The sequence below is a fragment of the Perca flavescens genome, chromosome 4 (assembly GCF_004354835.1).
Source record: "Perca flavescens isolate YP-PL-M2 chromosome 4, PFLA_1.0, whole genome shotgun sequence".
Classification (NCBI taxonomy): Eukaryota; Metazoa; Chordata; class Actinopteri; order Perciformes; family Percidae; genus Perca; species Perca flavescens.
The window spans coordinates 32,734,362-32,806,450 of NC_041334.1; the positions used below are offsets into that span (position 1 = coordinate 32,734,362).

The following is a 72,089-nucleotide window of genomic DNA, read 5'->3' on the forward strand; positions in this document are numbered from 1 at the left end:
ATATGTGCGCCTGCTCTACCAACCGAGCCAACACGGCCACTGTAACTCCAAATATATTTTAATTTTATACTTGATCAGCCACATATAAAACATTATGATATTTAAAAAAAGCAAAACCTATTAATTTGCTATATGTGCATAATCCATCCAACGTTGCAATTCTCTTTAGGGCTCTTTCAACATGATTTCCCCCCTTGTATGTTTGGATTACAATTTGAAACTTTTTTGTCTTAAAGAAGTTCATTTTTTGAGACTTTCCTCTCCCATATTTCTTCATACAACCACTTTTATCTACAATCTGTTATCCTGTTAAATTATGTTTAGTGAAAAAGGAAATATGTATGCTACATTATATGCATCTATCACCGCACTTGCCGTTCACTAATACAATTTTATCTCTGTAATCCATAATGTTCCATGGAAACATGAATTAAAGACTGACAAAAATGGGGGATGCCTCCTTAAAAAGGTTGCCACATAGAAGAAAAATCAGTGGATGCAGAGATAGATTAGTTGCATGTGGGGTAATTACTCTCCCCCTGATACAAATGATGGCACGGGGGTTATCTCCCAGCTCATGAATAGGCTTTGTTTATAATGGAGAGGCTCTCCATAGCCGCAAGGAGCTACATTAATTGCCTGACAAGCCTAACCCTCACCATGTTCATGGAAAGGCATGAGGAGCAGAAAAGGGGGATTAATCCCTTTCTTTATTTTTGTCTTTCTTTCTGGCCTCCCCACCTGTGGAGAGACAGGGAGAGAGGGAGAGAGAAGGAGGTGGAACAGAATTTAAATGAAGTTGGAAACGTTGGGGAAGTGAGAAACGATAGGCAGAGAAAAATGGGAGATACGGACTGACAGAAACATGATCAGCGGCAAAATAATACAAAAAACGACCAGAGAAGAGGACAGGTGAAGGAAGAGACAAGCAAAGATGGAGAGAAGTGGAGAAAAAACAGAGACATCGCTTCCAGGGGCAGTTCTAATCCTCCCTGAGAAACTACAGTATGCTTCTCAAGGAGCTAAAAAAACCCTGACATGTTTCCAGTAAGTGAGATATAATGGAAAACATCTCACTCTTGCTGCTGTGATTGTAGTGTAACAAAACCTTCATGCTTCTCTTCATCATCCCCAAAATTCTCCATAATAGGACAAATGAGGCAATTGTGTAGTTTGCTATCAGCACCAACCGACTGAGGGCAAGCCAGGCCAGAGGTAATAAACTCTGACATTTCCAGTCTTATTGTGGCAAACGGTGTCTGACTGCATTCAACCCCACCACCGCTGTGCTCTATCCCGACACCTCAGGTCAGTAACTTTGACTCGCTAACCACCCTCATTAGTATTCTAGAAAGCTCCGTGGCAGACATCCAGTTTCTGCGTGGAGGGAAAACAAAGGATGGTGGTGTAGTTGTACTGTAGAATTCAGCCTCTTCCAAATTGCTGTGATCTGACTGTGGCGGAGCTGAGGATGGAGGCAGAGGGCTGAGAAGAATTGGGAATTGTCTCTGTAATACAAGTTGTAGTCTCCAAAGGAAACTCCTGTAGAAAGCTATATCAGAATCTAGCAACGTTGTGTGTTTAAATTGAAGGGCCATGGTTTGCCTCGGAGGGTGGAATGCAACTAAGCATATTTACTCAAGGTCTGTACTGAAGTACAATTTTCAAGTGCTTGTACTTGACTTGAGTATTTTCATTTTATCAGATACCAAAATTGTACTTTTAGTTTGTTTAAATGTCCAGTGTGTAACGTGTTTAGTTGTTCATGATCAAAATCTGTGTTGCCCGTTCACAATCTTGTCCTTTTTCATGAATATTTACCACCACCATCAATTCCAAGTATTCCTTTTGGCTTGAAATTTTACATTTGCATTGGCATGACCTGGAGTAGACGCTCCATAGTCATGCACCATCTTGAAATATGTAAGCTGGTAAGGGACATACAGGACATACTGCTCTTCTTCACAGGCTCTTCTAATGCTGCTAATGGGTATCGTAGCTTCCTGCTAAAGGGTCTCGTAGCTTCCCGCTAATGGGTATCGTAGCTTCCCGCTAATGGGTATCGTAGCTTCCCGTTTGAAGTTTGAAGAACAAAACATGGAGGACCACACGTATTCAAAATCCAAATTTCAGTCTTCTTCTTCACCCAGAAAAAGAAAAAGGATATTGAAAAGAGCAAGAGACTGGCTTTTTGAAGCGTGAAGGTTACCTTAGGTGTAATATGTACTTTGAACTGCGTGGTGCAAGCAAGTTGATTGCGATATACGATCTCAACGCTAGATGGGAGAAATTCCTATACATTGGACCTTTCAGAGCTTTAGTTACAAGTTACCTTGAAGATGTTATATACAAAATACTGATGTTCTTTGAATGCAGGATTTTAACATGTCATGCAGTACAGTTTACACTGTGGTATTGCTAATGTAACTTAAGGGGGAGGCTGGTGATATTCTATATTATCAACAAATCCCTTGAAAAGACCAAAACTAACAATGAACAAATCCTGCTAACAAGTACTGTCTGTGTAGCCAAATGTTACTCCTGTTTGAGTAAAGTTTGCTCATAACTACAGTGCCCAACTGTTTTTAAAGATTCACATCTTCAATGTAATGAATAGATCAATCAAATAAAAGACAACAGACAGAAAAAGAAGCACTTTGAATTTTAGGCACATGTCGCAACAGACCTGAAAAAAATCTGCTTCCAATTACTTGACAGTGTGGAGTTGAGCATTTATAGACATTTTATGTTCATATTCAACATAGCGGCGTAACATTTATTTTGGTGGCGCAGCTTAAAAACACAGCCATCCACAAACTCTAATGCTTCGCTTTGATAATGTACATCACATGCAGCCGGGAGGAGAAATTAATGAATGTGCAGATGTTAAATGTGCAGATGTAAAGAACTGTTTCCAGAAAATATACAGTGTAAAGGATATGACTGTGATTCATCTTTAGCATAAATCCTACATGTGTTCCTTTTAAATATGTCCTAAAAACATCACCAAGCTTATTTATCACACAAATAGCTTTTGGGTGAATCTTCTGGTTAAACAACCTTGCCCCTGCAGTTTAAGCAGCAATGTTATGCCTTGCCCACTAATTCAGTGACTTGGCCTGTGGTCATGGGATTAAAAGAGATAAGCACTTGTGAATATTCCACTGCTTCTGAAATGGAGGTATGCCATTTATCACCCAGTGAGACCAGTGAATAATACATGGGCTTGTCCAGTCCACGCACAGTAAAGCAAGGGCACTTGTAGTAAAAAAAGTATCGCCCTTGTCTAACCAGTTAGGCCACCCCCGAGGCTGATTCCGACAGGTCTATTTGGAACTGACTTGTTTGACCTCTCCCTATGTCTTCCCTTGGAGCCATACGTGCAGCCGATCAATCACTTGATAATACACACACCTCCCTGTTCATTTCTATGCATGTACACACACACACACACACACACACACACACACACACACTCCTACTTTTTTCTGTCTTTGCTTGCAACACATTAGGTCTTTACTGTATCTGTTTCCCATCAAATGTGCACTCTGTGGCCTTGAAACATGAAACAGTTATGTCTGGTGTGCATGTAAGCCAATATCAATAAAGCCCCACATCACTCTGCTCTGGCATGCATGGTCTTTCTCAGTGGCGCAGCATTGATCACACTAGAATGACTCTGATTGCCGTGCACTCCTCAGTGAGGAGATGGGATTCATGAATCCAAATGTTTCAGCAAGTGTTGGCAGGTAACGTCGCACCCAACTGAGGTCTTTTTCCGCATGAGCTGAATTGACATATAAGCACAGGTCTGAGGCAGAGAATTCGCTGATCTTCAAATGGGAAGGGGGGATATGGAGGACTGAAAGCCCCCAACCATGGGGGACACACAACAGCATGCCGACCATGAGGGATCTGGTATCACATTGTGTGGAAAACCTTCCCATAGACTGGTGCGGCAGCTATGGGTGAGATGATTAAGTGCTAAAGTTGCATTTTCTCCTCCGAGCAGGCAGCCCTGAGGCCAGAGAGGCTGCATGATTGCCTCTGTGTGCTACATTACATTGACATGATGGAGAATACTCTCCTGGGGCCTGAAATAATGTAAAAGGAAAGTGGGAGAGAGAAGAAAAAAAAGCCCATTCCAGCCGTTTCTGCCGGGACCTCAGAATTCTCTGCGTGCAATCGGATTTGCTGATAGATCTCCGCGCGCCGCCGCCTCTATATTGATGACAGGCAGAGCATTCACACATGGGTGCATGACAGCACACACCAGGGGAGTCCTCTAATCCGATTCTGCTATTAGAGACCCAAACCTCCCTGCTGGGTGTCTTGAGCCCCCCGGCCACTCTGGCTCACCCTGACACAGAGAGAGCTCAGCCATGCTGTGGATGCACAGGTCTGTGGAGAAGACCACAGGAGAACGATTTAGAAGGAGAAAAAGGAGGCTTGTCAAATTGGACAAAATGTGTGGAGTGCATGTTTTTTTTCTCCCTTAACTAATTAGCGGCAGGCTAAAAAAAGCCAAATTTTATAAAACCAAATCCATCAGCCGGACAAGTGGAACAAATGAGTCGACCTCACAGTGGGAGGCAGCACAGCCTTATTTGTTTGCTTTTACAACTTGAAGGGCAGACTATGCACGGTCACCCAGCTTACTGAAATTGTCCCCAAAGTTAGAGCCAATGTGAACCTTGGCTTTCTACTAGTCACTGTGGGTTTTGGCAGACAGATCAAAACACACGAGCTCTGATCCAGTGTTATCAGTGTGCTTACATTTTCGGCACAGTTTCAACACAAGAAAAGAGAATGTCTCTGCTAACCTGAGAGTTTGCCTTCCATCTGATAGCTGTGAAAGCATGAATAGTTATTATCACCACATAATAGGACCACCCACTTTGATTGCAAAAGACGGGATAATACTCAGGCAGCTCCCAACAGACTGATATTTGTACAATCTTATCTTTCCTCAAATAGACTCAATCTTGAGGAATCCTTGGCAGTGTCTAGGTTGGAGTATTGAATAGTAAATATAAATCTTTATCTCATACCTTTCAACTCCTTGATGCAAATTAAGTTGGATGAAAACTAGAAAGAATTAAGCCAAACCATTTAAGGGAATAGTTTGACATTTTGGGAAATAGCTTTATTTGCTTTCTTGCTCTCGTATCTGTCTGCAATATATGAAGCAACAGCCAGCAGTTAGTTAGCTTATACAAGGTAATGACTAAAACAGGGGGAAACAGCTAGCCTGGGATCTGTCCAAAGGTAAAAGTCCACATACCAGCACCTCAAATTTAATATTTTGTTTGTTTATTCTGTACAGAAACCAAAGTGAAAAACCACATTTGCCGTTTCATAGGGGGTTATGTGTGGGACTCCAGAAAGTTACTGTTCACGGACAAGTAAGAGCGTGGCAAGCCTATTGATGTTTTTCGTACCTTTTGACAGAGCCAGCTGTTTCCTCCTGTTTCCAGTCTTTATGCTAAGCTACGATAACCGCCTGCTGGTATCAATTTTCTCATCCAACTCTCTGCAAGAAAACAAATTTAAGTACCGGTATATTTCCAAATTTTCAAACTATTCCTTTAAAGCTAAGTATTTAATGATATCATAACTTCATGATTTATTTACAATCAACAATAACCTCAACCCCTCAACAAAAACAGAAAAAACGTCCAAATGGGGAGTTATGATATGCAGCTAAAGAACTACAATTAGCAAACAACTTTGTCAGCAGTTTGAGTTGCTAGGGTGGGATTGTGTGGAAATTAGGGTCTTTTGGGGAGACTCAGACCATCTGCTCATCGGCTCCTCAGGTAGGCTTAGTGAGAAAGAAAGTCAGAGGAAAATAACAAGAACTTCTAAACATGGAGAAGGACCTCCAGGTCTGTATTTACAGCAGCGTCCCATTGTGCTCCTATTTGTCTCCTCCTGAGTGGCGGGGTGGGGGAGCCGGTGGCTCTTCGCAACATCTGCAGGCATTCTTCTACAGGCCCCCAGAAGCATATAATAACCCATTACCTCCATCTCTGACAAAAACACACATTTAAACTACAATTACACCCCCTGCTTCCTCTTACTCATGCATCTCATCTTATCTCCACTTCTTCTTCTGTTCTGCAATTTAAACGTTGCCAACCTGAGAATCCACCATTTAACCCCCCCGCACTGTCTTTCTCTCATCTTTCCAAGACATTAGAAGTGACGGGCTGAAAACAAAAGAGAGGCCTCATAGATAAGATGAGAACACTTAGCACAATTGTAAACCCTTTCTTTTTATACAGAACACAAACACTCTTAATCACTTTGACTTATCACAAAAATATCAACAGTGATGGATATAGACATTTATTTAACTTAAAACATGATAATGACAATTCTACTTGAAATAAAAACACCAAACAGCAGCTGTGTTTCCAGATCTGAGGTTAAGCAGCAAAAGATGATCCCATCTACTGTATTCCTACATATTCTCTGGAGACACCTTTTCTTATTCCATTGGTTACAGCCATTCTTGCATTTTTTCGGGCAGAACCAGTATCATATTGTGGATAAACACTATAATAATACATCTTTCATTGAGATTGCTGTGACCAGAAAATTCTGTGCAAGATGGGGATGAAGTAGAAAGTGCAGCGATCAGGTGATCAGTTTCAATGTAACAAAAGGACATCTGTGGAGGGGTAAACAGAAACCAGAGCTAGCATCAAATAACAGCAAATCCAGGAAGCCTTTTTCTCTCATTCAGCAGTAGGTAGGCCCAATTTCACAGGCAGCACTGTGGTTGAATGGGAAGAAATTGGAAAAAAAGTAAAATCGATTGCTCAGATTGCAGTTGTACTTTTCGTTGTCTCCCTTTCTGTCATTTTACAGTGTTAGAGTGCATTTCCAGCCTGCGCAACATTGATAATGGCACTGCAGTAAAGGTGTTACCTTAAGGTTTTAAACAATCTACTTCTGCATGCAGCAAACACTGCTAGTGTTGGCTCTGACTACATGCTTATTGGCCTTTTGTCGAATTTATGTACTACAGTGCCCATTCAAAATGTGTCTGTTTGGAACGGGCCGCTTGCTTTGCTTGTGGTATTGCTGCTTGTAGCTTTCTCCTGAACTATTGTACCCCAAAATTACAGAAGGACCCCAAACTACTTATGCAACCCCACTGTATAGCCTACTGACTTACTATTCTATTCTATTTCTACTTCAGATATTGTACTACTACATTTACCTGACAGAGAACATGGCAGATTCAGAATTTATTCACAAAATATCACAATTAAAATGTGGAGTAATCACAGACATTTGCCTCATGGATTCATGGCATTGCATTATGCGCCACCCAATCCAGCCGGTTATGAGAGCCAATCAGCAAAAATCTGCAGAACCGGACCAAGTAGGCTACAGATATGGACTCACATTGGACTCACAAAGACGGAGAGAGAGAGAGAGAGAGAGAGAGAGAGAGAGAGAGAGAGAGAGAGAGAGAGACAGAGAGAGAGAGAGAGAGAGAGAGAGAGAGAGAGAGAGAGAGAGAGACACACACACACACACACACACACACACACACACACACACACACACACACACACACACACATACAGATATGTCCCAATTTATTAGAGAGATTGAAACATCTTCATAGAAAACATTCATAACACTTAATAACAACTTTAAAACATCAAAGTAAAGAATCCTGATAGACTGTGCTCTTGATAAAGGTTACTTTGGGGCTGCTGGCAGTATTCTGCTGTGCCAGTACTACTTAAGTCAGTAGTTAAACAGTGACACATTTTCTATTATTTGCTTTGTACTCGAGCAAAAAAAACAAAGTCTGAACTGCTGACTTTCTGCCTTAAGGCTGTTTGAGAGTGTTCAAGTTCATATTGGGTAGTAGTGTGCAGTATGACATATAAAGCTCCCTTTTTAGTCATAGTCCACTAAATTAAAATAGTACAACAAGACAGGACCACCTTTCCAAGAGTTTAGCCAACGTAGACGTAAACACCCTCAAATCAAAACCAAGTCAGCATTTTAACCTCATTTTCATGCAACTTGTTTCTGTTTCAACTTGCTTAGAGCCAACACTGAGGCTAAAATGTTTTTAAATAATATATATTATAATATATTTATTAAATAAATGAAAAAGTCAGGAAAAACACTTTTCCATCCACTGTCCCTGCTGCTCAAAAAATCACATGCCTCTCCAAGGTAAAGGTAAGGATGCCAGGCTCAATAAACCCACCTAAAACAGTTTATTGAACATTGAAAACATGAAATAGAGTAATGAGCCTCTCAAGTAAACCTGTGTAATCCTGTGTGATCTAAAATGCATGGCCTGCAATATGATGAGTTAGATGTGCAGTATGAGATGTTGTATAATTCTTGAACAAAAATATGAAAACCTGCTGGGGACATAAGTTTGCCAACATTTAAATTTATGGTTTTATTGCCTTTGGGTATGCAACAAAAAGCTGTATAATCAGACATTTACCATTGTTACATTTCCTGTTTTTTTATGATTAACACTAATTATTTTTAACACAAAACATACAACTCACAAAATGGACACATCACTTCCCCATCTGACACCCCCCCAAAAAATAAAACAATAGCCATAAAATGCAATACAATGAAATAACAACAAAATAAACAACAAACTCTAAGCCAAATACACATTTTATGTATATATGATAACACTGTAAGCACTTTGCATACGTCTAAAGAGCTCAGGTACTTTCCCCATTTTTTTGTGTAAACATTTAATCTTGACATTTTTTCAAATGCTTCTACTCTTGCCATCTGACAAGCCCATTCTTGAATTGAAGGTACCCCTTTGTTTACCCATACTTTCAGAAAAATCTGTCTGGCCATCAATAAACTGGTTTGGACCCAACTTCTTAACTCCTTAAAATTGACCTTTCTCGTTGATCAAATATCATGTCATGGGCTGAATGATACATGGGTCCCTACAATCTGACATAGATTATAATGTATCCCTGTCCAAAATTCCTGGACCTTGTTACAGGACCATAGGATATGAAGTAATTGGCCGTCCTCTGTATTACATTTCCACTTTGGTGTGTCTCTTAATCAAAGTTTAAACGATTTGGAGGGAGTCCAATAGAAGCAATGCATAATCTTAAACTGAATGAGGCGGACCCTCATATTGCGTGGCATAGTCAGTGTTATATTCAGATCCCTTTCCAATGTCTTCTTGAGGGCTGACCAGGCTCCATCCCCGAAGTTCTGAATAAGCATAGAATAATACCTTGAAGCCTCATGCCCTTTCCCAAAGTTCATCAACACCTTATCTAAACATTCTGATGCCTTCGGGGTTGATGAACTGGATCCAAAAATCCCCAATAACAGATAGTGAAGTTGCAAATTTCTAAAACAAATTGGAACCAGGGGATTCCAAATTGTTGTACCACATCCTCAAAGGATTTCAATATCCAACCGAGATACAGATGTATGTATTCCGATGTAACAATTCCGTTTTCCAGCCAGTCCTACCATAAATTGGGAGATCTACCAATACATTTCCCATGTTACCATTTTACACCCCTGTCCCAATAACCGTGCAAGATGCAGTCTTGAAACTTTACAGGAGTGTAGTTGAGATTAAAATGAAGGAGTTTAAAGATGGGTGAGTCTGAGCAATGGTGCATTGCAGCTGGTGTGATTTCATTGCAAGATGGTCTCTAGTTTAATCTACTTTTCAGTAGAAGATAATATATCTTAACTGTGACTCTGGTTCCACATGCCAGCACAGCTGCTACCATGTGAATATTAACACAAGATGGTGAGAACTGGAAAACAGATTTATGTCCATCATGCCAGATTAATCAGGAGCCACTCAACTCACAAGGGGTCCAGCTTGGACTCACAACATACAGGCCAAAACATAAAGCATGGGGTTTATGATTACAACACGTAAAAACAACAGTTTTAGAAATCAATTTGAAACAGTAGGCGGTAATAACATTATGCACAATCGTGTGTGGTATATGATTCAATCTTTGGCCTTTATGGCCACAACTGCACTGATACATTTACTGTACGTAGAAGCAGCACATAACTATAACTCAACAGGTGAACTAGCTAGGCAGAAGACTTTTACCATTGTGGATTTAAAATCTAATCAACATACCCAAACTACCTTAATTGAGTAAAACAGATGTGTTCAATGCAAAGAGAGGCTGTACAATCCCATTTACATCTGAGCTTTAAAAACTCAAACAAAATCACGTACATTCATAAAATGTGTTACTACAAAACAGCATTGGCTAGTGTCTTTTGGAGGAAATGTAAGCCTAGTGATGCCTAGATCTGGGCATGTTAGTAGGGCCACAATTCACATGGTCTTGATTATGTTAGGTTAGAGTATAATTTGAAAAATATTCAGATCTTAAACCTACTTTTATAGGACAGGGGCGATTCCAGGATCAGAACTCTAGGGGTGCCTGGAACCCTTTCAATGTAATTTTTTAAACATTATTCTACTGTGCTTAAGGGTGGCAGTAGCTCAGTCAGTAGGGAGTTGGGTTGGGAACCAGAGGGTTGCTGTTTCAATTTCCAAAGTACGGTGGTGGACTGGTAGCTGGAGAGGTGCCAGTTCACCTCCTGGGCACTGCCAAAGTGCACCAAACCCCCAACTGCTTGGGGCGCCTTTCCACGGGCAGCTCCCTCACTCTGACATCTCTCCATTATTGCATGTATAGGTAGTGAGCATGTGTATGTAATTCAGGCCTGTGTGTAATAACAACAGAGTTAAAACATTGTAATTTTAAATTATTATTACCTGTGCATTTTAACATCAATTTGGACTATCATGATAGAGGAAACAATTAATTATGTAACTAGAAAGACACCAAGAATTCTGAGAAAACTTACTTTAATGCTCAGCCAAAGGGCCATTACTACAAAGGTGAGGTTGTATTACAAATGAAATCGGATATTTATCTATGGAGAAGCAGACATTTCCAAGTTTAAAAAGGGTTAAAATCGCCCCTGTCATAGGAATTGAGTCCTCTGTGTACTTTCTATTTTAATACACAAGAAACTGGTGTTTTAAGCTTGACTTAGGCCTACTATACTGCACTAAGTGGAAATTGCTTATTACAGTCCAAGGGCCAATTAAAAGACTGTACTGTACAACCTTCGATTGTAACAGTCTATGGGCTCTGTCCATTAATATTTAGTCTATGTGTACAACAAAGCACCCATTCATTACAATTATTATAAAAAGTTTGATTTGATTTTGTTGCTCACTTTATTGTTTTAACTCATACTTGAATTTTTTTTATTTAGCCTTGTCCTTCCTCTCTGCTATGGACTACTCTGTATCCACCTGTTTCACTCCAGATGGGCTGCTTTGACTTTTTTGGGTCAATTATATCGAGTGAAGCATGTAATGTGAAGTCTGTAATGTTGCTGTGAATAATTTGCCCATACGGCTACCAACTTTTTTTTCCCTATTTCAGATAAAAGTAATATGATTGGCTGAGAGATCTGCGAGTCTCTTGTGATTGGTTGTTCCTTGTTTCCGGGGCCCAGCTGAACCCTCACTGACGTTTCTCAAGTCTGCCCCGAGATAGACTGGAGAGAATGGCTGCCAGTGGAGGTTAGCAAAAATCTTCCTTGTTTTGTGTAGTAATCGGACTTAAATAACGCCTTTTAAAGTTATATTTTGTGTGTTTGTATGTTCGTGGAGTATAGTATTTTAGACTAATGGAAATAGTCGTGACATGTTGCATCCTCGTTAAAAGAGGTCAGGCTCTAACTACTCCTCAAAAGTGTTGAACGTTATCGTTAGCCTCGCTATGCGGCTAATGTTAGCTGTCTGGCTAACTTTCGGCCGGTTAGCCTGCTATCGACAGCTGATTGTGTAAACACTTGTTCATTACTAGAAACAGCCATGTGGTGGTTAGAATTGCGCTTACCAGTAGACATGCACTAGACATTGCGTTAAATACTATTATGTTTCTCTAAAATTGAAACTTTAGTGGTGAAAGCATTTAAGTTTGTATCGCCATTTATATCTCGCAATGTTGTGTCAAAGAAAGCATGCTAACATAAGCTCGGTGCCTAGCTGTCTGCTAAAAGTTAAGCTTGCTTGTCAACTAACTTAGCTAACGTGATAATCAAACATTCCGACGAACTATTATAAACTATTAGATAACGTTAGTTTGTATTCTTCCAGTTCAATTAGCCACCCACACAGTTCCTACAGTCGCCGGGAAAGGGTTTGGGATGTTAGCAAGCTAGCTACCACCTTGCGAGATAGTAGTTTTCTATTCACTCATAGCGAGCCTTTGTCCTGTCAAGGAGTTAGCGTCATACAACACGAGGTATTTGTTTTTCTTTTAGTTTGTGTTCCTGAACAGCTGGAAATACAAGACTGTAGTGAAACAGTACAGAAGGCATGACGTTGGGCTGCCACTTGTAACGTTATAACTTGCCATACCAAGCCTGACAAGAAACAAGTTTACTTTGTAAACTGAATCCACGAGTATAGGCTCACATTTTTTTCGTATGTTCAGTCGGTCAGTGAGAACATGAACAACTTTTAGCCCAAAGTAAGAAACAATCAGATGAATGAAAAAACGAGTAATGCAGATGAGACGTTGTTGTAGTTGCAACATTGATCAATATAACTGGACCAAATATACTCTTTGCTCATACACGATCTGTTTGAGTCCAGAATACATAATGTACCTTTCTTAGTAGAAAACTGTCTCAGTGACCTTTGCCATATGAATTTACAGTAATCCTTTTTGACAAACGTGTTGGTGTATCACTATTGTGTCATTATTTTAAATAGTCACCTTTGCGACATATCAGACTCTGCCATTTGTTTCATCTTGTGTTCTGTTAAAATGCATGGCACAGTACAGGTTTATTTTTAAATTTTCATTAGACTACACACCTATATAAAGTGAATTATATCCGTCTGTCAACAGGAATAATCGTTTATGACCCTCTATCAAATCACTTTTTTTTTTTTTTTTTTTTTTTTATAAAAGGAGTACAGTAACTACCTCTGTGGTATTGTTGTTTAAAACTAAAAGAAAAGAGATCTTTTTTGTAGTTTTTACTAATTATTTAAAGGTAAACTGTGTACCAACCTAAAAGTGTAACACTTATTTTGTTGAATTTCTATGTTCTTGAAATTGATAATAAAATATTGGTCAGTATTTTGTCATATCCTCAAGAATAGCATTATCGCAGATATAATATTGTGATATCATTATCATCAGGGGCCATATCGCCCACCCCTAATGTCTACACCGTTTCCAGAGGCGCTATTGTAATGTTTTTCTCTCTCTCTGTACTGTGTTGTTCAGAGGTAGGGAAGCTGTTACAAGTACAAAATGGGACACCTCCAAGCACCAACTACAACGGGGTAGATGCTGTTCATGCCTGTAACATCCTTCAGCAGCTCAAAGCCTTGTATGATGAAGCACAGCTCACAGACATTGTCGTAGAAGTGGACCATGGCAAGAAGTTTGCATGTCACCGGAATGTCCTTGCAGCAATTAGCCCGTATTTTAGGTGGGTAATGTCGGATGTTTACAAATATTTGTATTTTCACAATTAAGTAGCCAAAAACATAACTTGGTTCCAGAGTCAGCTTGGTAACGGGTTAACTGATAAATGTTACAATATTCAGGTCAAACTTCCTTGTCAAGTTTTAGCATGTTTGAATCATAATGCAGTTGTTGTGAGAATTGATTAATATAGTTATAGCATTTGTGTTTTCTCTACCATCACCACCAGGTCCATGTTCACCAGTGGCCTTACAGAGAGCAGCCAGCGTGAGGTCAGAATTGTTGGGGTGGAATCTGAATCCATGCACCTCGTCCTAGACTATGCCTACACATCCAGGGTCATGCTTTCTGAGTCCAATGTCCAGGCCCTGTTCACTGCAGCCAGCATTTTCCAGATTCCTGCCTTGCAGGACCAGTGTGCCCAGTTCATGATCAGCAGACTGGACCCCCAGAACTGTATTGGGGTCTACATGTTTGCTGATGCCTATGGACATCAGGAGCTGAGGGAACGCTCACAGGACTACATCCGCAAGAAGGTCAGTTTAACATGTCAACAGGATTGGTTTCTTAACCCTGTGACGCCTGAATTTATTCACAATTATATAACAAAAATTATTATGTGTGTTTCTGGCTCCAAGCTGATGCTAAATTAAGTTGAGATTGTTAATTTGTCTATAGCATATAGAATAGATATAAATGTAGGTATGATGCAAAATAGCGACAACAGGCATTCATGGTAAAATTCTTTACAAAATGGTAAAATTAATAAAACACATTTTCCCATCTCAGATATGTAGATTTTATTCATGTCACAAAGTAATTGACAAATAATTAATTGACAAATAAGGGTTAAGGGGTTAGGGTTAATCTTGCTTCCGTGAACTGGATGTAGTTCCCACTCCGACCGGTCCTACGAGTAACCAGTGCGTGCAAAAGGTTCCTAGGTGTGTATCGAATGTAAACAAACCGGCATTGGGGAAATACACACGCTATCTCGCCTGCAGTCGGAATGGAAGGGGTTTGATGCAAATTAGCGACAGTCGGCGTTAAAGGGTTATAGGACAAATTCGGCGCAAAATGAACCCAGGAGTTGATAACGTGTTTGAGTTCGGCCGTTTTCTGGGATATGTTTTCATGCAAATTGAATGTGACCAGTTTTATCGCAAACCGCTAATTAGCTTATAACGCTAGTCGTCGGGGCACGGCTAAAGTAAAAAGAAATCGCTATTTCTATACCACTAACAAGGCTCAAAATAGCACCACACTTCCACAGTAGCATAATGAGGGTCCCTACACGTAAACCGAGGCATTGAGAACTTTGTAAGTGTACAGACAGTTTATTAAAAAGATAGATTATAAAGACAGAACCGTTCACGTATACAGGCGGGTGCCATCTTGGGAAAACAGTCACGACCAGTCAAACGACGAACGCCGTGCAACTTGAGCTGAACTTTCACTCCGTGGTTTCCCAATGGGTCAATAGGACTTACGTTTGTGAAATGTATTTACATGGAAATGCATGAATTATATCTGTTTATTAAAATGTATGCACAACGTTCGACTGGTCTGAATGTTTTCCCAAGATGGCGCCCACCTGTATACGTGAAATAAACTTGTTAGTGGTATAGAAATAGCGATTTCTTTTTATTTTATCCGTGCCCCGACGACTAGCGTTATAAGTTAATTAGCGGTTTGCAATAAAACTGGTCACATTCGATTTAATTTATAATAATCTTTTTTTTTTTTAATTATTATAAATAATGAATAAATTATATTATTTTGCGATAAAACTGGTTACATTCGATTAGCATGAAAAAATATCCGAGAGAACGGTCAAACTCGGACACATTATTAACCCCTAGGTTCATTTTGAGCCAGATTTGTCCTTTAACAGTTATTTGCATTGTGATTTAATGATTTTACTTGCTGCTACCATATTCCACTTTTCATTATAAAAAACAACCCTCAAGGACTTGTAACAGTGCTTCCTTTGTGTTTGGTTGCTAAAATCTGAAACATTTTATGTTTTTGTGGTAGTTCTTGTGTGTGTCATGGGAGCAAGAGTTCCTCCAGATGACCAAGGAGCAGTTGGTCAGCATTTTGAACAATGATGACCTCAACGTGGAGAAAGAAGAGCATGTCTATGAGAGCATTGTCCGTTGGCTGGAGCATGATCTGTCTGGCCGTGAGGCCCACCTAGCTGAGGTTTTTTCCCAATGCATCCGTCTGCCCCTGCTGGATGAGGCCTTCCTCAGTCGGATACCCGCCCCTTTTGCTTGTGCCCTCTCCCTGTCGAAGGACCCTGCTGAGGCCAAAGCTCGCCTCACTGGCACAAACGGTTGCCCACAGCGCCTGGGCATGACTGCTTCTGAGATGGTCATCTGCTTTGACGCCGCTCACAAACACTCAGGGAAGAAGCAGACGGTGCCTTGCCTCGACACAGCCACAGGAAGAGTGTTCAAGCTCTGTAAGCCACCCAATGATCTCCGGGAGGTCGGTATCTTGGTGTCCTCAGAGAATGACATCTACATTACTGGAGGTTACAGACCGAGCAACAGTGAAGTGTCCATAGACCATCGGGCAGAGAGTGACTTCTGGCAGTACGAACACGCAGGCAACCGATGGCTTCCACGCGCACCTCTTCTGAGAGCGAGGATAGGCTGCAGGCTTGTGCACTGCTGTGGGAAGCTTTATGCACTGGGGGGCAGAGTATATGAAGGTGATGGGCGAAATGCATTAAAGTCAGTAGAGTGCTACGATGCCAGGGACAACTGTTGGACAGCGGTCTGTCCTATGCCAGCGGCCATGGAGTTTCACACTGCTGTGGAGTACAAGGATCGCATCTATGTCCTCCAAGGTGAGTTCAGGTTCGGGTTACTTTATTTGTACCCGTAGGTAGATTTGTTTTGCAGCAAGACTATGACATCCATCATAACGCACAACTACAAAAACATCAAAGACTGACAAGTACTTAAAATGTAATGCGGTAATACTGCTTATATGAAACTATGCAATGTCTACAGTGAGCTGAAGTTGATGTGATGTCATATTTCTCATTCATTCAAAATATTCTGAAAATATGTACAATATTTGACATTTATATGACAAAGCATGTTAAAGCAGTTGACCACAGCTCTAAATAACTTTTTTTTGTTTTCTGTAGGTGAATATTTCTTTTGCTTCGATCCCCGTAAGGACTATTGGAGTCATCTTGCACCGATGACTGTCCCTCGGAGTCAGGGTCTGGCTGCCTTGTATAAGAACTGCATCTACTACATTGCCGGCATCTGCAGGAACCACCAGCGCACCTTCACTGTGGAGGTCTACGACATTAAGAAGAGCACATGGAGCCGCAAGAGAGATCTGCCCTTTGACCAAGCCACAAGCCCGTATATAAAGGCCATGCTGCTGCAAGGCAAGCTACACCTGTTTGTACGAGCCACACAGGTGATGGTGGAGGAGCATGTGTTTCGCACCAGCCGCAAGAACTCCCTTTACCAGTACAACGATGAAGCAGACGTATGGACCAAAGTTTATGAGACACCTGACCGCCTCTGGGATTTGGGTCGCCATTTTGAATGTGTCGTGGCCAAACTTTACCCACAATGTCTACAGAAAGTGCTTTGAGGTAGTTGGTTTTTTGGAAATCAATCTATAGGGCAGAGGGAGTAGTGTGTGTCCTGCCTGCCTTGTGCCTGGTGTTACCTTGGGTTTGCACCGCAAGGACCATTTTGGGTTAAGTCTTAAGGCGTTCAAACTTTGGTTCAACATGATCAAAATGGGGGTGCTTTTAAAGCTTGCAGTATTTTTTTTCCAGACAGCACCAACTACCCACACAGATGCTTGTTTAAAAAACATTACAACGAATCATAAGTGCAATTATCCTATTTTTTGCTTGTTGTTCAGCCATGTTCTATTTTTGTTTTAGATACATATAAGTAAGGATTTTTACAAATCAAAAGCATGCAAATGAGGGTATTGACAGGATAAAAGTGCCCTCTGGAGATATGGATGCTATGTGTCAGCATTAAGTGAAAATCTATATATATATGACTATATAAACTATGTATTCATACGGGTAAGATGAGTACTATAGCTCATTAGTAGTTTGCTGGCTCTGAGGCTTTTGTGTTTGTGTGTGTTTTTACTATTATTTTTTCTATTCTGTTTTCAAGTCTTTCATCTTATTTTATAGACAGGTTTTGAAGTGTGCTTATGATTTACATTACCTTTAGTGTTTTTGAAGCTCATATGATATATTAAGGCCCCCCTCTTCCTTTACATGCGTCGGTGTGTCAAACAATACACAAGTGTGGCTTCCGAGCTATTTTTAAGTTTTGCTTGAGATTCCAGTTGCATGGGGGGCTTATACCTCCCACTCTTTGAGTTGACATCCATTTTGTGTCACATGTGAAGACAACTTAAGTGAAATGTTAGAATACTCACTCTCCACATTGGAGAAACATGGACGGAGTCAAATTTGTGTCAACACTAAGTGGAACGTTCAGACCAACTAACAGGCTTACCTCAGAAACTTCAGATATGTTTGATTAGGAGAAAAGGGACATTTCAGGCCATAGTGTTGATTAAGCAACTGTGTGAAAAGCTCAGTTAAGCATCGAGCTCTGTTGAGGTTGTTTTTCGACATTGGATTAATAATCATTTGAAAGAAGGTTGAAAGAACCTTCCTCTTAAATGCCAATAAAGCATTTGAGGTCTTGTTATAGTTGATCTGGACATTGAAAAGAATTGTGTGGTAGCAATAAGTCATGGAACTGTGATTAGGCTATATTACGTTATATTACCTTTAGTAAAAGTGCATTCATTGTTTTGTGTGCTTGTCTCTGCTAGTGAAAATCATGGTAGTTCCAATGATTGTGTGGCTGTTGCATGGGTGCAGGCTTGAAGTGATGCGTAATTTAGTGCAGATCATTTGGGATGCCGATGTGCCTGTGGCTTGAAAAGGGGCCTCAGAATCAAAAACTGTTCCTATGTAAAAGATTATCTGAAAAGTCTTACTCAGCGTTGCACTGAATCACTCTCCACTTCAGCAGTCCTTAACTGCAAACTTTACGAAGCACCCTCGTGAACAAGTGAGGGTGCCTCGGGTTGTGTGCTAATTCATCTAACCATGAGCCATAATTCTGTCTCTACACGCCATCACACAGAGGACACAAGTTGTTGGTGCTGCTTTTTGTTTTGTTGACAATCTTGTATAGAAGAATTAATACAACCACTGAGTGGCGTTCCTTGTGAAAGTGGGACATTTTCAGTGCCGTCAATTTCCTCATGCAGGTTCCTGTGTCATCTTTGCACTACACATTTCTCTTGTATTTCATCTTAAAGAAGAGTACCCCTCTAATACAAAAAAAGGTGTTGGTAACCACTTAGCAATCATCTAAGAGATTTACATGGACATTAACACCAGAAGAGTCACATTCAGTAAGGACTTGATGATATGATGTTAACTTCTCCAAGAGAAGATCCACTGTTGACTGACTTGGAGCTCATTTTGAATTGACCCTGCTTGAACAATGCCCTCACAGAGTGTGAGAGATGGTTTGAGCTTCATCCACATGCCTACAGATGGCCATTTGAGAACCAGGAACAGAACTCTCAGGATTTCTACTGATACACAGTACTGTATTTACATTATTTTTTTTTGTTATGTGTAATATACTGTACTATAGGTTTGCTGTACTTGCACAGTTTTTTAAACTTCTTTTCAGTTTCTTTTATAACTTGAAAAAAAAATAGATGTGATTTTCTTTTTGTTGTCTCCAGTGGCTGTTTTTCTTTTTCTTTCTTTATGTACTTACCTATTTAGTTTTGGTAGAGTAATCCCGCTCTGTTGAGAAAAAAATGATTACCCGCACGAGTGATATTTTGTCTCCCCCCTCCCCCCCAGTACAGTAGTATTTCTTTGTAACATCTCACCGAAACTAAGCATTACAGATCAAGTAACTACATTGTTACATCACGTTATAAACACCAGTCATGTAATACAACAAGCTAAAAAAAAAAAAACTGCTTTCTTTGTTTAAGAGTCAGTGGCCCTGGGCTGCAATACATGGTTATTCTGGTCATTTACTTGCATCACTTATGGGTGCTATTCTATTGTGTTCATGCTTTTCTTTCGCTGGTTTGTCTGTTTTGGGTTTCGGGTTATAGTGGTGGTTGAGCTCAACTGTGAAATTCACATTGCACATAATTTGAAAATAAAACTATTAAAAGTGAAATGTGTTAATGTATTCTCCACTGTTAACAGTATAACATAATTTTTTGTCACACACCCCAGTCAGTTGTCACAGTCACAGACATGTATTGGGTGAAAGAAACACTGTGAACCGACAACAATGTAGGATTTTGTAACCCAGTGTTCCAGACCTTTTTTCCTTAAGGGACTCCTGTCATTGTGACACATGTTATGGTTTTATTTTTTTTTAACAGTACAGAACAAGTGATACACTTTACAGTTAAACCAAATAGTGAATGCAGTCAGTGACTGCAGGGTGCCAGAAGAAATGAGCGATTTGGATGAATTGAGCAGATTATTTCTGGTGAATGTTGCATTAGATGTTCTCCATAATATGTAATTTAGCATTTAAGTTCTTCTCCCTGACGTTTAGTCATTGCTCTATTAGCTCTCTGGTTGTTTCAACTGCGTACTTCTCTAATGCAGGATGGGGCTGTTTAGCATAGACGGAAGGCTTGTGTTCTTCAACGTTGCCTTATCCTGTGGGTTTCTTTTAAGTTTGTATCTTAATCCAAACTTTAAAAATAACAGTTGCATTTATTTTTCTTCACAGAAAATGAATGAAATGCTGAGATATAGGCCAAAAGTTGTCTCTCTCTCCCCCCTCCTCCTCCTCCTCCCCTCCCCAAGGCTCTTGGAGATCCTTAAACACGTCAAAAGTGCGAGGGAAACCCCCCCCCAGCCATCAGTGTGCACGTGACCTGGTGTCAAATAAAGCAGCAGGCTGACAATTTGGTCAGTAATTTTACTGTGGAGACAAACGGGCTGCAAAGGCGCTCAGTGAAAGGTAACGTGTACCCGGGCTTTCTACAATATGTTTAGGAGCTTGTCTGTTGTTTTAATGCTTTGAGAGTTAACAGCTTTACGCAGCAGTGACGCTGTGTCACTGATTCCGATCATTGTCCACGTGTGAAGTAACGCTGCATCTCCTTCCGTCCGACTCCGTGCGGAAAGGCAACCACGAGCCTTTCTTTAACTGAAAACGTGTGCCGTTTGACCTGATCACAGTCTGGAATGACAGCTGTAGACGTGTGCACTGGTTTGGAAAGAACTTTTAAGAACTTTTGAGTTGGTGTGATCCAGTCACAATTAAGTGGTAACGTTAAGCGCCTCTCGCTGGAATTATTTGTTGTAAATTAAGTCTACAGATGTTATCTGCCTGGTTCGTTACCAATGCATTCGCAACTTCAGTTGTTTATACTGCATTTATAAGACATGTTACACTTTTCTCAATGTTGTAAGCCTCATGAATAAGGCACACTGTCACATGCAGCTAAGGTCTGTATTCGCCGCTAGGCTGAGCTCCATACTAACGTTACTAAACTTATTTAAAGGCGCTGTGAGTCATTTTTTTAACCATATAAATTACAGGTTTATTCACATTAAGTAGATAACTGAGGCGCTTGACGAAATGATGAAATATCAGCATTTTGTGTTTCTCATTATGAAATCGCACTCCCGTTAATAATTCAATGTGAGATGTGGACTTCTGTGCAGTATGTATATATTTTTTTCCTTTTTATTGATGGTGTCTGTTTTTTGTATAGCCTATGTGTTTATGTTGCATTCTATTGCTGCACAACGAATTGCCCCTCAGGGATAATAAAGACTCCTTGACTTGAAATTAATTTTTTAGGTCAGTTACACTCTTGTCTTTACAAACATGACTTCTGTAAGCCAATATTTCACATCCTCACTTTACTTTTCTTGTCATATTGTATTAGTCCATGTAATACCTGCAAGTTTTGGAAGTTATATCTTCATTCTTTTATTTTGAAATTTGGCTACTGATTTGCTGACAAAGTTCACAGTTTAAATATGAATGCCTACGCTGCATCATTAAGCTTTTTGTTGTTGTAAATGTGTCCATAAATACCATATATTTAGTTGTTTTTGATAATACAAGGTTATGTATGGTTTTTCACTCTTTGAACAGGAACATGTCCCCTGCTCGAGCAGCTGAGTTGGACTACAAACCCCTGGATGGTGGTTGGGGCTGGATGGTGGTGTTTGGAGCCCACATTTCCATTGGATTTGCATACTCTACACCCAAAGTCCTCTCCATTTTCTTTGAAGCGATCCAAGAGGATTTAGGAGCCGGCTACAGTGAAATGGCATGGATTTCCTCTATCATGCTAGCTGCCATGTATGCAGGCGGTGAGTTGATTCAATCAGTATTTGTTTCATTGTCTGCCCATATGGAACACTAATCACAGCTATCAGTAGCTTTCCTTGTGACAAAATTAGCGCCAAATCGCTCACACATCATTTGCTTAATACTATTTGAAAAAGGTGGGTAACTACCTGTGAAGTTTGTAGTGATGGAGTACACATTCCTGCCAATGGTTTCACACTGACCCCTTTTTCCACCTGGTATTCAAATTCGTCCTGAGTGATCCAATCACAAGTGGATATCTGTAAGTATGTGTGTTCACACCTGGCAGTAGACTGTCTTGAAATGCGTCCTGAGTGACCACTTGTGATTGGATCTCACTTCACCGCTCTTGATTGATCAGTGTTTTTATTTATTTTATTTTAACAGAATTTCCAACAAATACAATGATATTCAGTTTAACCAATTTTCAGCCATACATACAACCATTTGCTGTTCAGTAAAATTCATAGTAAACGAGGTCCTTTTGTGCTGAGGATATTTTGAATTTAGAACACATGTTGTGTGGCTGATAGTTATGTTTTAGAAGTCAGAGACTAAATCTGTTCAGATTACCGATCATCTGCAGTGTGTTGTTAACTAAAATCAGCAACAGATCGCATGTAGAGCATTTTGAGAGCTACACTGTCATAATTAAAACAACTGGAGACTTGTGTACAAGCTGATATATGGGTCTGATAACATTTTATTAAATTGGAATTGGACCACAGTGTTTCTGTGACTTCCTGTTCAGCCTAAAGGCTGGTGGAAACTGTCCGACTTGACAGCGGATTTTTGTCACCGCCCCCGGCTGCTCCCGCCTGCTCTCGTCCACTTTACAGGCAAGGCGCAGTTCATCTCGAACAAGCCTACAAACTTCAAATCCAGACTTGCAGCAGAGCTGTCTGGAATGGAGTGAGGTCACGTACCTTCAACCCATCGCAGGTTCTGTAGCCAGCGCCCCTAAATCAATAGCCTACTCTTTACATGACTAGAGAATGCGTTTACTGTGTTCCCTTAGTTTACTTCCAAGAACCAGCACTGGTATTGGTCTGCTGATTAAAAACTCCTTAAAATCCCTTTTAGAACATTGCACTTGAACACACCACAAATGCTAAAACTAATGGCCAGCTGAATGCAGACATGCACGCCTGCGTGAGTGGGTATAGGTCGTCAGTGTTGTGTATTTTTAGTTATCAATCGGCATCATGGCCTAAGCTAGAGAAATAATCTCCAGTTAAATATCTTTTAGTTATTTGGCATCGGTCTTCTCTACAAAGAGAACAACTGTTGTGCTCATTTGGAAGAGACAGCTAATTGATAAATTGATTTCACATGAGTTACTGCACCCACAGAAATAGTGTTAAGCTGCCTAATATGAGGAATGATGTTAGCATGTGTTGCTCACCTGACTTAAATTCAACTATCCAGAATGTACAGTATAGAAGTAATTTGATGTACAATGATCTAAGACCCTAAAAAAAGAGATTTCCCGAGATGAGAACATGGTTTGATGCCAGAAGATGCTTTCCCTTTCTTATAATAACCTCACAATTGGCTGCTCAATGTGTGCAACTACACTCTGGTTTGGCGTAGCACTATACTGTACACCCAGGCCTGAAATAGCACGGTCAGACTAGACAAGAGTTGTCCACATCCAGGCACCACTTCTGGCAAAGTGGTTCTCAACGTTTTTGGCTTTTGGCCTTTCTAAGCCAAACGATGCTGGTCTACGAGCTATGTGAGTAGTTAAACCAAACAGTGATGTTCCTTTCTCAGAATGTTTTAATAGTTTATTTATAAAGAGGTGAAACTCTTAACTGTTACAATAAGTTACAAGTTGAGAAAGTTTGGGAAAAAAACTTCTTTTAAATTTCTTTTTATAGGAAACATCTGGTAGATTACTTTGTCGTGGGATTGACTTTTTTTTTTTTTTTTTACGGTTTACCTCACCTTTTTTCATATTTGGCACTACATAACCTCAGCTTTATTATACCTCTTTCACACCAACTGTTCAATCAGGGTTATACCCAGGTCGACTGTCTGTTTGAATGGGCTAACCCTCCTTGATCTACCCAGGTCGCCAGGTGGGTTTGATCAGGGTAGTTGCTAACAGCCGGGGCGGGACAAATTATGTCATTGGTCGGAAATGACAGTGGGGCAGTCGTCATAGGTCACCGCTTATGTTCGCTGCACGGGATTATTACAGACAGCTTCAACAGCAGCAGGGCGGAGCGGTTCAATTCATTTCTGAACATTCCACTGACGGTGAGTGCAAGACACATCTCTAGCCTGCAGTTCAGTGCGGCTGCCGGGGAGCGCAAATCTCTCTTCTGTCTTTTAAAAAAAAAAAAAAAGAGTCGCAAAGCCCAACTTTACTTTTAATGAAATCAAACAGAGAAATTTTCTCCCCTCGTCTTAAAATAGTCAAAAATCAATACTTGAGTAACCTACTTCATTGTCCAGCTGCTGCAATAATGTAGAGCTGAGAAATCATCTGCACAAAATCATCTGAGAAGTGTTTGATGGTTATTTTATCTGTTCTTCAGAATGTTATCACTGCGACACAATCCTAAAGTAAGCTGTATTTATCTCCCCTTTCTGTACAAACGACTGATTCAAGTAGCTACAAAACATTAGTTCTGCTGGTAGGGGAGAGCGGCGTAAGTTGTCACACTGTTCATAACTCCACCAGTAAAGGCTCTATGTCAGTACCCGATCCGTTCCAACTGCACAATCCGTTCGGGAATGCGCAAGATGTTCGCGCATGCGCTGTGGTACGATGATTTACGACACTACCCGATCTGTTCCCACACTAGCCTCCACCGGGAAGCTAACGTTAGTTTAGCTAATAGCTCATTTGGCTAACCGCTAGCTGATTGTAGCGTTCTGCCATCCATCAGCCTCCACAGTTAAGCTAATGTTAGTTTAGCTAACAGCTAATTCGGCTAACCGCTAGCTGAGACAGCATGCAAACTTTTAAAAGACCCTCAAAATAAAACTTCAAAACAAACGTTAACATATATAACAGCTGTTACGTCAGTTCTGCTTTACTTGTGCTCATTTAAAATACAATCACTCAATACTTGTCTTTATTGTTACTGTAAAGTCTTAATTTTGCTGTAGCCTGCTTTTCCCATTATGTTTGACTTAACGTTATTTTAGACTGAATCTAGCTGTCCGTTCTGCCTGCACGATCCGTTCTGCGCATGCGTTATTTGTCGGCTAGCAGTTAGCCAAATTAGCTGTTAGCTAAACTAACGTTAGCTTGGGTGGAGGCTAGCGTGGAACAGATCAGGCAGGTCGTAAAACGGTATTATCATCTGCGCATGCGTGAACATCTTGCGCATGTGCAGAATGGATTGTGCAGGTGGAACGGATCGGGTACTGACACTATCTCAAAAATCAAATGGCCACTTTGTGTGACTTCTTCTATGGTCAACTTCCTGTTCACATGTGGTCAAGGGTGCTCTAATCTGAGGTTGGCACAATTTTCTTATTTTTTCTGCTTAAAAAGTAAAAGAAATTGCACTTTAAATTTTATGCAATACAACTTTGTTAGGTATGAATGTTAAAAAAATATATTTTGCACAAAATAGGGGAGACCATAACGTGTCTTTTGATACTTTAGCTGAAGTGCTATGTTGAGCTAGTCTTGAGATTAAGCAAACATTAAAACACAGTTTGGGGCAAGTTGTCACATGTGATTAGCCAGCAAAGGAAGAAAACGATGCAAATCAGCAATTCTTACTGACATGCCAGTGAAGCAGCAACAAGAAATGGAAAAGAATAAGGCTCAATCTAGCAAAAAGCTGTTTCAAAAGAAAGGGAAGCAAGCAAGGGGGGGGGGGGAGTCAAAATCTGGACCTACGAAGAACAAGGCAGCTAAAAGAAGAAACATTATACAAGGGTCATCCTCAGATGATGAAGAATGCTTCTGCCTCGTCTTTGTGGAGCCGTTTTTCAAACAGTCGTCCAAAAGTGACCTGGGTAAAATGTCTAAAAGGCAACAAATGGGCCCATGATGCTTGCACCTGAGCACAGGCAATTTATGTGTGCCAGAATTGTGACTCTGAAGAGGAGTCTGATTTAGTTCAGAGGTTAAACATGTTAAGCAAGTTATCTGCAGCATTCCATTCAGTTATCATGACTCTATGTGCAAGCCTGAGAACGTTTAGAGTTTAAAGTTCAAAGTAAAGTGGTCTTGGCACTTAATGTGTTTTTGATTTGAAAAGTGTATTGTTTTTCCAGATTCTCCAGGCATGATTGTTTATATTTTCAGTTCTGGTTTGAATTTTAAAATTATATTTTAACAATATTCACAAATACGTAGTAGTTGTGTTTTTATTTTTAGATAATGTAGTGTGACAACTTACCCGCCGATGGGGCAAATTGTCACCAGTGCACATTCTCCATTCAACAGTCACAACTCCGTAATGAGATATGATATGAAAATGTTATGAATACAAAATATATTCCCAATACTTCCATATACACACACCATTGTGATGTATGGTGCTCAGTAAATGTTAAACGATGTGAAAAGTGTGACAACATACCCCGCTCTCCCCTACACAGCTGGACTGGAGTATGTGTTGTTAGCTGTTAAGCCCCGCCCATTTGTAGCAGTTAAGGTAATTGTTATGCATTGCTCCCGGGTTGACCAGGGATATACCCATGTAGACTGGCTTGGTTTGAATTTCCAAAAGGAGGGTTGAACCCTGATCAGACAACCCTAGCCCAACCCTGGTAGGTGGTGTGAAAGAGGTATTAGTACCTAACTGTGTCTTCTGGCTTTTGTGTTTCCTCCAGCTTACGCTGGCTGGATCTCTCCACACTATATCTGGCCTCTCATGGTTCTCGTCTGAACCCATTTCTTCTATACTGTTGGTTCAGTGGTTAAAATGTTTGCAACATTCTTCCATTTCACACAGGGTACACATGCCACATTATTGCTTTCACAACAGGCAAAACAATCTGAGAAACCTAAATCGACTTTTCCACAGTGGAGTACTTTGGAAAACTCATTAGATTGAACAACATTTGATGAAATAAAAGTCTCGTGGAGACTTTGTGAATTTATCAGTAGCTGCTTTCAAGGTTACAGGACACCAGGGTGTGTGACTCACCTGCATTCAACTCCGAGAGGCCTAACTGGTGAAATATTCTCCTCCACTGTGGCTCAGGCACAGGGCTTTATCATATTGTCCTTGGCAAGGCTTAAGCAATGTCACCCAGTGGAGGAGAGACGGGGGGAATATATCAGAGGAAGGTTCAGCACACTTGGGTCTGACACCAGGGCCCCATGGGAGAGACATGACAGCCTTTTCAGAGAACCTCTGACTCGAGGAGTCCGAATGATGAAGTTATAATGGAAGTAGAAATGGTGATAGTGCGGGAGATGCCCTATTGTGACACGGCTACATTGAGAGAGATGATCTATCTTTGACCCCCGCAGGCACCTGGTTAACTGTATAAACAGCAGGATGTATATATATATTTTTTTTATTGCATGTACTGTAGTTGAAGTGGTACAGTGGCTGTACAATTCTTTAGAGCTCAGCATGAAATAAAGATAAAAAATTAAAACTCTTCACTGTGCCCCAGTTGAGATTAAATTTACAGACATGTATAAATGTGTGTATGCTTTTTTAGTGTACAGTTAATGACCTGCAGCAAAGGGCCGCAGGTCGGAGTTGAACCTGCAGCCGCTGCGACAAGGACTGAGCCTTTGTATATGGGGTGCATGGTCTGCAGGTGAGCTATTCAGGCACACCATACAGGGACATTTTTAAAGGGAAATTCCAGATCTCAGTTGTGATATCAGTGCATGGACATTAGCCCTAGTCTGTAATCTGTACCCATTTTAATTATAGTTTTAAGTTGTTTTTGAGGCCAAGGTGCCAAACACATTCTGGTTTCACCCTTGTAGTTGTGATGATTTACTCTATACTATGTTCTAGTAAACGGAATATCTTTTGTGTTTTTGAATGTTATGCAAAACCAGCAATTCTAAGACATCACGTTGTGCTTTAGGAAATTGTGAAAATGTTTTGATTTTTCACAATTTTTGACATTTTATAGACCCAACAATTGTTTGAGGAAAGATGGATGGATGGATGGATGGATAGATGGATGGATAGATAGTGAAAACCATCATTATTTGCTGCCCTGTATCTTGGAATTAGTTTGTTTGTTTGAGGAAGAACACCAGTTCATTATACTGAATCCTAAAATGTTGCCTCAGAACTGTCGACATTCGTCTCTGGGACGGTATCCGCGACAATGCCAGTTCTGCTGCTGAATGACACTTCTTCACTCCAGATTTCTAAATGTCAGAAAAGGATAGTCCTTGCCGGAAGCCCCCACACACTTTGACCATTGAGCAATGGCTTCTGAGCTTTCTAGACATAGTTTATATGGAACTTTCAACAGCTCGCATCAATGGTGCTAGACAGGTGAATGTAGATATGTGGCTTTTAATGGCTGAGACATTAAAAGGCCGACTGTGATTACAGCTGCCAGCCCACGGGGTCCTGGGGAGGGTGGATACAGTTCTTATTTCATTTTAATTCATTAATGTAATTTTTTATCTCATTTATGTATTTTTTTTATTTTTTTTTGGGGGGTAGAGGGGGGGTTGTTCTGTTACCTGTAACATACTGCTGGTTGTGTCTGTGTGTTGAATAAAAACATTTGATCACAAAAAATTATACTGAAGCCTGATGACATCAGAATGAGCATATAGGCAGTGTGACATGGTAACTGACTCCAGTGTGCAGTAATACACTCCAGTAGCTTCAAGATATACATAAGTCTGAGGGGGGGAAAAGCAATTATGTTTTTAATGTGGTCTTAAATGTTTTTGTTAGCTTGGCTGCTTTTGTTTGACAAACTGCTACGGCTTAGCTTGATGCTAAATCCTTACAAGTCCATGCATGGATATAATATCAGTACTTAACCTTTTGATTGTGTTGGAAATTTTAAAACGAGATCCATGCTTTTATAAGTAGTTATGTATATCTACATTTACAAATTCACACATGATATAAAGAATGCGGTCATAGAAATTCATAACAGATTCAATATACAAATGTATGCACTTTTGAAGGAGTTCATACATACGTTTGTTTACACAGATTCAGTTTAAGACCACATACTTTCCTAGCATAACTGTTTTTTTTCCTCATGCTCAGAGTTATTTAATTAAGTTAAATTAATAATCAGCCTTGATAAACATGCTGTTGAAGACAGTATGGGTCCTATCTTGCACCCGGCGCAGCGCAAAGCCCGACGCAAGTGTCTTTGCTATTTTAAGACCGACGCAGTTGTCAATTTCCCGTCCAGCGCCCACGTCGTTTTAATAGCAAATGCACCTGCGCCCATCTCTACGCCCATGGGCGTGCTGGTCTTACAGGGAGTTGTGTTCAGGTGCATTCTTGGCGTATTGCTATCTTAAGGCAGCGGAAAGTGATCGCACCATTGACCAACAAAAACCTGGTCTAAACTCAATAACGCAGCATTTCATTGTTATTTTAACAGCAAATTAGTAAAATGCGCCTAAGCTCGTGCACAGCGAGCGCACAGTGAGCACAGTGTTGCACAAACACACACACACACACACACACACACACAGAGAAGCACACAAACATGCAAAAGATTAAAAATGGTATTATGAAATGATCTGCTCGCGCGCTTTCACTTCACGCACCAGCAGATCATTTTCTTCTCCTGAAAATCTCGCCCTCCTGTTTATCAAATCCTCCATCATAATAGCAATGCGCCGAGGTACAAACCCACCTGGCTGTTAAATGGAATGGGGGATGACACTGATTGGTTTATTGCATATTATGCCCAAAACACACCTATGATTAATTAAGACACTAAGTACAACCCTTTTGAACCATGCGCCTGGTGCACGGACCCTTTTTTCCGCCGTTAAACTAGCAAAAGTGGATTCGTACATGCCTTAACTGCACCTGCGCCAGGCGCTTCACGCCGTGCGCTTAGATCATTAAAATAGGGCCCTAGGTGTTACCCATGTAATCTTCTTGCGGCTTACTGTGTTGTTTTCAATTATCGCCATCAACACTAAAGTACTTTACCACCACTGCATTAAAAAGCTAGTTTGATTGATGCTCTTCGCATTTTTATATATATAATTGAGTAATATAAATATATAGTGAAACTATTGGTCTTTATCCCAAGAAGAAGAAAGAAGTTTTCATTATGATGTGCTGCAGAAGGACTGGAGGTGCAATGTCACTCTTTCAGGCAAGGTTATGAAGCAAGGGAAGGCTGACAGCATATAAAAGGCTGTTTAATTGCTGATTGATCACGGAGTGTAGCATTTTACATTATGTCAGGAGAGTATAATGAGTTGCCAAGTTGCGTCACAGTGGACGCAAAAGTTTGAAGTGCCCTTGGTTCAGACCTAGAGTGAGAAGTGCTGTGTGAACCCCCTGATCACTAGCAGTAGGTAAGTTAATTACGAACTACTAATGGTTTATATTGAGCTGTAACATTCGATAATTCTGAACTGCTCTTCTCTCTCTGCCTTTCTTTTTGTCTTCCTCCTTCTCTTTGCAGGACCAGTGAGCACTGTGTTGGTCAATCGCTTTGGAAGCCGGCCAATAGTCATACTGGGTGGACTGATGTGTGGGGTCTCTATGGTAGCCGCTTCTTTTGGGAGCTCCCTCCTTCACCTCTACTTTTGCATTGGCGTCATTGGAGGTACAGTACTTGGATAGTTTTTTTTTTTTTTTTATTGTGACACTGCTGCCTTAAAAAGCTTTAGCCAGGTTGATAGATTTTACTACGTGCATAACAGCCTTGGCATTCCATAGACATTAAGTTGATCACAGCTCATAGCTAAGATAAGGTAGATTAGATAGACTTTATTGATCCCAAATTGGGAAATGTCAGTGCTACAGCAGCAAAATATAAGACAAACAACACACTTACAGATTATGCAAGAAATAATGAATAGGATAGAATACAAGAACAACAATTCAAAAATAAAATACAAAGGAAAGAATGGACAAACGTATAAAAGGCACCCATGTGTTTGCTATTGAATAAGCCAACTAATTCTAAGATATGGATCCCAGACATATTTACCCCTTTGCTTACCATTCCCATCAGTTCAAAGACCCTCTCTGGTAGGGAAAGTCTGTATCTTTTCATATCCTTTCAGAATGTCTGGGTTGCCAGATCTGCTTCCCTTGACTAGGCTACCGTGCTGATTGTTGGGGCCCAGGGCATCTGCCCCAGCTCCTGGGGTGCAGTTAGAGCACCAAGGGGACGAGGACCAGGGCGGTAATTAAGACAGAACCGTTGCTGATCCCAGAGAGCATGGTCTTCCGTGGCCCTCTGCACTCTCCCGTAGGCTCCGATCATGCTTGTCACGAGGGGTCTCCCTGCCACCCTGCGAGGCTCATTACCCTGCCAAGGACTGCTGTGAAGGATTAATAGGCCTAGCAAGTGGCTGGGCCATGTGTGGTGCCCGGGGGCATGTGTGTGCCCCGCTCTGCTCCCCTGTGTCCTGGCGCACCTAGCAGACATATGCCTACACACATGCATACACAAATACACACACACATAGGCAGAAAGATGAAAAACACCCCAGACTCAGTGAGTTGCTTTTAGTAAGTACTTTTCTTTGTTTATACAGCTCCTAGCCCAGATTTTAGATTTAATTGATTGGCTTTCTTTGTTGTCCCTCTTCATCATTTTAGGAGGGACTGTCTTTTAAGTAGGCAGGAACAATCCAGGTCAGCTTGTCATTATACAAGGTTGTAAGTGTGGCACTTCCGCGTTGGCTTAATTTTCAGCACCAAAGGTTGCCGCTTTGGAGTTTGGAGTGCTGAGGATTTTGAGAACACTGGCACAAAATTGAAAATAAAAGACAGTTGACACTTGAATAGAGGGTGCTCTGGTATGCTGATGGACTTCATACCATGTATTGATAATCACCCCTAACAGTAAACACATGGAGATTAGTTTGAAAAAGTATAGAGTATTTCTTTAACAAGTAAATTAAACCAAATGTCAGAATCATTCAGAAGTTAAGATACTTTAAATTTACCTAAAGCAAATTTTGTAAATTAGTTTTTAACATACCATTTTAATTTTACTTATTAACATTTCACTATTTCTTTATGTATTTAATTTGTTTTGACATCCTTCAATGTCTTTTATAATTAAGAACTCATCTGCCAAATACACAAAAAGATGCTACTTTTTGATGCTTGGCGTTTGAATGACGATGATGATGATGAAAGATGTCCACAGATGTTGAAATTGTTTTTGACCCTCACAAATCTGTTAAGATGTCACACACCGTAGCTTCTCCAGTGCTTGGAGTAGCTTGTCATGCCGTCCCTCCAGGATTTCCGGCATTTTTTTGAGATTGTTGCAGCCCAAAATGGCTGATTTTGCGGCAGCTTTTGTAAAAAAAATTGCGATAAAAGTTGCGATGTCTTTTGGATTTTTGTTGCAATGAAGTTGCGAGAGACAGTGAAAATTGCAAAAAGTTTTCAGCAACTTTAGAGTTACAAATTGTTACAGCAATGGTAAAATCTATATGGGTTGACAGGACTGTCTGAAATGTTTTGCACGGACTTTCACTGTACGTTTTGTTGGTAAATGTGAGATGTTCAAGTCACACACGTCTCGTCTTCATATCAGAAAAAAGGAAATGAATTTGGCGACGTACGTGTGTTACATCAACCCGTTCTCACTCCCGTGGCTCTCAGCGTCACATACTGAAGCAAAGTCTGGCACGTGGAACTGCTGGGATTGGTTGAAGTCACAGGAAACTCCAGTTATTGGTCAAATTTGCGGTAAAGTTGCGGTGATTGGTCAAAATTGCGAGTCACACCGAATTCACGATGATTGGTTGGTTGAATTCGTGTGAATTGTTGCGATTGCGACATCGCAAATTCCTGGAGGGACTGGTTCTGTAACCCTTACAATAGCAATTTAACAACTAATCATTGACATGTTTTGTGAATTATTTTAAACTCCAGCCTAATGCAAATAAATTCTTCATTCCTCTTTTTTAAATGTATATTTAAGGATACTTTAAAATCAAGATGGCTTTTTATTGTAGAAAACTATTGCTGAAATACACTCTATTTCTATAAATCTTCATTTTTATAAATCCCTTGTTTAGTCCCACTTAATATTCACAAAAAAACCTTTTTTCCTTGAGCTTCATTATGGAACCAGCGAAGACGATTAAATTGACATTGGAAAGGAACATAGCATCCTAACCATCTACCTGTAGCTCTTCATCTTCATGGGAAAATAAGGTGCTATTAAATGGAATTCTTGTGTAAAAAGGCAAGCGAGTGAATGTATTACCGAGGCGCTCTCATTTATTTCTACTTAAATGGAGAAATTATTTCTGAAATAATTCCAGCATTCTGTAATGAGATTTTAGCCAGCAAAAGTGAAATGAGATGGAATCTTAATGAGCACCAAATCAGTCTTGATTTAATTTAGCGAGTACCCATTAGAGTTTATGTTCAGTTACTGAGGATCTTTAAAATGTGACTGTTATTTATTTTATTTTTTTTATCTGTCTACACACAGGTTGTGGACTCTCCTTAAACCTCAATGCGTCTCTCACCATCATCAGCAAGTATTTCCTGGCCAGGCGTCCTTTAGCTAACGGACTGGCCATGGCCGGGAGTCCAGTGTTCGTGTGTGTCCTGGCCCCCGTCAACGAATATTTACTACAAAAGTTTGGCTGGAGAGGAAGTCTCCTTATCCTCGGGGGTCTGATGCTCAATTGTTGTGTTGCTGGAGCCCTGATGAGGCCTGTCATTCTGCCTCGTAAGCCATCCACTTGTGCACTGCAGAAGAACGTGGAGGAACAGCCAAATAAGTGCAACACAAGGCTAAAAGGAAGCTGTATGAACAATGCTAAGAAGTTCTTGGATTGGACCTTCTTCAAGGATAGAGGTTTCATCATTTACCTCATTGGGAATGTGTTGTTCATCTTTGGTGCCTATGCACCCTTTGTGTTCCTGTCAGCCTATGCTATTAGCCAAGGTGTTGATGAGTACTCTGCAGCCTATCTGCTCTCTATTACGGGCTTTGTGGACATGTTTGTTAGGCCTAGCACTGGCCTGATAGCCAACAACAAGTGGGTCAGGCCCAGAATACAGTACTTCTTCAGCTTTGCCATGATTTTCAACGGCACGTGCCACCTACTGTGCCCACTGAGCAAGAGCTACGGTTTCCTGGTGACCTACGCAGTATTTTTTGGCATGAGTTTTGGCATGGTTTTCGCCCTGATATTTGAATGTCTGATGGACTTGATGGGAAATCAACGCTTCCCCAGTGCTGTTGGACTGGTCACCATCATCGAGTGCTTCCCCATACTACTGGGACCACCTGCTGGAGGTAACTGTGCACACTTACCATACACTATCCATTTACAGACATGACAGAAGCAGCCTGACTTACTGGAAAAAAAACAAGCACGCATTTACTTTCAGCTTACTTTAGATTACCGTACGCTGATCCATTCTGCAACTGATGGGCCAAGAGGGAGTAAATAATGTACATCTATATACAAACACACACTTTAGGGAAAAAAATTCCATTGTAACAAAAGGAAAAAAATAGCCAGTTTGGCGCAAGCTCCTCTGTAAATAATGCAGCACACTGAATTACAAAGAAATTATTTCTCCCTTGTGTGTTTATCTGTGTCTTAGTCATGGGCTATGCATTGTGTAGCAGTAGAGCTCAATTACTTGCTAGGGTGTAATTACTGTAAAACAGAGTAGGATTATCACTGGCGAGTAGGACAGTTTTGGGATGCACATTAAAGTAGCAATTGGTCATGGTTATTTACTGCTGGAAAGTAGCTGTACTCATTGCTCAGGCTTGTATGAAGTCTACTGGATTTGGCCTCTATAGAAATTATGGAACATTTGTAACTCAAAGCTAAGAAGCACAGGTTTGTGTGCGCCCTTTACATTTACTGATTGATATTGAAAATATGTTGGAAACACAAACAAAGTGGCAGAGCTGTAACCCTGTGCTCCCATTTTTAAGGGGTCCTATTATGCTCAATCTCAGGTTTGTATTTTAGTTTTCTTGTAGAACATGTTTACATGCTCTTATGGCACATTTCTCCAAGGATTGAGCGTTTTCATACTTTCACAGTATTTATATAGCACTTCGACCTGCTTCAAAATCATAAAAGACATGATAATCTTACTTTTTACAGTATGGGATATTATAATAGTATTTGTTTTTGACAGCCTAGATATTGAAAGTCGTGTGCTCCAGAGGTCCCCTTACTTTGATGACCTTACCTGACGCAGACTTTTTTGGTTAAATCTTTTGTCTTTAATTGATCATATAAATAATTAAGACTATTAATTCATAAATTAAGTGACTACCATTTAATACATGTTGTTAGTGGGGGTTTATATAATGGGTCAGACTGACTTTAGTTATTTGTATTGCTCAGCATCATCCTCTTAGCTGAATTACTGAACTCCTTTTTCTTACCAGCCCTACAAAGACAAGAAAAAGCCCTTTTTCATGTGATGACTTGTATCTCGAGCATTCTTCTGTCTCGGACTTTAGATTGGAGTGCGAACAGCTACCTTCATGGTCTAAATTACCTTGTAATCAGAAGGCTATTGTTTACCCTCTCTGCATTCTTGCCATTTTCAAGATTAGTGCACTTTTGAAAAACCCCACTGTAAAACACTCTTGAGTCAGTAAAAACCGAAGCATCGAACGAAATGACCGTAAGTGCCTTTTTAAAAAGGAGCCATCGGAGAAAATGATTTTAATTGACAATTTGTCACCAATAGAAGAAAAGCACTTTGAATTGAGGTATTGCTGTTGTCATCAGGGCCTGTAAAAGCTGCCAAAGTAGGTAGAAAATCAGTTCTTGCATGTATATTTATTAATGCTTTCTGCTGAGGTAACTACTTTGTTGTGAAATCATTTTCAAGTGAACATTTTCACAGTGCAGGCTACATGTTGTGTAACAAACTGCACAAAAAGTAGAAGTACCACACCCGCAGTGTCATTGTATTTTTAAAGGTAGGAGCCAATATGTATGTCTTTGCAGTGATCATTTTAAAGCCTACATTTTTTTTTTTTTTTTTTTTCTCACATCAAAGTTGAATGTAATCATCGAACAATAGCATCTGTTTTTTTTTTTTTTTTTTTTTAAAGAAGGTTTGGAACAATAAGTTGAGTGTGTTACTCGTTGGTCCAGAAGGGTCAAGTTTAGGGCTGAAATGATTAGTTGATTAGTCAAGCAATAGATAATCGGCAACTAACCTCAAGTTATTTATATAGCCCAAACCAGTAACATTTATTGAAATACTGTACTTATGTACAATTTTGACATTTTGAGGTATTATAAAATATACAGCAGATTAAGCTACCTTGTCATATGTAAAATAATTAAAATGCTCCACCTTTACCAGCTACAACATACAATGATGAACACATTATGCGTCACTAGTTAGAATTCAGCAATATAATAATTAATAATTTTGAAATTGGCCATTCTGCATAATGAGTACTTTTACTGTTGGTACTTTAAATACATTTTGATACTAATACTTTTTGTACTTTTACTTGATTACAATTTTAAATCACCGGATAAGCGCACGAAGATGGATGGATGGATGAACGATTTTAAATGCAGGACCTTTACTTGTCACAAAGTATTTTTACAGCGTATCTTTGTCTAAATGCTTCTTCCACCACTGGCCCAAACTTACTAACTTCTGTAGAACATACAGTTAAGCACACTGTATGTTGAGATATTCTGTTTGGAAATCACCACACACAAAAACCTCAAAATTACTAATTGCAATAAAAATTTAATTAAGGTTGATTGTTCACTCGTCTGAGCTAGATAAAATAAACCCCAAAAATTAAATGTATGTGTGATGAGTGTGTTGGTCCGTTTCAATAGCACACAGTTTCTCAACCATAATTAGGGGTGCACAGATATGAATTTGGCAGATACTGATAACCGATTTTAACGTTGGCGTTTGCCGATAACTGATATTTACCAATGTCAATATGATCAGTATGGAACAAGTTTCTCTGATGTTCATATTTTGTACATACTGAAAAACATGTAAACACTGAATTTGAAAAAGAAATCTCTTTATTTGCAAAATATTTTGAAAAGCCCATAAATCATAGATTTACTGTTGAAGTTACAGGACCACCGTGATAAACACAACTAACTAACCATATTAGTTTTAGGCTACCTTTACAACTTATTAGCAAGTTTATAGCTTAATGAAAGTCCAGTTTAACTCACTCACATCTGTGAAAAGTTAGGATCATAAATCAATATATCCTGTTTAGCTTTTATGACTAACCTGGGTTGGCAAGGGAGAGATCAAAAAACTTGAAGGAGCAGCTTGTCACTAAAATGAGAATAGCTGGACCACCTTAAATCCGTGAGCCTGTCCTGAAGATGTCCAGACCGTGGACAATACTTTGTCTTCAGCATGTAAATCCTGTACTGCGTCACAAACTCTGCATGGCCAAACAAAAAAAACACAAACGCACACACACAACGGCAGCTAGACAGAAATAATCATCTGTTGTTCACATCGGACCAGTTTAGCTCATCGGACCGATGTTGATATATTATAGAATAAACAAACTATCAAAATGTATAAAGCTGTTATTTAGGCTAGTGCTCAGCTTCCAATCTACAGTATGTCCACTTTCAAGTTCATGTAGAGAGGCCTGTTTAGTACCCTACTTAAATATACTGAATCTTGCAGTACTGAGCTGCCCATGATGTTATCAACTGTACATATTGGGACACTGACAAAGTTTTCCTTTGCCTCCAACCGGAGTTTTAATGATGTGAAATGATATAGGGCCCCCCCAGTTTGTCTGTTCTGAGGCGCTCATTTAATAGGGTAAATAAGTGCCTCCCTGCACGTCTCACATTCTCCTCCAGAGGGCACAATCGTTATGTGTCCCCTAACCAGTCTGCTTGTTACTGTACCCCCAAACCACTGGGTCAATCCAATTAGGAGGAAGTGAGGTAAGTGGGTGTAATTAGCCTTTTGCTTTGGGTGTTTAATGACGCTCAGTTCAAACTCTCATTGAAGTCCTGTACCTGGGCCATAATTAAGCTGTGAATACATTAAAAAAGAAAGAGGTGACTATGCCAGATGGACGTAATTACCACTCAGCCAATCAAGGGCTGTCTTAATGGGTGTGATGGTCATTGTCGTACACACACCAGATGATTGCTATCAATCAGGTGATACACACTGCTTTGAGATCCAAATACAAAGTGACCCCTCCCAGTATGGTACATGCACACACACAATTGTTATCATCATTGTTTGTCGTAAAGATGGTAATTGGCACACTTAAGGAGACCTGCCAAGGTAGACGTTTTTTAATTTAATAGATTTTGATAAGATACTGTAACTTGCTTTGCAATAAAGGTTCCTTCAAAGCTGTTAAGTAATGGAGTCATACAAGGTTGGAGGAAAATAAACCTGAACCAGGTTGTCAGAAACACACTCTGAAAACCTGGAGGCTAAAATCTGATCTAAACTACATTTGTCACTTTTCTGCAGACTTGAGCTCGATATTTATGGCTCTGAGAATGGGTCTCTCTTCTGATTCGTTTTGGTAGAAGCCGTCCAAATTGCCTTCCCAGAGCCAGGAAGGGTGTAATGGCCCTCTGTCATTTCCGACATGGCTCTTCTCAAATTGTCGGTGCTCACTCTAACTCCCTCGCGCACACAGAAGCCAAATCTGAGTTTGGTCTTGCTCTTCACCTTCAAAGTTGTAAAGTGGTCGAATGAAGACTATATTCAGTGACCTATTGAGTTTTGCTTGTGGTGGTGCACAACATTTCCCAAGTGTGTTTTTGTTTAGACCTAGTGTGGCATAAAATGGGTACAACTGACGCTTGCTTGGTTTGAAATATAATTTCTTTGCACCCTTCTGCCCTTCTCCACACAGGGTTACTGGTGGACATCTTTGGTGAATACAAATACCTTTTCTTAATGAGCGGCTCGGTGATTGTGATTGCCGGGCTCTTTCTCTTCCTCCTGAACATCTACAACTATTACATGCTGGAGAGGGAGAAGCCAGCAGAGGACAGAGAGCAGAACCAAAAAAACATAGAGAACCATGACCACAACACCTCAGACACAGAGATGAAAGCAGCGATGGAACAGACTGAGCCTCAGGCTAAAGAGAAGAACGGAGCTCAGAGAGATCCACGTCCGGAGAATGCAGAAACCCCTAATTAAATGGGAATTCAATTTAACTCTCCATTTATGTGCTTTTTAATCACTGCAGAAGAAAAGGGTTCAACAAGATGATGCAATTAAAGGAGCACCAGTTGAACCTGAAAAAACGATGTAGAAAATGTGATGGAAATATGGCATTCCTGTTTGTATCCCGTCATTTGACAACGGCTACCGTCTCCTTATCGCTCTGTTTCGTCTGCCACAATTTTTAGTCTCTTCAGTGGAAGTCTGCGTGACATATACAGTAAGTCACATGCTTAATGTACACCATTATTTATTCAGTCTGTTTCCAATTCACTTTGCCGTATTTTGCTTTTATCGTTGCACCATCTTTCCACCTAAATGTTTTCATTTACATTTTTTTCCACTCAGGTTTTTTATGCACAAATTGAAAATGCACATAAAACAGTTGGACCCGCACTTCCACACATTTCGTTTCAACATTCATATTCGTTTCAACATTCATATTTGTTTAACCATTTAAGTAATTTAACAAGCAACAAGAGCTGTACTTGGGCACTGCTAGCTAAATGCTAACATCAGCATGCTAACATTCTCACAATGACAATGCTAACATGCTGATGTTTAGCAGGTTTACCATCTTCATTGTAGTGTGTTAGAATGTTAACATTAGCTAATTATCACAGAGTACTGCTGATACCACTGGGTACGTAATTAGCTTTGCAAGTATTTTTAACATTTTTATCATTTTTACTCTGGTGATGTCTTTAGATGAAGAGTCAGGGACTCACCAACGTGGTTACAATTTGTGCTAAGGGGAACATTAATGTCTGCACTAAATTTCACGGCAATGAATCCAAGTTTTTCAGCTATTTCACTTAAAACCACAAATGTCAACTGCATGGTGGTGCTATCTAGGATAAGTCCGCTGTCCCTACAAACCTTTGTTCCAATCCTAAGTAGATGTTAAGATATTTAACAGGATAAGTGAACATTTTGAACTGTTAGTTTCACTAGACGAAAAAAGTCAGAGGATCACCAAAGTCAGTAGGCTTTATCCTGTGGGGACAATGAATGTTTAAACAAAATTACCAAGTCACAAGGAATGCTGAAATGAGCGCAGCCACAAAATAGACCATTTCAATGGAATTCCATTACTAGGCAACAGCCTGGCCCCTTGTTAACTTCCTGTCAGTTGATGCCATTCACATACCCTGCAACAGGAAATCAACTTGGGTCCATTTAGACTGTTTATGTTTACATCTGTGAAAAGGTCTATATACGTGAGTGAATGTTTGCAGTAAGTTTTACATGATCACGAACCAAAACTTTCTGTTTTGTGATTCCTAGCTGTTCGTTGCATAGTGATCTAATCAGTCTATGAACGTTTTAATTGTTCTTGAAGTGATGTGTATAACCTCGTCATGAGATGTGTTGCACTCATGTTGTACATCACAAAACTGGCAATTGGTTTATAAACTACAATGTGTGTTCCACAGTGATGTAATACTTTCGTGTTGACATTTCCCAGTGACATTTGTTCAATGGGCGAGAATGTATTCGCATGCACTGTTAATTGATTTGATGCTCTGTGTATTTGCGCATGTGAGTGAATGTGTTTGTTGGAGTGAGTGACAAAAAGGTGAGATATTATATTGTTATATTTAATGGCAGCTTTTTGGATTCTGTGTTCCAGAGAATTTAATGAAAGCTTTAGTTTACTAATTAGATTTTTAGAACTGTATTTTATCTTCTGACATCTTGCATATGCACAATGTACCATACATGATGTGGTTAACACTATATTGTTAACCTAAATAAAATCCCATTTATTTCATTCTGTATTTTATTTAATATACTGTATATTCCAAAATTTGCCCTGTCTTGTGTAGGATAACTTTTGTTTTTGAGGTGAATACATAGTCCAGTCTCATTTCCTTTATCACTTAGTGTACAGTTTTTGCATTCCACATCCAAGCAGAGAGGTAAATGACACTCGGGCACAAGAGAAATGCCGTCAAATCAAGATCTACCACCCAGCTTCTCAATGTCTGTGGCCATTGCCAATTTTTCACAACAATTACAGGACTAGGGAATAAGTTTGGAAATGTCAGCAGCTTAAGGGCGTGAGCACCTAATGAAGCAAGGCCCGGATGTTCCAGGCTAGTGCTCTGAGCTGCATGCAGCCCCACACACATCAGCAAATCAGCGGGCCAATAAATTAGACATGCATGCGCAAACACACATACACACACACACACTGGTGCTATCTCCTGTCCCTTCTCTGAGTATTAGGCAAGGTCTTTGGACATGACAAGGTGGAAAAGTACCCCAGAGACGAGTCGATGGGCGCTGTGACCTGAAATCTGTTTATCATTATTATATTTCCTCTCACCTCCTGTTTACCTCTGGCCTGCTGACCCTCCTACAGCCCGCCCTCCATGTGTGTTCTCTCTGAACTTCATGACTGTTGTACTCTATGCTCAATGGTTAAAAAGACTTCTGGGTCTCCAGAGGGTGTAGGTGGTCAGGTGACAAGGCTATGCTTGTTAAAAAAATACTGTAGAGCAAAAAAAAAAAATATATATATATATCAAGAATTATGAATGACATGCCTTCAGGTAGTTTCCTATTGTGCTTTATTGTGTAGTAATTTCATAGTTACTGCAATGTTATGTGGTTTGTCACATCTCTCCTGAGATTAATATGAACCTCCTCAGTAGGTAAATTCTCCATCCCTTTGGTGTTCAGAGCCCTTCCATAACAGGTTTCAGGGCTTCGCTAAAGACCCCTCAGTAGGATGGGTGTCGACATTGCTGGAAAATTAAATTGAATTGCAAAATAGCTTGAAACAAAGTGGCATTCATGGCTGCAAATGAAAAAAGTAAGTTCCTAAACAGAAAATAAGCTGTGATTGAGTTTCTTACTCCGCTTTTAATGAGTACTACAATTAGAATGTATCGCCATGTATCAGTGTTGTAGTACTTGAGATTGTTCTTGGTCTTGAGACCGGTCTCGGATGAAGAGGACTCAGGATTTTATTTCAAGACCACAACTGCAGGGATATCACTAAATTGCCTTGGTCTTGACTCGGTATCGCACTGTCTTGATCTTGGTCTCAACCCCTCAAAGTCTTGGTCTTGTCTCGGTCTTGATACACTCTGGTCTTGGTAATGACTTGGTCTTGGTTTAGGTGGTCTTGACTGCAACAATGCCATGTACCAACTGTCAGTTCTTGAACTAATAGTAACATTTTGTGTTCATCAGCATCTACCTAGATAAATGGATCCAGTGTGGACAAGAGACTGGTGTCTGGATGTTGATTATCAGCCCTTCTCCTGACCTTTGGATTGTTTACAATAGGTGGCTGACCTGATGAATCTGGAGTGGTCTTACACAAGCGTATCAGAGACAAACTGTAAGGAAAATGTGTTCCCAGAGGGCTCAAAGAGCACTGGCATCAATCAACAGAAGAAATTGAATGGGATGTTTAAGAGCAGCAGAGATTAGATAGGCTTGGCATTGAGCAAGCACAGGCTACCAATGTAATGCTTCCCTCGCCGGAGTGAGATCAAACTGACAGAACACGGTGAAGCAAGGACAAGTGCACACACACACACACATGCACACAAACTGAGCATCCTACAGTGGCCTTTAGGTTTGAAGTACAGATGTGATGCTTTATTTGTTCAGGGAATACACTGAGGGATATTGCTAGACAACACAAGAGATGTGCTATTTCCAGGTTTTCCAAATCTTAATTAGAACATGCACATAGCCAGACTCTCCTGTGCAGTGCTGTGGGCGAGGGTCTGGCAATGCAAGACCAGTAATAACATCTGAGCAAAAGTTCATCAAAAAGGGCTTAAATAGTATGTTTCATCAAGAGCCATCTGAAATGTCACTACATGTTCCTATAAAGAAGATGACATTTGTTTTCCACAAGTTTTCCAAGTTTAATTTACAAGACTACAGACTAAAACTTTGCCTTAAACATAGAGAAAAATTTGAATGATCTAAATATCTTTATATGCAGGGATCTAGTTGATTCAGTCACTTTAACACATCATTCATTTATTCACAATCAGCCCACTGATTGCCCACTGTACTATTACATCTGAACTGTGTACGGTTTCTCCATGCCCTTGATTTTCTCCACAGCAATCTGTCAGCACTGGAGTATGGTCTGGCTACACCACCTATCTATTCTGGGATAGTGGAAAAAAAACTATCTTTAAACAAATCACAACCGTTCTGGACGGCGCTAATCCCCGCTAGCAGAGATAACGAGATGGGACTTTGTTTAACTTTTTATGGCGTACTATACTATGACCATGACATTTCTATGACATAATATAGTATGACTCCTTATGACTTTGTATGGCATACTATATTATGACTTTTATGGCATTTTTATGACATACTATACTATGACATTTTATGACATTATGACCTAAATTATGACCTGTTTTATGACATACTATACTATGACTTCTTATGACTTTTTATGGCATACTCTACTATGACTTCTTAGGACTTTTTATGGCATACTCTACTATGACTTTTATGATATTTTTTATGACAAACTATACAATGACTTTTTACGACATTTTTATGACATACTATACTTTGACTTCGCATGACTTTTTATGGCATACTATACTATGACTATGACATTTTTTATGACATACTATACAATCACTTCTCATGACTTTTTATGACATACTATACTATGACTTTTTATGACATACTATACTATGACTTTTTATGACTTTTTTATGACATACTATACTATTACTTCTCATGATTTTTTATGGCATTATACTATGACTTTTTATGACAATTGTTATGGCATACTATAGAATGACTTTGTGTGATAATTTGAGTTTTTATTACTTTTTATGACATACTATACTATAGCTTTTTGTGGCATTTTTTATGGCATGCTATACTATCTCTGCTGTTGATTCTTATGTTCAGTTGTAGCTTTAACTCAGTGGAGTAGCCACCCCTACAACTCAATCTGCAACCTGCCTTTCTCCAACTATCTAGTCTGTGTCACAGTAAGAAAAAACAGTCACAAGACAAAGAAACAAACAGTGAAAAAACACAGAATATGTAGGAATTGGTGCAAAATAAAAAATAAAAGGGTGGGAAAAGAGTTAGAGAAAGTAAAAGAGGGGGCGTTCACTACTTGGGGAGGTAAAGCAAACCCCTTTTCATCCATCATCCCTGTCTCTCTCCCGTCCACTGAGCAGGGGAGGTAATGAAAGTAATTTAACGTACATCTATAATTAATATGCTCTCTTTGGGCGGTATGGTTGGGCCAAACAGGTGATGGAGTGTGTTTATTATGTGTGTGAGGGAGCCGGTGTGACGGGGCACTGGGCCACTGACATGCTAATTTACTAGCCATCACTCCAGCAGCGCAGAGGTCAGATCGGTGCAGCTATATGGGGCACAGTCAGATTCAGCGCTCCCATAGGTACGGATGGAAAGTGGGTTTTTGTTCTTTCTCGTCTACTCTCTTATTCTTTCCTCCTCTCTGAGTCTCCAGAAGAAAGAGGAGAAAGGAGGCGCAGCACGTAGCAGCGCCCCAGGCCAATGTTCTCCCTCTATGTGTCCTCCTCTTTCTCTATTTCTTTCTCCCCCTGACGTTCTTCCTCTTGCCTTCCAGTCTACAACTCCCTCCTCTCTCTTATTCCTCTCTCTGCTCTCTGGTTGGTAAGTAAACTCACTTTCTCTCTGTCTCTCTGGCTCCACCACTTTTTTATTTATTTCTCCTAATATTCTCTCCTCCTCCAAGAAAACTCAGTGATTGCATTTCAGGAATACATTTTTTCCCTTTTTTAAAGGCAGACTGCTTGCACAAACACAGTTCAAACCCGACTGCCCTCAGTGCTGTCTCCTTTTGAAATTCGCTGCTCTTTGAATACCATCCGTTTGAAGAGAATGCCCTCTGCATTTCTATTGCACAGTCACTCAAGTGCACACACTCTTGCATTTTCACACATACACAAACAGGCATATTAGGCTTGCAATCACACATGCACACTGATTTGCACCAAAAATACACACACACACACACACACATATAGAGAGCAAATGTCTCTTCATCTTTGAACTCATACGCCACCATTTCAAGTCTCTCTTTCTCTTTCTCAGGCTTCACTTATATGCATGGCCTTACTCCGGCTACCGTCCGTTCTTCTGTAAAGGTCTAATTCAGGTTAAACTGCTTATGTGCATCTTTTAAACCCTACGACTGAGATCTAATGGTGTTGTCTTAAATAAAGCAGTTAAAGCTTAGTTCTACACAAAATGCAAACAACACATACCTCTAGCAGTATATATGTGCCCAGGAACTTGTTTTTCTGCAGACAATGTCACTATTACAATGGATTGTCCAAAGAACATACCATCACCAGGTGTTATAGGGACTATATCTTTTGTAGAAAGTAAGATAAGATAAGGTCAGCTTTATCGATCACACACACAGGGAAATTCAAGTGTCACAGCAGCAGAAGTACAAGAACAGATACATAGACAAGTAATGTTAAAAAACACTTAATCAAACTAGAATACATTAAGAAAATACCTTAAGAACATCTACTATTCTACTATTTACAAATGAAGCATGAAAAACTAAAATGAATGGTATTAAATACTATGTACACCAACATAAATAGTAATTATAGTAAGTGTACTGAGATGGAAAATAGTCCCAAAAAAGGGGCGAAGCCAAGGAAGTTGCATAAAAACATCAACCAAAAATTGTACTTGTGTGGTAGGAGAAGTGTTTTGTGTTTTGTGTATATATTCCCATTCTTCACAGTGAGGTCTGTGGATTATGTGGAGTTGAACACAGTGTCTGGAAAAACACACCAGTCGCTTTGACATTTCTAAAATATAATATTTCAAAGCTGTGAGTACCAAAATCAATATTCTATTACATACATTGTATTTGGGTGGTAGCAGAAATCTCAGATAAGGAACTTTAAAGTCTGGTGTGTCTTTTTAAGTTTTTGGTTTTTTTTTAAGTATTGTCTTTGTAGTCTGATATACAGCCTCCATACCATAGACTTTCATTGTTTTCAAAAAACTATTAAAAAAAACAGTTGACTTGATCCCTCATACACCATTCTGCTGAAAGAAATACTATCGCATATTAATCCACAGTTGAAAATAGTCCCCAGAAAATGTACTGCTGTTTGAGTAATGTTTGCTAAAAACTACGATGCCCAGCTGTGGAAATACTAAAAAAATAAAAGTATGTATTTTTGTGACCAGTTTGGATTCGTTATCAATAAGAAATATAATTAACAGCAGCTTTAGAATAGAATACCTTTTATTGTCACTGGACAGCAGCTGTCCAACGAAATGTTTCTGCAACTCACCCTCAGTGGTACACAAACAAAATGACAGTACCCTTATAAAAGGCACCTTTATAACTGTGTGATTTGAGTATACGGACCATTTAAAAAAATATTCTTCTTCTCTCTTTCCCCTGTTGACTGTCCTTTCCCCCTTCTCCGTGCTGCATGTGTTTAAGGCTTTGTCAACAGATGTGGAAAGGGTCACTAGGTGTGTGGACTTTGCCAGCCAAGTGCCCACATGTCTGATTTTAATGGGCAGCATATGGAGGTGGTGACTGATGAGTGGGACTCGGCTGGTGACAGGTGCTGAGTCATCTGTCGCGCTGACCCTCGCCCCTCAACGGACCAAATCAGAGGACACCTTCATTCAGCAGGCTTGACCCACACACACACACACGCACACACACACACACACACACACACACACACACACACACACACACTCGCACACTGAATGCAGTGTTAGATATATTTAATAAAAAAAAAAGATATATTTAATGAGATATATTTAATATAATCTTGATTTGAAAGGTAATTTACATTTAATTAATTCAATTTAATGCCACTTGTTTAATTTAACTTGTCCTGGTTGTTGTAGTAAATTGTAGCATAAAATAAAACATAATATTCCACAGAATTGTGGCTGAAAATGCTGATAAGCTAGTAACTTTGGAAAACAACTAACATTAGCACAACAATAACATCTAACACATACAGGCAAAGAAGAGGCGACGCTCCATTTTGTTCGTCAATACAACCTGCGCGCAGAAATAAATTTGCCAGTCTCCTGCCAACTCTGCTAGCCTCCTAATATCCTGCCGTCTCTGCTAGCCTGGGCAAGTTAGCCAGTTGGCTCAAGTTTTCAAATGTAAACATCATAGTAAACACCAAGAAAAGGTGGAATTCCTGCTAGCCAGTGGGCAGGAGTCAGACGATGAGCTGGATGGCCTCCGTGCCTCTGTGCCTGCTTCAGTTTCCAGTGGGATGTTGTGAGCTGTGGTGCCCTTTCGCCGAGAGTTGGCTGGGTCCTGGAGTGCCAGTGCCATTCAACCGGGGAATCTTTTTATGTGTGCAGATCTGACGGCCATATTCTGCTTCATGATGAATCATGCATGTTAAAGGAGCTGATGGGATTACATTTCACAGGAATTGTACCTTGTACGATTTCATGTGACAATAAAATTGATTGATGGATTAATTGATTGATATGGACCTTATCAACCTACAAAAAGTAAATATTAGTACCTTATGGATCAACTATGACCCTTTAAAGGTACATCATCAGCAGAACATAAATGGACCTCAACCCTACCCTTTTTTTGACATTGTGGACAAATCATGAGCACAGTGGTCCAAAAATGGCCAGACTAAATGTTTTTTTTTATAGAGCTGTGAAAACAAGTCTGCGTCTTGCATTATAGGCCTACCTTGATTCCGAGTGAGGAGATAATTTTGTGTAAAGTGGAATTTTCCAAGTTAATGACCTTGCATCTCTTCAGTTCCTCTCCCCTTATCCCTCTTTCCTATGATTCAGAGATGGGAGATGCAGTTTGACGCATGGCCCAAAAGATGTTGTCGGATTCTATGGCTACTGGCGCCTGCAATAAGGTCGCATAGGAGGAGGTGTTTAATTAGTGGGCCACAGCCGTCCCTGCAGAGGAGCTTTTTATTACCTCAATATGTCACAGACTGCATCAGCTAGCAGCCACACAAACACACGCATATGCACAGACTAGGCAGCCATGTACACAGGCAAACACACACACAAACACACACACACACACACACACACCAGTGCTGCCCAGCTAGAGGATGGCAAGGCAGAAAAAAATACTGAATGTGAGTGTTTTGTGTGATAGAAAAAGTGGATGAGACATAGCGAATGGCAGAATGAAAGAGTGAAAATGGGACAAAAGGGAAGAGGAGGAGGTCAAAAATAGAGTCTAAGGGTCAGCGAAATATCAGCTAGCTAAAGATCAGCCCCAAAACTGGCAAGAGCAGGAAAAGGACAAACAGAAAGTAGGAGAGAGAAATGTGGCCACTGTAGCGAGGCTCCACGCTGTGCTGTCACCCGGTAGAACATTCATTCCTTTCATTACTAGCTTGCTGAGGTTTTTTAGGTTTTTAGCCAGCTGATTGCTGGGTCATTTTCACTAGCAGAAATGAGTGGCATCTGTTCAGTCCTGACTGCATGTGTGCCACTAAGCCAGTTGGATGTATCACTTTATCGCAGGCTTGGGGTGCCAGGGCCATTAACTCATGCCAGCCCTGTGAATGGCTATGCAGCTATCGTGTGTGCCAGTACATCATTAGCCGAGGGTGTGTGTGTGTGTGTGTGTGTGTGTGTGTGCACAAACAGGTTTGTGTGGATCTTGTACATCATATTTAAGCATTCATATGAGTACTTGGATGAATAACCTGTCACTATGAATGTAAACTGTGGCCTCATCTCTACATGCCTTTACATCAATGTGTGTGTCACCACTTTTCTGGCAACTCTTGCACTTGCTCTTTGTTGTCCGTGGCCCCCCCGCATAGCCGGAGATATTAATTAGCATGTCTGGTCCTTGGAGGATCCCCGGGGCAACCCCTCTCTCCTCCCCAACACGCTCCAACTGCTATCAGCTTGAGGTGGCATCCTCAGTGCCGATCTGAAAATCAACCGAAGCTTTTAGAGGAGAATGGAGTCGTGCCAGGGCGTCCTGAAGGTAGAGAATGGTTTTATGGATATGGATGAGTCTAAAACCCTGCTCTTCTCTCTGTATGTCTCATTTCCAAGTTCACTAAAAGGTGTGCACTGTAGCCACGTTATTAACAGGAGCGCAGCGTTACCTCTCCACCCGTCGACCTTTACCTGTCGCTGCGGTGGGGGGGTGTTAAACTGTGGACTTCATTGTGGGTGGCCCTCATTGGAGCGTGTGATTGATTACATTTTTATAAGAGCAATGTAGAACCTGAGCCAGTAATTGGCACAGTGCTTTGTGTTTTTTTTTCGTATTATTTCTACTCCTCAGCGTGTTTGATCTATGTTCCCTCTCACTCACATGCCTGGATGATTTAAGAACGCAATTTTGAAGCCACTGGTGGGGAGTTAAAGTGTGTACAAACACTGACAAGAAAGGTGTGTTTGCCAGCAGAGGTCAGTATTGCTCCATTGATGAAGTTAAAGGCCAGATACCTATCTCTATCGGCCATCCCTGCTTCATTCTCCGTCTGTTTTCTCTCTGTCTTATTCTGTTTTTGTCACTTTTTCCATTCAACTTACTCTCTGGATCATGCTGGGAACCGTATGTGATAGTCCCAGTATAGCATACATATCGTATCTCCCCATTCCTCCCTCAAATAAAGCAGATACTTGCTCTAACTGAACAGTGAGCTGTAATTGCATTTGACTCCACTTAATCTAATGGCTTTACGGACAATGGAACATAAAAGACATGCTTTAAATGAGGAAATCCAATGAGGAATGTTGGAGAGAAATTAATAGAATTGTGTGTGAGAGATGCTAACAGGATATTGACACAGATTAAGACACACATGAGAGAGCAGAGATTAAAATTCCACCATCAAAGGATCCCTCCCATCCTATATTGATTGGTGACTGTGTTGTAGTCAACGTTTAGATTTGATTACCGCTGACATGCAGGGCTGAAGCTGAAACACAAGGCTGGTAATGGCTGCGATGCCTCGTGCATATCAAATATAGCACGAATCCTACCGGAGTAATTAATATTGCACTGTGGTTATGAATTTCCTGGCATAAAACGGCCAATTGGATTTGCATGGCTTGCACGGCGGTAATTAAGATGAAGCATCAGGGAAAATGTTACATGAATGTTTCAGCTAATTCACCCTCTCTGTGTTTCTCTCTCCGAGGACTTCTCCTTTAGTCACAGTTTTCTTAAATATTTGCAGGGAAAACGAGGTGTTGACATTTTGCTTTTTCCTCGTCATGCAGCTTGGGGGAAACGCATTGGGGTAATTTCACAGCTGTGCCGGGTAATAGCAAGAAGTAACACAGGCCATGCCGAGTTATTTCTAGCATTATTCCTCAGAAAAAAGGCCTTATGGTAGGATGTCACAAAATGCTTTCCACAGCTCTTGATTTTCACATGTTTCAGCTCCCTTTAGACATCTTGGAGTGCTGTGTGTTCCTCTAGGGGGATTTCTTTGGTCTTTATTTTTATTTTTTTAAACCTCCTCTGTCCCATTTTACACTGGATTGTATTTCCCATGTACTATTGGCCCAAACCTCCAGGGCTTTGATGGTGGTTTCTCAAAAATCATCCCATCAAAAAGCTGTCAGAGTAGTTTGAGATCAGTCGGCTGTCATCAGGTGGGGGCAGATATTGACCTTGTGGTAGGTAAGCTACACCGCACACTACTATTTCCAGCCGTCATGGGCAGATGTGGTGGTTATTGGGTCATGTTTACGATTGATTTTGTTGCAATTTTTCTGCCAGAGTGTGACGGGGACTTAAACATGATTACCAGCCCTTTAACTCCCTTTAACTTGAACAGGCCTTTACTAAAGCCAGATCTTAACAATTATTTTTTCAATGCTGTGAGGACCACAAAAGTAATTTTACCTCAGTTGTATTGGGATGGAGGCAGAAATCCATCCTGAAATCTCAAAACCTGGACACATAATTAACCGTATTTTAGTGTGACTTTTCAGAGTGGTGTCGGAGAATAAGTTTTTGTATTTTTTACTGTGTTTGCTACATATTTTGTTGTGAGTTTGCAAGTTATAAATCGCCTTTTGTCAAAAATGTAATGCAGAAATGTCTTAAATCCAAAACAATTTTCTTATTCGGTAGACAATAAAAGCAACCTTGACCCTTAAACCCTAAACTATCTGCACGGCTAGATACAACCAGACGTAAAACATGCTTTTACGTGTTTTTGTAATTTGGGTGAATAGACCCTTATTACTATAAGCTTTATAAGTTTTATAAACTGACTTTCTTTTTTTTTAGGTGTGTTGGGCACCTCTGAAGAGATTAAGTTCCCCGGATGTATCATCCCCAGCATAATCCTTTTTAAAGCCATATTTAAAAATCACACCAAAAATATTTTATGCTGGTGTGTTTGTCTGTGTGTGTGTGTATGTGTATGAGAAAGGGCGTGTGTGAGTGTGTGTGTGTGTGTGTGTGTGTGTGTGTGTGTGTGTGTGGCGGTGGGACAATGCGTCTTTGTCCTTCCTCCTCTCCCCCTGCAGATGAGATGACTGATTCTGGTGTATGGGGGCTCTTCCCTCACTCTGTGTCATTTCCAGGCCAGCAACCCCCAGGGACCCTCCACGGCAATCCCTACCCAGCAGCCCCTGGAGCCCGCCGGGCCTGGGACACACATAACACATTGGCTCTGTCACCACCACAGCTTATTTTAGAGCGGCCTTCTTGGCTGCCGGGAGGACTTTAACTTTATGTAAATCATATTAATAAATTTGCGGGAGTTAGGGGAAGGGGGGAGTGAAGTCGCTCTGAGGATTTTAGCACACATGCCAGCAACAGAAGGTGAGGGGGCTATCCTCTCATTTTTGGAGCAAAAAGAAAAAAATGTCTGTCATTTAAAAGCTCACATACAATGAAAATGGCGCGTTAGAATGCACAACTCGGATTCTGCGATTCTTGAAACTGAGCAAGGCTAATTTATGGATCACATCCCTTTACCTGTATGTGTGTGCATGTGTTTGCATGTTCCTGTTTATCCTTTGATAGAATTGCATTCCGTCGGCTATGGGAAACCAAGACAACAGTGTTTCTGTTTGTTCAATCGAGACCCTGCTGCTGGTGTCTAATGGGTCTTTCCACTGAGCTCATCTTCTCTATTTAATCTAACACCTGCCTCCCTATCACAGACATGGAGAGAACATGTGAGAACAGTTGCGGGTCAAATTATTGCAGTATTCCTGACCTTTCTGTTCCTTTTCTCTCCCCTAAATAATGAGGACATGACGAAAAAGGAAAATATTTTTGACTTTCAGAATTTTTTTTTATCTTCAAAACAATTACACATTTAATACACGTTATATATCAGTGTAAGAATCATAAAAAAACATCAGTTTCACAGAGAAAAAGCCTGAAAGATGGGATGATGTTAGGTAAAATCCTGCATGTTGAGCACACCTCAGGATGGCACAGAGAGTCATTGATCGGTGAGGAGGAGATACTAATGCAATCGATGCAACACACTGATGAGGGTGTTTGCAGGAAGTGAAGCCCATCATCTTCCTCTCTCCCCTCATCTGACACTAATATCAGGGAGGCAGAGTTGAGAGACAGGGAAGGAAAATGTGAATAGAAGATGACTGGATGAGTTACTCACCTCTGACAGACAGTTAGCCCTTTATGTACTCATATCTACTCAGCACGTCGTGTGTTCACTTACTCTGAGATTTAGTTTAGGGTACCATTATAAATTATAGGTGAGCTTCCCTGTTGATGCATCCTTTTATAGTTACCATTGTTAATGGTTAACTGTATTTGTCGCTAAAGGCAAAGGTTTGAATATGGTATATGGACTGCATTTATATAGCACCCTTCTACCTTACTGGACAAAGCACTTTACAATGTGCCTCTTATTTACCCATTCACACACACCGATGGTGGCAGAGCTGCCATGCAAGGCCCTGGCCTGTCCATCAAAAGCAACTTAAGGAACAGTGTCTTGCTTTTCACATTTGTCGACAATTAGAAAATATTGCAGCTTTACAGTTTAAGATTTTCATACACAAGGAAAATGGATTTTCCATTTAATTTTCTTTTTCTTACAATTTCCCACTTAATCTGTCCGCATCTCGCTTTATTATGTCAATGGATAATACTCATTGTATTGCTCCATAGATGCACACGCACGCACGCACGCACGCACGCACGCACGCACGCACGCACGCACGCACACACACACTCCTCCAGTGTGTGGCTCTTAATTACAGGCAGCCTTTGGCGGAATGGGAGTGACGGCAGGCAGAGTGAGGAGGCAGTGGGGTCTGTGTGCACCCAGAGGGTCACTGTCACACCGCTCTTTCAGTTAACTGAAGACCACAGACGAATACTGATCATGTCTTACACAATGGAGGCTTAACACAAAGAGAGAGAGAGAGAGAAAGAGAGAGAGAGAGAAGATGCATCTGCCAAAGAAATTAATTAGCCTTTGTCTGTGGTATTCAAATGACAACTGTTTGGATGTGTTTTTGTGGCTGTAAACTAAATGGATAATCCTGTCCGTTATGACACTCTAGATCTGATTTTGCTTACCTAACTCAATGGAGAAGGAGCAAACCTCTTTTTCATTGCTTCTTGGCTTCTATAGCTGAGCATGTTTGCACATATGTGTGTAATTTGGATACAATTGTGTTGTGTCTATCTTATTGCCCTCGGAGAGAAGAAGTGCATTCATGCCATGGCAGTAGCAAGAGCCTCACAGCCCATGTGCTGATTACAAGGCCCAGCACACATACATATGTTCCCTGTCTGTCTGGCTCAACAAGATACAAGCTGGTTACATGCTTTACTAATCATTCCAACAGCACAGGCTCTCCAGGGATACAAGCCAAACACCATATTTCAGCACACACTTGTCAACATAATGGTATAAACATCCTTAGAAATATGATATTATAGGAGAGGAGGACAAACAGTACAGCCTGCTGCCTGCTTCCACCCCCTGCTTTTGCAAAGAATGACGGAAGTAGTACTAAAGTCAGTCATTGTAAAATTCTATTGACATGTAATTAATCTGCTGATTGATTGCCCAACTAACTGATTAATCGTTTGGTCTATTAAATGTCAGAAAATAGTGCAAATGCCCTTTAAATTAGCCTTTATTTCAGGCCTGTGTGTAATGTATGTAACTGTACCAACAGAGGAAAAATTAATTTCCCATTGCGGGATGAATAAAGGCTTTTAAAGTTTCCTAAAGACCAAGGTTATATCTTTAAATTATATGTTTTCTTAACAGTAACAATCATTTACATGTCTGGAGCAACTATGGGTCAAGTGTCTTGCTCAGGGACACATTGGTTGATGTATCACAGTGGGAATTGAACCCAGCTCTCCCACACCAATGGCATTTGTCATATCCACTGCACCATCTTACTTTTTTTTTAAACCTTGTACCATTTAGGCTGAGCAAAATGACAAAGTGATATGATGGTAAAGCAGACATAGATATTGTTAGATTTTTTGAAAGTTCTAGTTGATGAATTAAACTAATAATAGTCTTATATACTTTAATCCCTCTGGGCTGAGAGTATCACTCACCCAGTTAGGAACCATAGCTATATTGTTGGATAGTAGAACTTTGGCACTATAGGCCAAATTATTTAACAGTTTGCTACTTGCATAACATTTGGAAATGCATACTGTATGATACAAGTGCTGATGTGCAGAAAACAGGGCGAGGCTCCAGTACGTATAAAACTTGTTCTGTGTGTAAAGCTCTCTGTCTCTGTGGCGTAAAACTGGGGGAGCAGGGTGTTCAATCATCTTCACCCTGTCAGCACAAAGACAAAGAGCTGCCTCCGAGCAAGCAGAGCTGGTCATAGGTGAGTCACACACACACACACACACACACACACACACACACACACACACACACACACACACACACACACACACACACACACACACACACACACACACACACACACACACACACACACACACACACACACACACAGTGAGCCACTAGAGACAAGGTTGCCAAAGGAGTGGCTGGCTGGAGTGCCCTTGGCTTAATCTTCATGCCTGGCCACTGTTAATGAAGATGGTGAACACACACACACACACACACACACACACACACACACACACACACACACACACACACACACCATCCACTAACCTTTGTTGTCCCTCTGACCCCCCACCTCGGGGCCTCTGCTGTCCTGTCACACTGCTGTGAGATCACCCCAAGTCTCCTGCTGGGCACTCAGGTGGTGATCAGAGTTGGGGGCACGGGGTGTGTGTGTGTGTGTGTGTATCTGTGTTGATGCAGAGAAAAACTGGGAGCATGTCACATCTCTGTGGACCTTAATAATGGAAACCAGTTGATATATTGACCACTATCTAATTAATCAACCTATCATTTTATTATTTCATTTCCTCATCTTTTTCCAAAAAAGATAAAAGGCAGTCTTCTCCTCGAGTGACCCTGTGGCTTGTATGTTTGTTCAGGCTGCATAATTTATAAAGCGGCTGTGCAGGTCATGTGATCACCTGCTACCCACTGGCAGCAGCTAGAGCGACACAGTGTAGCGAAGGGGAAGAGACGGAGAGCTGCGGTGGTGGTGTTTGGTCCAGAGGTGAGAAAGGCAGCTGCAACCCATACTCCCTGTGCTTAAAGTCCCTGACATGTTTTCTCATCCAGTCACAAACTCCTGATCGGATCCTCACTCTCTTTCTTCATGGAAAGTGTTTGCGTGTGACTATCTGCAACATGCACTTTGAGTGTTACAAAGATAGATAGATAGATAGATAGATAGATGAATGATAGATTGGAGAAAAAACTTGCTCTGGTTTATTGGCATTTCTTTAAACCAATCCCAATCGTCATGGGCAGAGCCATGGTGGAGCTCCAAAATAGCCTCTGGAAGGAACTTGTTTTGGTGGAACATGTGTTCTTTCAAAAGTTGCTTTAGTTGTGCAACAGAAAACTCAGATGTGACAGATAGTCTAGGTAGCTGTCTCGATTTACCCTGCAGAGTTCTGAGGAGCAGTTAACCATAGTCCTCATACATCGACCGGAGTTTAAAATTCCAACAAAAAGAAAGCGGAAGATACCGGACATCTGGCCGAGAAGAGTGAAATCCAGTGGAATTTCTGGCGGCAACGGAGCAATCCCAGAAGTGGAACGTCGTGGATATAGACTAATAGATAGATAGATAGAGGATGGATGAAGAGTGGAGATGGTTTGTTTGCACGTTGGCACAGTATTATTATTTGGGCTTCTACACACTTAACACACAACAATCTGAGCCTGTCAGCAGCAAAAAAGATGGAAATCGACGGTGCACATTTGCCCAATAGGGTTGTTGCTCAATACTGGACCAAGATTTTTGTTTACATTAGTCACTGAGACATAAATGCATAGGAAAATAGGATTCAGGTTGAAAAATACCCAAATTCCCCTGAAAGACACCCCTGATTTTATTCAATGTGCAGCCAAAATCTGGGCAGCTGCACTTCTAAGCCGTGACCACAACGCCAACCAACTGTATTGCAGAGATATGAGTCCAGTCCTTAGAAAGTGTCTCCTGAAGGGGTATTTTTGGGGGGAAGATTACAAAGTGCTCGGTAAACCCGCTCAGGAGGAGCCGGTGCAGAGGACGGATTAATTGGCGAGAGTCCTTACTGGGTGTCCTCGCCAGTTTTTCTGGCTTTTTAAAGAGTGTTTTTTTTCTCACGTCTTGGCATCAGTACTTTCTTACATTCCAGTTTTGCAGTGTTTATTTTTCTGGCCTTGACTTTTGCTCACAGTTATGTTCTGTTGTTATTTCTTGGCTTGAAGATGCCTGATTCTGCTGATCCCGGGCTGTTTCTGAAAGTTTATTATGCCCAGTGTGAATGTCCCATGTGACTGGCTTGTATTTGAGAAATGTGCTGGCTTGTATTTCTACTCCTGTACGCATAAGGTTTCCCCATATGCATCAACATGTATGTACAGTGGGCAATGTGTGTGTATGCAGTGTAGTTCACCTCTCTCTAGTCCTTCCTTCCATAGAGCGGTAATTCCTGGCCAAAGAGGAGCCTGTCCAGAGCCGGGGGACCTGCCCTCTGCACCTTCCTCCTGTTCCTGCTTTGATTTCCAATATGTCCTCCCATCACCACAGATGGCTGCAGAGAAAACATTTCCTCGGCCGATGGTGCTAGCGAGGCCCTTGAGCCCCCAAGGCTGATAGGGGGCAGAAATTGGAGAATAATGTAATAGAATATTTGATTGGGCTCCGATGGGCAGGACACTGGGAAGACTGCCATATTAATGTGTCTGGGTTTGGCTGGAAGGGTGCATTTCTTCCTTCCAACCCTTTCCCCCCTCCTCCTATTTCTCATCTTCGTCGAGCTGCAGGTTGTGATTTAATAATATTTGCTACTTGGCGCTGCAGCCCAGGGGTCTGGGGGCCCGGAAACAGGAGCCTTGTGCTTCCTGTGGGCTGTCAGAAAGATGCTAACAACATGAAAAATGTTTGGCCAGGCTGTATAAGAACCCAGAGGTGAATATGTAGAGGTGTCAGCAGAGGAATTAATGGCTTCACCCAGGCTGGGAAGGGGATTGGCCAGATTGGGTTCATAGAAGAGATGAGATAATCCACGTAACACCTCTGTTATTGTAATGTTATGTTCGTTGGTGCAGAAATATATTCACCTGCTTTATTTACCCTTAAAAGTTGTAAATATATGAACATGACTCATGCACCCGTTTCACCAGGATAATGTTAGCAGCTCTGTCATGCTCTTTATTGGATTTGTGCTGCGTTCCATCCTCCACCACCCGCCATACTACACCGGGAGCATGTCTCAGAAGCGAAGCGTCTTGCCTGCCCGACTCACAGATTTTATTGTCTTTACAAGTACTTGAAAGAACAATCACGTGTTTATTAAGCTAGTATTTACCTTCCACTCTAACAACAATGCAACTAAACTCCATCTCTTTTCTGGCATTGTCCTTATAAAAAGGATTTGTGATGTCTATTACGTTTTTCCACCTCCAAGATGAATCTCTCGTCATCCGTGGTGTTGTAGAGGAGACATATACAATATTGGGGGTTGTTTTGGTAAATTGACTGGATACTTTTGCTGTTTCACTTCCTGCCCAGCTGTCCGAATGCCATGCGGCTCGCGTGAAAATAGACCTGGCACGTATCTTTAGCGGGGTGGAGCGGAGCGCCGCTTCATGTATGCATCTGGGACGCGCCATGACGCGGGTGGTGGAATATCAAACATTGACTTGAATGCCAGCGATTGCTCTCGGGGGGCCTTGGCGCCTCCGGAACGCAGCACAGACGCGCCTGGTGGAAAATAGGGGTTAGCTAACCCTCTAGCAACCACATCTAATGTTACATTAATCATCAAGTGGTGAGAATGAATTTTTGGAAATACAGTTTTAGCCTTAAAGGTCCAATATGTAATTTATTTACTGTAATAAATCCAAAAATGACCCCAATGCATCATAAGCTATTAAGGAAACATGCTAAGTTGAAATACAATCATTTCTGCCAACAATGCTAATGCCAGTATTTTCTCCTTTTGAAATGTCCATTCCTTGACAGAATTTCTGTTTGTGTTTTGGCCTATGTGTTGTTTTCAACTGCCCAGTTTGACAGCCAGGCCGGGTTGCCAAATATACCTGTAAAAACGTAAACCCAGCGTGCTACAGCTGTAAAGTTAGTACAGCCATTAAAACAGGAAACAAATGAACAGAATCAATGGAGATAGATTCTACCCAACCTAAAAAAAACTGCAGGTTTCTAACAAACCCTGGGTAAATATTGGAGATGTATTTGAAAGATGGAGACAGCTTAGATCCCAAAAGGACGCAGAGTTGGCTAATTTCCTCCTGAACAGGTAAGCATTAGCTTCAGGCTAATTTATCACGGCTACAAGAGATGGGCATTTTATGTAATTTCAACATTTGTGTACTCACATTGAATTATATAGAGTACCCGAGTTGGTTACTCGCAAAAACAATTGAGACACAGCCAGTAAAGTGATCCCGACTGGTCCTGGCTAACGCCGCCATGCTAACCCTGCTAACATTAACTGCTAACGTTACCGGACGACCAGGCAAGCGGGCCACGGCTGTTTACAACGTTAGCCTGGGGAGACGACTCGCTCCAGTATTTTGAATTTGTGCAGTAACTATTTTAAACACTAGCTGTCAGCATTACATATTGCATCTTTAACTTTAGTCTTTTATTTAAGACCATTTAACAGGGTACTTATAGAGCACACCTTAGCTAAATTAGCAAGCTAGATAAAGCTAGAGCTGATTTGCTAGTGGCAGAAATGACTGGCTCTGGCTAGAATGAGAAGCCTGCTTTTGTCTACCTCCGTGTGCATATGCAAGATTTAAGTGCTTGACAGGTGAAGCAACATTAACTAAGGGATGACGTAGGGATTGGAAATTGTACTTTTCTTTTGTGAATTGAGCTCTAAACTTTGATGGGTCTTTCAAAGACAAGCAGATCTGAGGAGTGAAAGAAAGAAACCAATCGGTGATAGTAGCTCCAGTTTTGAATAAAAGACAACATAATTGCCTCTCTCCCCCTCCCCCCGCCATCATCTGCTACTTCTTCCACTGAGACAGGTGCCCAAAAAGCCATCCATCAGCAGGGACAGGTGCAGCCAATCATGTCTCCTCAAAACAGCCAGACGTTTACCCGCGCTCCCAGGTGGCTGGGCGGTAATTGTCAGGCACAACTTTGCCCAACTGGCAAGGTGCCATGGGACGCAAAGAGGTAAGGAGACGTCTGACAGGACGGAAGGGTGGAAGTGAATGAGAGCTTTTTTCATGGAACAAAGAGACGGTCAGGACTAGCATAGAGAAGTATGGCTGAGCAAACCTGATGACTCATCTTAGATACGCAGTACGACACTCCTAATTCCATTGTCTTCGCTCCTTGCTGAGTGCGGCTCGCGGTGCTTCCCCCCGTAAACACCCCTGCTTTGTAGCTCTGCCATCCTGGGCCACTATGGTGATTGTCATTATGCTGCTTCAGCAGCACAGTGCCCCGAAGAGAAGAGCAATCACGCTGGTGGAGGATTTTAAATTTCACACCCGTACTGTGGGAGGGAATGGGACATGGGGGGCCAATGGACAAGGTGCTAATTGAAGAGGAGATACACCGGCTGCGTGTGTTCAATGGCGAGCATTCATCCAAAGAGCTGATGCAGGGGCTTCAAACCAGGCTGTGGAGTGAGGTGTTGGCTCACTGCTTTCCTCGCTCGTAAGGATGCTGAGAGAAGCTATTCTGAATGGGACCCTGATATACTACAAAATCTGCCTTAATTGCACTTGAATGTGGAAAACAGCCAGCTTATTGTTATTTCATTTCTGCGTGGGTGTAATACACCACAGCCTTCCAAAGGCACAATTGTTTTTTTATTGCACAGGCATTTCTACCTTAGATTTTTCTTCAAAACACAGAGCAGTGCAGGCACTGTACACCATGAGATCTGCCAGTGGTTGTTGCGTCAGATGGCGATTCAGATGTCCGCCTGCCGATTGGGGCTGTCAGATAGGCTGGTCGGGGGAAATCAGAGCAAAGCTGAAGACTACTCGTCCAGTCATCAATCACCTGCCTGTAGCCAGGCAATCCGCCCAGGCCTCGGGCCCTAGGATTCATTAGAGGGAACATGGCCTGACATCCAGAAAAATGAGCTCAACCTTCCACACGTCAGGACAGATCGGAGCCCAATGTCACCGACTCTCTACGCATGAGAAGTCTCCTTTCAAAAGGGATAAAAGAGATAGAAAATGTGTATCCATACAGTATCTTCCTTTAGTTTTGTTCAAATTCTGACAGGTGGTCCCCCGTGAACGGCCGTGAAGGAATTGTAGTAGGTGTGTTTTTGTGTGTGTGTGTGTGTGTGTGTGTGTGTGTGTGTGTGTGTGTGTGTGTGTGTGTGTGTGTGTGTGTGTGTGTGTATCACACACACACACACACACACACACACACACACACACACACACACACACACACACACACACACACACACACACACACATCCGGGTTGAAGAGATGAAGGGGAGAGTCATCAGGCTGAAAATGATTAATGCCCCTTTTTGTCCATTCTGGCATCTGGAGCACATCTGCCCCACTGGGACCAGGACAGATATGGTACCCGCTTCAGGGATTAAGCTGCCCTTCGCCCCCTTTCTCCTAAGGCTGCATGTAAGGGATCCTTCCCTGCAGTCAGCACCGCCCTCGCCTCTAACACCCCCCAGGGTAGCGCAGTCTGGGCCCACCTTGGAGCTCAGCACATTAGGCGGGAATGATATTTATGATGCGGAAATGGCCTGCTATTTATTCAGCGTACAGAGGGATCATAATCCCTCAGACTCCTCTTTCTCTCCCAATTTTTTTTTCCCGTCACAAATCTTTCTCTGCTCAACTCTTTTCTCCTTCTCTGCACTTAGTTATCCTGTCCTTCTTCTGTTTCCCTATCTGTCAGGGTTTTCCTTTTCCATATTTTTAATTCCCTGTGCATTTAAACTTCTCAGACTAATTGTATTATTGATGCACAGGCTGACTTCAGTCTACAGTCTGAGGACCCTGAAGTGTGTCAGGTTGATTATGTGATAAAAAACAAAACAAAAATTGTGTCTGCTATCTGGTTAGAGAGAAGTGAAAATACAAACATGAACTAAATGTTGGTATTACATGTTGGTATTACACAGATATTATTACCAGATACTTTGGTGCAGAATTAAATCCCCCTTCCAATACCATGGATAGTGCCACTCAGCGAGGCATGCCAAAACACTCATTTATGAACTTCAATAGTCAATGGAAAAGAAATCTCAAAATGAAATAGCACAATGTAACGTCAACATAAAACATACCGCTTCCAAGCCCGGGGAGCGGAGTTTGTTTCCCAGTGAAAACAAAATACTTTGTGTGTTGGTTCTTTGCGAGTGTATCAATCCAAAAACCACGGTCTTTTTCCTAAACTTGTCATTTTGGTGCCTAAACTAAACTCTACTACCAAGGACCCTGAAAGGACCGTCATCTGGCGGTGCCTGTAGCCGGCTCACAGGCACCTATTGGCGGCTAAACACATCAACCAACTTCGGCTGATACGACAGAGCTCTGTAGCCGGCGTCATGGATCTCTGTAGTGGCTAAAAAGATCTACCAACTGCTCATATGACGAAGCTCTGACGGAGCTCTGTAGCCGCATTTCTTTAAACCAATCCCAATTGTCTTGTGTAGCGCTAAGCTCTGGACGCAGCGACGGTGGCTCTGCAAAATAGTCTCGGGAAAGAATTTGTTTTGGCGGAACATTTGCCCCAAAATCGTCACATACAATATTAAATTATATTTGCATATCAAAAAATATTTACACAATACAGTAACGTGAGGTATTTAAATTAGCTGGATGCAGGGTTAAATGTACGGACACGTAAAATAAAGTGTTATTAACATTTTTTTCTATGTGCTCTGGGTAAATGTATCAAATAAATCTGGATTGATTTGCTATATTTTATATGTACTGTATTGTGACATGTCCCGAAGAAATGTTTCATTTTCCACTGTGATCTTAAGAAACACGGTTTCAAAAATAAAACATTTCTTAGTGAGTGTGAAAATAATCTTCAGTTAATGTGATACATTTCTTATTGTAACAGGATGTTGGCAATTAGAAACACACCACAATAAAGGATCATTCTATATTGTAAATCAACGCAATGTCAGTCACGGAGAAAAAGTAAGGCAAAAAGAAGTCGTCCAGCATGAAATCACCATGAATGATTCACTTCCTTCCCATATAATGGAGTCTAAATGATCATAGTTCATATTTTGAACACATCTAATGCATGGCATGGATGGCTATAAATAGATTTTAAAAAGAAAAAGCAGATGAAAATAAATAAATAGAAACATAATGCAAAAGCCAAAGCCCACAGGATGCCAATAACACATCAATACCCCTGATACCACATGGGATCTGGGACCACTTTGGAGGGTATTTTTTAGCCTGGCCGTCTCTCTCTCTCGCGCACACACACACACACAAACACACACACACACACACACACACACACACACAGGCGGCTAAGAGAAAAGAGAAAGCCGAGGGGAGGAGCATGTGAGAGTATGACAGTGGATCAATAGTTGTGTTTGTGGCGGTGCTCCCACAGGAGTGGAGCAGTATATGAAAAGCCACTGCTGATGGCTGAAGGTCCTCTCAGAACATTCCCTGTGTGTTTAGCCCAGAGCCAAGGTTAAACCCAGCACAAAGACGCCACAAAACCTCAGCCTGCCCCCCTGGGGCTACATACACTCACACAGGCAAGGGCCCACAGGAGCCCTTTCTTCTTTCCGTGTGTGTGTGACACTGTGTGAGTGCAGTGTGGCAACAAAACGGTGAATCCTCAAATTTCGTGACACAGCCACAGGCCTGCACAGAAGCTACTGCCTAACTCTTTCATTCATTTTCTGTCATCATTAGTGTGTTTTATCACAATCACTAGCTGTAATCAAATGAAAGATATTGGCTCAGAGTTCTTGCAGTGAAAACATTGCAGAGAAGGATTATATGACAGCTACATTAACTAATTTCCATGCAGGGTTAATAATCTTGTTGTAAATAAAGTAATGAATTTAATTAAAGGCAGACTGTAATTGTGAGCCAAAGCAGAGTTAACCTCGGTGATTTATCCAGACTTCATTTCCATCTTAACACCTCTTTATTGCTTTTACTAGCATTAAACAGCCCCTCTGAGAGAGAGGCAATAACTGCGGGGCCGTAACACTGCTAAATCATGCATTTAAAGCAGCACAATGTGTATATGGAAGTTTCAGTACACCCAGGGTGACTAGAAACTACAGAAGCTCAGACAAATAAAAGTAACATTCCCTTTCTCTGGTTGAAATTTGAAAAAAGTCTCTCTCCCGAGGCTCATTTTCCTCCCAAATTGTATCTTATTCTCCAGATTCTCCCCAGGCAAAGGATTAATGTTGTTGTTGATTAGAGAGACGCAGAAAAATAGGAAGCTTGTCATACTCTCTACAGTAATGATGGGATACTCTGTCAAGCTGCTTTCAAGGAGTCGACATTCCTTCACTATAGCCATCCACCTCGTGTACAGGCCGTAACTAGCTGCGATGTGCCTCGACAGGCCGTCATCGCCACAGAGGACTGATGGAATACTAATTAGCGTGCCACCGCTTGAATTATTCATGCATCTTAATTAGGGGAGATATTTCCCATTAGGCTTTTAGATGTGGCTTAAGAGTTTGGCTCCTATTCTGTGCGAGAGTCAGTGTGTTTGTGTGTAAACGTGTGAACGCACACACAAACATAAGCTTCCTCAAATATATGGCTTTAGCAAAACTGTTTGCAAAATGAAAGATCGCCACAACTTTTTTTTCCGCTTAAAAGTACATGAATAATAGATAACAGCTGCTACTCTGCAAGGCTGCACAGAGAACATACACATCCTGCTGCCCTGCTATAGGGTTCACTAATTAACTAATGCGCTACAGCTAAGACAGCAGTCCGTAGCTACCAGTGCATAATATTCCTCTCCATCTCTGTGTTTTTCTTTTATGCTGAGGTACAGAGCACTTGCTGGCTGCAGCCAAAGCCACATCCATCTGCTGCAGTTTAGCAGGGAAATTAGGCACTCAATGTAGCATATTTGTTTCAGTAATTGGAAGGTAATTAATAACCTGAAAATATAATAATGTGCTCAGCAGCAGCTCTTCTTCTGCAAACCATTCAGGGAAGATGTAGTGGCTACTGCCAAGTGTGTGTGTGTGTGTGTGTGTGTGTGTGTGTAAGTGTGTGTGTGTGTGTAGAATGTGAAGCTGCTTTATGCATATATGGGGGTGAGATAAATAGGCAGTATGACAGTAGAAAAGAGAGAGGAGGGAGAAATAAAATGTAGAATTAAAGAATTAGCTTTTTCTTCCTATAAAATGTACTGGTGAAACTGTAGGCTACATGTTGTGTAGTTATTTCCCCAAATAGGCATATTTCACAATGCTTTTAAGAGCTATACTTTTTTACCTTAGTTCCTCTGGTTGAATGATGATAAAATACTTACTACATTATGTTTTAGGGCGGACGCCTTTTTTTGTGACAGATTGTATTTGTAGAGCTTGGGATAGGAGAAAAAGTTCACCACTGCAACAGTGTTTTGGGTGTCTCATAAGTCCATGTGGGCTGGACAGTTGTACTGTAAGTGCATGCAACGATAAATAAATAAATAACTATCATAACTTCCAAGAGCTACAGCTAAGTAGGTAGTATCTGATCACATTTGATTTTACAATATCAGGTGTGCTAAATATAGTAGTTTATGATGAGCTTCTTATTTAGTTTACAGAAGGTGTTTTAGTTGGTTGTTTTCACAAGCGTTTCTCTAAAACTTACTTGCACCTCTTGGGAGCCTTTCATCTACAGATAAAGAACTGCATACAACCTGTTCTTAGATCACTTAGATGCTCTTCTTCTTTCTCCCTATCTTTCACACACACTTCTCCCTGAGTGGACGCCTGAGCAGCTGCTGCACATGGCTCTTCGGGATTGTTGCCTACATAATCGAACTCCACTATAGAGTTTTTCGGGTGTCCTTGAAAGTGTGCGTCAAGAACGATGGATCCAGGTGGAGGAAAACAGGAGGGATCTCCCAGCTCGCTGCCGCCACTTTGTGGCTCCACCAAGATAGAAAATTGACAGCTGTTTCACTGCTTGACAGAGCAGTTTTGAAATTCCTATTTCCTACTCTGTTGAACAACAGTGAAACGACTCCTGAAGAACAGTGGGTGATGCAGACACAGTGATCCAAAGATCTGATAAATAAAGGTAGTTTTGCTGTGTGGTCTCGATGTCAGTTTTCAACCAACTCCTGGAGCAAACCTTAGCTTAATTAGCTAGCTAGCTACAGCTAATACAATCTACTAAGGAAAGTTGTCATTTCAGCAGGCAAAATCTATGGTTGCTGGCTAGAATTCTGCTTCTGTCAGAATTCAAGGATCCATTATTTAAAAAATTAAACAGAAATAAGCCTCAACTATGCTAACTCTAGCGAGCTACAGCACATACAATCTGCTATTGACAGTCATCATTTTAGCTAACAAAAGACATTTTGTATGCGTTCACTTTAGGTTTTACTTAAAAAAGAAAGAGTAGTTTAGATTTTTGCCATGTCAAACTTCTTTGTAGCAATTTTGCTAAATGTTCTCAGATTTCAGCAATTACTTGACTACAAAAACTCCACATACACCTACTAACATCTAGCTTTTGTCTGCAATGGGAAAGGTTACAATTGGTATATACTCCTGGGACAAATGACTCTGCAGAAGGCATCGGTGGTCTATTTCTCGGCTGCAGCTCCGATCGGCAGTGATGCGAACCGGACACTCGCACAGATATGCAAATTTACACAAAATTTCGTATTTTCTGGTGCAATCCTGTGATGTGCGTTGGCTCCATTGGTAACATCAAATTGGTCGGCACCGAGTTTGAAAGAGTGTGTGTGTGTGGTGGTGTCTGGGGAGTGTGTGGTGGAGTGAGTGAGAGAGTGACGGAAAATGCAGAGCAATCAGTCTGAGCTCTGGTAAGTTAATTTTAGCTTAAATTTAAGCTTATACATTTAAGTTTATTAGTGGAGATATCAAGTGAGTGTAGAGCAGAGTTTGCAGTTTTGTGCACTGTAACACCCGTCTTACAGTGCATTGTGACGTCGACACACAAGAAAGAAAAAAACTAGCAAAAACTACAGGCCTACTAATCTACTGGCAATGGGAAAAGAGTTTAAGCAGGTTTGTCGGTGTTTGAAAAACCTGCATATACATTATATATTTTTGATGGAAAAAGGGTATAATGTAGCAATAGATTCAACAGAACCCATACACACGTATTCCTCTCTAACATGAATCCCTTTAAAAATGTCTGCTGGCTACTGTGCAGGCCTCAGGTCATCTGATTTGGTGTGAAGTATTAATCCTCCACATCAATCCAGATAGGATCATTGATGGCAGCAGACCAGATAAATATGTATACTTTATCATGAAGCTGTACCCTGAGGCTGCAGTGGCGCCTTCATCTAATACATTATCAGCACGAACAGGTAACTGAAGTCTCAGGGATAGAGAGCGGGGCTGTACAGAGAAATGTGTGTGCGGGGATGGATAAGTTTCTGTTTATACCGACCTTGGTGGCAGCTTCGACACATGCAAAAACATTCAAGCACACGCATGAAAAAATGGAGAAATGAGCTTGTGCAAACACACGCAGTCTGCAGATACAAAAAGAAAATGTATTTCCCTGTTGCTGTGCCATATGACCTTGTCGGCTTACCAGAGCTCATTACAAAGGAAAGCAGCAGTGGAATCGGTGGCAATGAAAAGGAGACATGACCCTCAGATTGTTGGAGCCAACATAAAAGCGCTCAGCTATCAGGAAAGCGAGAGTGGGGGGTGGAGGGGTGGTACTGTAGAACGAGCGAACGGCGCTGTCCACCAACTCGAATGTGGACTATACTAGTTTGCATAATTTAAGGTTAATGAGGAAACAATGGCAGATACAATCTCCTTCGTTTTATCCCGGCTGGCTAAGCTCTACCAGGGAGCTTTTCATTAAAAAGGTATCAGAAGCAGTGCTTTAATGACCTGTGAATTCATCAAAGTTTCAAGTCATTTTATATCACATCATGTACATGAATGTGAGAGCCTTTATCCTTTTCAAAGAGATGCTCAGTCTTATTTAGCTTTGGTGAATGAGTGAAGCAAACATGAGGTAACAATTCTCCACCCCGATCCAACCAATATTCTAATGTTGCCATCCACTAATGCTCACATACTGTAAGATTATACACATATTAACATGTCCATTGATGTGTTGATGGTATACATAATTAATGTAATTAATTGCCTTTAAAAGAAATGTTAAAGGTAAAGTAGTCATCAATACAGCTTAAATGCAACTAATCACATGAACAATCGATATAGAATGTCCACAACAGCATGACAAACATCACGTTACTGTGTTCCTGTAAATTTGCCAGTTAGAAAAAACTACACACAGAGTGTGTGTCAAAAATACACAGGACCTTGACTCTTAATGTTTCAGAGGCAGCCTTTGGCCCTCTCTCTCTCTCAGTTGTCCTTACAGAGGAAATTGGACAGAGGGACACAGCATTCTCCTCTCCAACAGCCACGTCTCCTCTGTGCCTAATCACACCTCCATTTGCATGGAGAGCCCTGAGAATCAGCCTCAATAACGCTGCGCTGCTTTGAAAGATGAGTTTTTAATCTGGGAGAGGAGATGAGTTTCTGACCCGCACCTGTTTGTTTCCGTAGTTTCTTTTTCCTGTCTTACAAAATTGACCTGCGGGTAAATTTGCAGAGGCAGGATAGCTGCTCGGCTCCCTAAGTACTGTCATTGTGCATTCATTAATATCCCCATATCTGACATGGCGGAGAAAATGGTTCTTGGCAAAAAAGGGTACTTGTCGTGGTGGGTGAGACTCCCTAACAGGTAATCAGATGGGCTGACAGAGAGTGTCAGTCGGGGGTGTGTGTGTGTGTGTGTGTGTGAGTGGGTGTATGTGTGAGTAACTGTGTGCAGGCATAAGAGAGGGCTGCGGTCTTTGGGAGAGGTGTGTGTATTTATTCTTCTCCCATTGCCCTCTATTGACCCGTGTAATGGAGAATTTTGCAAGGGGAAGTGTTTGAAATATCCTTTGGATGTAGGTAATGTGTTCATCTATGAGAGCGTGCCCTGCTTTCATTCCTTTACTATTTGCCTCTCTCTCTCACACACACACACACACAGAAACACTGGTGTTGACTATTCAAGTATAACGTATAAATATATATATAAATATATAAATATAAATAACATGTATTTTATTTGAGGTTTTGATCATACTGTTTTCCAGTAAAGTGTAACAAAAAAATGTATGTCATAGTTTTGCATTATGTCAGACTTTAAACTTGATTTTGAAGATCATGTTAGTAAAATGTGCTGTAGCAACATTCAGTTTTGATGCTGATCGAGTTTAAAGGGAAGGAGAGATGAGGTCCGAGTAATTAACACTGATCCACAGTTTAGTTCCCACAGTTTGCTGCTGCTACAACTGTGTGATGTTTTTGAAAGTAAAGCCAGTACTGGGAAATACAGTGTGTCAGGAAGTTCAACACCCTCCCCTCTCTCCCTCCCCTCCACTCTACCCCCAAGAACTCTTGACTCAGGATCAGCATCGGCCCCTCAAGAACACATTTTCTATTTCATTTCATATTTTTCACTTTTATTAAATATTTTCCCTTTATATTTCACATTTTCAATGTCTTCAGTTTTCTATACTGTTGCTTTTGTATCACTTTTGCACTATTTAGAATGTATTATTGTATATATACAGTACAGGCCAAAAGTTTGGACACACTTTCTCATTCAATGTGTTTCCTTTTTATTTTTATTTTCATATTTACATTGTAGATTCTCACTGAAGTCATCAAAACTATGAATGAACACATATGGAATTATGTACTTAACAAAAAAGTGTGAAATAAGTGAAAACATATCTTATATTTTAGATTCTTCAAAGTAGCCACCCTTTGCTTTTTTATTAATAAGGAAAAAAATTCCACTAATTAACCCTGACAAAGCACACCTGTGAAGTGAAAACCATTTCAGGTGACTACCTCATGAAGCTCATTGAGAGAACACCAAGGGTTTGAAGAGTTATCAAAAAAAGCAAAGGGTGGCTACTTTGAAGAATCTAAAATATAAGACATGTTTTCAGTTATTTCACACTTTTTTGTTAAGTACATAATTCCATATGTGTTCATTCATAGTTTTGATGCTTTCAGTGAGAATCTACAATGTAAATAGTCATGAAAATAAAAAGGAAACGCATTGAATGAGAAGGTGTGTCCAAACTTTTGGCCTGTACTGTATATATTACACTTATTGCATCGTGGGTCAGAGAGAAAAGATATTTTGAGAGAATAGACAATAAAGTTTACTTTAGTGGCCTGTCGGTATAATTTTGACATAGGTCAACTGGATGAAAAAGCCAATTGTGCGTTGGCAGAGCGCCACCTACTGTACCGGAGGTAGAGTTACTCCCATCGTTCTTCCCATTCTTCCCCGCTCATGTATATGCATGGCGGTCCAATGGTTAGCACTGTGGCCTCCCAGCAAGAAGGTTCTGGGTTTGAATCAAGGTCGTTCCGGCCCTTTCTTTGTGGAGTTTGTATGTTCTCGCCATGTTTGCGTGGGTTTCCGCCGGGTGCTCCGGTTTCCCCAACCATTGAAAAAACATGTACTAGGTTCTCCAGTCGGTGCCCATGATCAAGGCACTGTCTCAGATCTGGAGATGGTCCCCGGGCACTGTAAATGGCTGCCCACTGCTCCCTTGATGGAGAGAATGAATTTCACTATGTGTATGTGACAATAAAGTACCTTTATATGGGGAGAACGTAAGACCATACTCCAGTTACTGCTGTGCATGTAAACACACTGACTGTGTTGACCAGCTACCATTGACATGCCCATTAATAAGGCATTTAATTTGCACAATGGCTTCCCAGCAGCCAACAGAAGAAGAGCAGGGCTGTGCTCTACAGTATGTGGAAGCTCCCTATAATGAATGTGTGCTACAGTGTAAACTCACCCGTGTGCTCAGCAAAACTACAGCAGGTAAACAAAGGTAAGACAAAGTTTACAATCAGTCATCGTGCTGTCTAACGTATTCAGCTCATGCAAATTGCTGCCATTTGATTTAAATGTTCCGGGCCAGTATGTGTTAAGCTGGCATGAGTTTAACTTTTTGGGAAAAGCAATTCACTTGCAACCCTGAATATAAACAAACCTTCAAGCATATTTGACTACACAAACAGCACAGCGCATCTTCCCACAGAGAATAAACAGAACACACGCACTCGCACGCACTCGCGCACGCACTTGCGCGCACACACACACACACACACACACACACACACACACACACACACACACACTGGTGGATTTACACACACATCCACAGTACACACGAAAAAATAAACACAATCACACCTATTCTGATTACCCACAGCTCCCGCATCAAAAAACATCCTCAACAAGGCTGATCTTAGCACGCATGCTAAACTACATCACCTTGTTTACTGTGTCTGTTTATAGCTGGACGTGTGAGAGTGCTTCTGCGCGGCAGCAGCCTTCATCTTGCCATTACCGCTTCCCTTTATATTGTTGCCAAAATCACAGGTGACAGGCCACTTTTCCCGGGCGCTCGGCACACACCTCGCTCTCAGCGCGCGCTGCGGCCCGAGTCATTTGACGGCGATCGCAGCCGACACACACAGGTTTCATGTATTCAGCCCGAGTATGAGACAGCAGAGGGAGAAAGGAAGGCAGTGAAAAGCTACCTTTATCACTATTAACTGTCAAAGTCACCTTCACCCCGAGTCACAGCACCTCGCTGAACACACAAGCACGCACACACCCGTGCGCTGCAACTAGCACGATTCCAGAAGTTGATGGATCAAGTCGTGATGGAGTGTGTGTTTGAGATGGAAAGATGAAAGATAGAGAAAGCGTGAAGAAAAAAAAACTCACAAACAACCAAAGCGTCTCTCTGAATTGCTGCACCGTGTTTTCATAACGGTGGCATATCGTCAGACCCTCGGGATTGCGTCTCATCTTTTTTTTTTTTTTTACTCAGCAGACGGCATTAGAGTGCGAAATTATGTGACAATGGAGTGTGTGTGCGTGTCAGCCGAACACCTGCCGAACGCTCCACCAGGATAACT

At 41.0% G+C, this 72,089-nt stretch overlaps 2 protein-coding genes across 6 annotated transcripts; both read left to right on the top strand.

The window, feature by feature from the left end:
• Nucleotides 1-11,537: 11,537 nt before the first annotated feature.
• Nucleotides 11,538-18,898, top strand: kbtbd8 (kelch repeat and BTB (POZ) domain containing 8). Of its 2 annotated transcripts, XM_028575598.1 has the most exons (5): nucleotides 11,538-11,626; nucleotides 13,350-13,557; nucleotides 13,783-14,089; nucleotides 15,591-16,410; nucleotides 16,717-18,898. In XM_028575598.1, exons 1-5 carry the CDS (start codon nucleotides 11,611-11,613, stop codon nucleotides 17,178-17,180), a joined length of 1,815 nt encoding a protein of 604 aa, XP_028431399.1. In that variant the 5' UTR covers nucleotides 11,538-11,610; the 3' UTR covers nucleotides 17,181-18,898. The 2 variants fall into 2 exon arrangements, with proteins under 2 accessions (XP_028431399.1, XP_028431398.1); XM_028575597.1 differs by lacking the exon at nucleotides 11,538-11,626 and having other exon boundaries at nucleotides 13,316-13,557.
• A 1,600-nt stretch (nucleotides 18,899-20,498) lies between these two features.
• Nucleotides 20,499-41,059, top strand: LOC114554845 (monocarboxylate transporter 2). Of its 4 annotated transcripts, none has more exons than XM_028576909.1 (5): nucleotides 20,499-20,596; nucleotides 21,746-21,966; nucleotides 30,551-30,694; nucleotides 33,560-34,375; nucleotides 38,969-41,059. In XM_028576909.1, the coding sequence occupies exons 2-5, from the start codon at nucleotides 21,750-21,752 to the stop codon at nucleotides 39,259-39,261; spliced, it is 1,470 nt and encodes a 489-aa protein (XP_028432710.1). In that variant the 5' UTR covers nucleotides 20,499-20,596; nucleotides 21,746-21,749; the 3' UTR covers nucleotides 39,262-41,059. The 4 variants fall into 4 exon arrangements, with proteins under 4 accessions (XP_028432710.1, XP_028432711.1, XP_028432713.1 ...); XM_028576910.1 differs by lacking the exon at nucleotides 20,499-20,596 and adding an exon at nucleotides 20,695-20,905; XM_028576912.1 differs by lacking the exons at nucleotides 20,499-20,596; nucleotides 21,746-21,966 and adding an exon at nucleotides 23,400-23,702.
• The last annotated feature ends 31,030 nt before the right edge of the window (nucleotides 41,060-72,089 follow it).

Coding starts and splice junctions, on each gene's coding strand:
- LOC114554845 (XM_028576909.1), top strand. CDS start 21,750: ATGTCCCCTGCTCGAGCAGCTGAGTTGGACTACAAACCCCTGGATGGT. Junction 21,967..30,550: donor AGCTGCCATGTATGCAGGCG/GTGAGTTGATTC, acceptor TTCTCTTTGCAG/GACCAGTGAGCACTGTGTTG. Junction 30,695..33,559: donor TTGCATTGGCGTCATTGGAG/GTACAGTACTTG, acceptor GTCTACACACAG/GTTGTGGACTCTCCTTAAAC.
- kbtbd8 (XM_028575597.1), top strand. CDS start 13,316: ATGTTTTTCTCTCTCTCTGTACTGTGTTGTTCAGAGGTAGGGAAGCTG. Junction 13,558..13,782: donor GCAATTAGCCCGTATTTTAG/GTGGGTAATGTC, acceptor CATCACCACCAG/GTCCATGTTCACCAGTGGCC. Junction 14,090..15,590: donor AGGACTACATCCGCAAGAAG/GTCAGTTTAACA, acceptor TTTTTGTGGTAG/TTCTTGTGTGTGTCATGGGA.